Source organism: Chanos chanos, chromosome 3 (genome assembly GCF_902362185.1).
Source record: "Chanos chanos chromosome 3, fChaCha1.1, whole genome shotgun sequence".
NCBI lineage: Eukaryota > Metazoa > Chordata > Actinopteri > Gonorynchiformes > Chanidae > Chanos > Chanos chanos.
Window position 1 is genome coordinate 48,063,297 of NC_044497.1, and position 60,686 is coordinate 48,123,982.

Consider the following 60,686-nt stretch of genomic DNA (forward strand, 5'->3'; position numbering starts at 1 on the left):
GCTCTGTTTTGGTGTTGAAGTGATGCTAGACGAAGTGTGAAATAAATATAATGAAGGAAATGAAATAAACGTAAAATGTTAATCAGATTTTGTAGGCCCTTTGGCAGTGTGGGAGATTGGACATGCCTGATTGCCTTAAACATGTAGTCTGTTGTAATAACCTACTTTGTGTGTGTGAGAGCATTGGTTTGTGTGTGTGTGTGCGTGGGTGGTTGCGCGTGCGGGTAAATGTCTGTAAATCCGTGCAGGCACAAGGTGAAGTATATCTAGCCATTTGTTGGTTGGCCCAAACACAAAGGTGTTCTGTGTGATATGAACTGACTTGGTGGCTTCCTCATAGATGACAAAATGACAACAGCAACATTAAAAACAAGTGTTTCCTCTCAAAACGCTGACGTGCATCTCACCGACTGTCTGTTCTCTTGCACGTTTTGTAGTGTTCGCAATACTTTTACTATGGACAATGTGTACCATGATATCCTGCCCTGAGTGTGTAGTGTGGAGGTATCCATCCTGTGTGTGTTTATGTTAGTGTGTGTGTGTGTGTGCGCGCGCGTGTGTTTGGGTGTGTGATGACAGCTGAAGGTAGATTGTTATTTCATTGAGGTCAAGCAGGTGTGTTGCAGCTTTTTTTTTCTCTCTCTCTCTGTAGGGAAGAATGGATGATAGGAGTTGTGACAGAGGATACTGAGGGGATACACTCCCTTTATGAGCTGTCGGATGGGATCTTTGCGTCAGAGAACGTATGCGTGCTGTCCTGTTTAATGATATCCAGCAGTTGATCTGTCAGTGAGTGGCAGTAAAGAGAGAAGTGAGAGCTTTATAGGTCACGGAGGAAAACTTCAGTATCTTATTGCTTTCATCTCTTACTTGGTAATCCAAGCCAGGCCCAGAGAACAGAGCGTGCCCACCACAGATCTGTTAAAGCAATGATATGCTCTTTATCTGCTGGCCTGAGGGCAGAATGTTGTATTATAATTGGGTATTAATGCGTCATTCTATGTTATTACGGCTTGAGTTGTTGTTATTACAGCGGCATCCGTGGGTATTATTGTTTTAATTAGGTGAATACGCAAATTTAACTTATTATTTTCTGTTACAGGCTATTGTTGTTGCAGTTGCGATCATGTACAGTACGTCAGATCTGTGTAAACACTTTGCCACAGACTGACTCCAGATCAGAGTGTTATCCGTGTCTTTGGCGGTGTCACAGTCTTATTGAGATTCTGGATCAGCCTGTCGGACTGATTTGTGGTCAGCAGGGAATGAAACACTGGAAAGATCCTCTGGGTACCTGGTCCAGCTCTTTCCCCCTTAAGTACAGACAGCCTGTGGTTTCACACTCTCTCTGCTTGTCTAACGTGGGTTATTATCTGAGGTTTCTGTCAGAAAATCGAGATGCTGGGAGAAGTGTTGAGATGTCTGCGTGCTTGGTGGAGCTGTTTAAGATTCTTAGATGAGTCTCTGCATTGATATCCGGTAGAAGTTGCCGGATTGAGCCTGTTGTGAGCAATTAATTATATTCTGCTTTATCTTCCAGTGGCCATTTTCTCAGAAATGGTGGGAGGAGAGAGTTTCGTTTTTAGCAAAATCTCTCTGTTGTCTACTTCTTGAAATGTGGAAACAGCCCAGTCGGAGTCTCCTGGGGTTGGTGTCAGTGGTGTTATTTAGAAACAGCTGAAGTTTTCAGTTTTGGGATGAATGGTTTCAGAGCAGATGAGAGGTCTTGTCCTGTTTTCATGCTACATATAGACAGGAAAAGGGTCCAGTGGTGAGTGCACCTGGTTAGATCAGGTTGATGAGTGAGGTGACAGTCCTCAGCACTTGTTTTACGTCATTACAGGGAGAGTCCTTTCCTTTCTTTGCTCGCTCTCTCTCTCTCTCTCTCTCTCTCTCTCTCTCTCTCTCTCTCTTCTGCTCTTCTGTCAAACCAACTTTTGCTCTCACTGATCGCCAGCCAGACTCACAGTCATGCCACTCTTGTCTAATGTCTCTAGAAGATGAGCACCAGACATGTGTGTGTGTGTGTGTGTGTGTGTGTGTGTGTATGTGTGTGTTAAGAGGTGGTGTGTTTTTGATATGCATTTTGTGGCAGATTATGGAGGCATTTTTTTTGTCTTTTAAAACTGACAAGGAAAAATGCACTTAAATGGCACATTAAAGGTCTGCAATATTAAAAAGCGTGTATTAACATAGCTGTTTCAAGAAACATCTCATTTAGTAAATGTATCTAAATATAGTTTTGCATTTATGTTTATTCACATTCATTTTGTCATTTTGTGTGTGTGTGTGTGTATGTATGTATGAAGGAGGCTGGATGTGTGGATGTGTTTCACACACTTTCCCACATGTACATAGACACGCACACACACACACACACACACACACACACACACACACACATCCCAATACACACAAACATCACTGATCTCACTCAGCACTGTGTCACATGACCTCTAGGAAGTAGCATGAAGTTATCGCTGACTGTGCAGACTTGGGGATCCTTCATCCTTCATCCTGTTTCTTCCTTTGCCATCCTGTGGTCTACTTGGAGCTCTTCGGGGTCTTATAGTTCAATGCAACGTCATCTACAAACAAGTCAAATTCAAAACAGTCCAATAATTATGCTTTTTCTGCTTTGAATTAGTTAATGGTTAATGTATGTGTCTGTACCAGCTGTCAGCCATCAGAAAACAGCGCCCGCTGTTCCCCAGTAGATGGATCCATTACAGGGATGTGCTATTTGTAGTGCTCTATCAGGGGAGGGCTTAATGGCCTTCAGGGAGACAATCCAGTATGTGTACCAGGTCAGACTGTTCCTTTCTCTGAACTGCAAAAAGATATTCCCTCTTCCAATAAACACGCACAGAGGGAGGATGGATGAGCAGGAGAGAGAGAGAGAAACAGAGAGAGAAAGAAACAGAGAGAAATAAGGAGTGTGTTTTTGCTTCGTTCCAAGTTGGAAGGAGACAGAGACTACGTCAGAGACAGAGAGAGAGAGAGAGAGAGAGAGGGGGGGGGGGGGAAACAAAGGCTTCTTCTCTCTTCATTTTCTCAGGAATGGGAACCATTAGAGGTAATGTAGGGATAGGATGGACTCAGGATGCTGGTATCAGTTAGCCACATCCTGTTCACTTAAGCACTGCCCACTGTTCAGCCAGCTGTGATGAAACAGAGAGGACTGGATACTTTCTCTGAGCTTATTCCCCGTAATGTTTCTTAATACCAGCCTTGGCAAGTATGGACAACACGATTCTGTTCAAATCCCCCAATGACATACCTTGTTCAGCCTTTTTTTTTTTTTTTTTTAATCATTTTACTTATCATTTAACCGTAGCTTGCAAGTCAAGTAGACTAATACAGTGAATTATATCAGTTTAGGCCAATATACTCAGTGTGGGTAAATAGTATGACTGACTGAAGCATATTGAAAAAGTATCTGTTCTACTAACATATTATTACGATCATGTAATCAACCGTTTGATTTTTAATACATCTTTAAGAGAGTAGAGGGTAGTGTGTAGAATGTTATGATGGTGAAAAATGCAGAAGTTTGTTCCTGAAGGCTGTTGGAGCTCGCCTTATGGAGTTAACAGGCCTTTTGCTGGTCTCCATGGTGATGGAAGCCCAACAGCGCACACACAGTCTGTCCTGTGCATCTTAATGTGTTCCTTTTCTGTACCCTCTGGAGTCCCTCTCCCTACAATCAAAATGTATTTTGCTTCTCATTCCTTTTCAATATTTGAAAGTGTTTTACTGTACTTTCAACAGTCTCTCTCTTGCGTTAGAACTCTTGACTCCAGTTCTGGTTCCTCTCTCTATCAGTTCTCACCCTCCACCTCGTCATTATTTTCATACTTTCTCATTCGTTTTTTCCTCCTCTTTCTTTCTCTTTGTCACACTCTTTATCTCAAATACCTATTCTCTACCGCTTATTTTCTCTGCACTTAAGTGTTATTTTCTCTCTCTCTCTCTCTCTCTCTCTCTGTCTCTCTCTCTCTCCCTCTCTGCCCCAAGTAACATGCAACCATCTATTATGTTAGTTGTTGACGGTAAATGCCTTGGTGAGCCATGAATTCATGTGTAAAACACATAGTGTGATGCGGACATGAAAGACAAATCAGCTCGGCAGATGCATCCGCAATCAGACCAGAAAGACACTGTCTTTCAATCGACCAGCCATTAGTGTCGGAACAGGATAAAAGCAATATCGCTCTGTAAAAGACGTTTTTTGTCTAAAAGACTGCATCCCCCCCCCCCCCCCCCCCCACCAACCCCACCACCCCCGGCAACCCATCAAACTCACAATCCATCCTGGCAGGTGTGGGAGATGCATTTTCAATAGAAGAGAGCTTTTAGTAAAGGATGCTTAATGTATCTTTTTTTTTTTATTATCGAAGCATCATTGAAGAGATTCATATTGGCACAGCATGGTAGCATATTAATGTATGGGCCGCCATCTGCCATCTTGGATCTCTTGTGCATGTTCTGTAATTGGATTGGCTTCTTTGCACTGCTGTACTGCTGACTGCCCGCCATACATAAAAGAATAAACGGGATATCTCTTGTAGCCGAACGGGATATGTATGGTCGCCAGAAATTATTTGTTGGATGCCATTTTGATTTTCCTGCCTTTTTAACTTTGTGTTTGTGGAGTTTTTTTCAGTGTAGCTTTGTGTTTGCGTGGTGTTTGGCTATTTCACCCTCCCTGAGAGAGCTGGCCATGGGAGAGTGACTAAAGATAGCTTTTTCATGGGGTAGGAAAGGTTGTTAAGTGCTGGGGCCTTGTGGAGTATATAAAGATCCTGGTGACCCATATTTCATGCTTGTGCATACATCAAACATTAGAACAGGGCTCTTACACCGGGCAGCCATGAACCTTCAAACTGTTTATAGATCCAGTCCTTACGCACGCACGCACGCACAGACACACACACACACACACACATACACACACACACACACACACACGTGTGCACACACAGGCACATAATCCATCTTTTTCTTATCCCCAGACATTTAAACTAACAGCTTGTCTGTGCGAGGATATTTGTCAACCTGTGTTATGTTCTTGACCGTATGACATTGTAGAAGGTACATATGTGTGTGTCCCACTGACTGAACTTGAACTCAGACAGGGTCTCACATAGCTATGCATCAAAAGCTTTCCCACAACACAAATAGAAACTCCTTCTGATAGTGATCTCTCCTGTGAGTGTTCAATCATTAATGCACTCTGTTTACACACATACATTAACCTTAACAAGGTGGCTCTTTAATGCATCCAAGGCAGCTGTAGGTACAATAGAGTAAGCACTGAGGACTGAGGAGGAAAGAGAGAGAGAGAGAGAGAGAGAGAGAGAGAGAGATAGTAGAGTGGCCGTATTGAATACCTGCTTTTGCCACTCCCCCTCCGCCTCTGCATTCCTTAAGGCTGGTATTCAGAATGTGCATGTGTGTGTGTGTATGTGTGTGTGTATGTATTTATATGTGTGCGCATGAATGTTCTAATGTCATAACCGACCCGCTCCAGCATGTCATAGGACCTTCGACAAGGATACTTTAGAACGCACATGTTTCTCGCTTCAGCTAAATAAGAGACAAAAATGAAAAAGGAGAAAGAGATGACAGAGAGGAAGAGGGAGAGATAAAAGGCAAGTTGCAGAGGAGTGATATCAAGGGCTCTCCTCCCTTGACTGAGTCAAGAAAAGGATCCTGACTGAAAAAGATCTTCTACGGACCTCTCTCCAGTGCTGTGCCCTGTCTCCCATGTAGAGTTGGATTGGAACTGGTGGATCAGGTGCACAGTCCCCGTCCAAGCCTCACGTGGAGCTTCTCTTCTGGTCAGCATGGAAGCCGGGTCCCCTTACAGCCTCCACAGAGCCTTGGCCCAGCCAATGAGGATGTGTATGCTGGACTTTCCTTTCTCCATACTGGATCACTTGGTAGGCAAACTGGGACTGGCCCCAGTTTGTTCTGCGACCCACAGACTGGGCTCTGAGTTTGTGTTGACGTAGTTTTTGGAGGAAGGTGTGTCAGTGATATGTCATAGATGAACAGAACCCAGTAGGTTTACTCTGATCAGATCACTCAGTGCTTAGACCTATATGGCACTACGGTTGTATCTACAGTGATTCAGGGCATGTGTGGTCAGAACTGATAGGTATGTACTAATGCTGCTGATACTCTAAAACCATATCATGCTTTTACTCTAATCTCATATAAATATAGAATTTAGTCAGAGACAAACGGAGCAGTCAGTGTTTTATACAATTAATGTGTATGTTTTAATGTTTTATACATGGAGAGAACAAGCGGTAAGGCAGATGTGTGTGTGTGTGTGTGTGTGTGTGTGTGTGTGTGTGTGTGTGTGTGTGTGTGTGTGTTTGTGTGTACATATAAGGAGAGAGTGAGTGAGAAAGAGAGAGAGAGAGAGAGAGAGAGGGAGCGGGTAGGTAGTGGATGCCATGCTACACCCACTCATCAGTCTGTCCAGATTTACCATAGCAACAGGTCAGCGTGTTAGCCACATCCTGTTCCATGCAGAGTTCTCGCTGAAGCAGGTCTTAAGTGACCCTGCCTGTGGAAAAGATTGTGAGTGTGTGTGAACGTGCATACATTGCTGTATGTTTTTTTTTTTTTTTATGCGAGTGAGCATGTTTGTAACATGTATGTGTAAGCTACATGTAGGTGTGATTCTATAATTGTCTTGAGATGGACAATGGTTCTATTTTTAGAGTTTTACTGAGTTGTTAAGGGGAATTTCTACACAATGCAGGACTTAATCTGTGTATTGCTATGTATCAGAACATATATTTTAAAAGATCATCTTCTCCATCATTTATCATTATCATTAACCCATTTAAAAACTGGAAATATGGAAAATGATTTCATTTCTTCATGTCAGTTTGTCACTGTTGAGTATACCTGTAATTTGAATATGAATTTGACACGTGATTGAGAGGAGAGAGGGAGAAGTTCACTGCGCTGTGTCAGGCAAGGGTAGTTATCAGGGATGGGGCTTTTTAAAAAAGTAGGCTAGAGGGTTTGTGCTATCTCTACCCGAGTCTTGCTCTTTTTCGTCATTTAGTTATGGTAAATGTGAATGCTTCTGTATGTGTGTGTGTGTGTGTGTGTGTGTGTGTGTGTGTTTGAACAGGATGAGGGGTCGTAGGGGCTCCCCTCTGATCCCAGCATCCCTATTTAAAACCTCCCCCCTTAAAAAGGCTTAAAGGAGTCCCAGCACTTCCTTCCTCACTCTCTGTTGTAGTCTATGCGCTTGTTGTGAGTGATGTTTTGGGAGTTGGGGCGATTGGGTACCCTGATTATGGTTTTTTGTTGTTGTTGTTGTTGTTGTCTGTTTTGGGACATTACTTGACCAACAAAGAATGCGGGGTATGGAACCGTTCAGGAGGTTAACTTCCGTGTGTGTGTGTGTGTGTGTGTAACATGTGTGACACATGACATTAAACATGTCTAATTTTAGACAGTTTAGACAGTATCAGACCAAAGAGAAAACACATCCCCCACAGAGACAACCATAAAAATAAAATAGAAAAGGAGTATTTGTGGATGTTCCGTTTGCTTGGAGTGGTATGGTAACAGCCATCATGGACTTCTGAAATATTGTCCTGTTTTCCTGTTAGGTTTTTTTTTTTTACTGTCTTACAGACGCAGGGGGTAGTCAGAAAATGAGCTGTTTTTTTTAAAAGAGTCATTGAGTTCCAAGGCTAAATTAAATCAGAGGCATAAACTGAACTCAGTGGCCTTTTCCTTCAATTCTATCCCACAAAATAAAACACTACTAAAATATTTAGTAGACAGTCTATTTCCCAGATTTGAACAGTTACAAATATCAGTTACAGAAATGTCTACAATGCTCCCATTAGAATGAAACTCCGCTCTGGTTTTATGACCTTGTCACTGTGTGGATGTATTTTTTTCCACTTAGTGAAATGAACCAGTTTGGGTTTGAAAAAGTGGAGCAGCCTACACATCTACCCCACACTGTATTATAGCACACTCTGTTATTAACTCTAAATGCACATTTAGCATTGATTGGTTCAGTCCAAGTGCCTTGGCAGAAACGCTTCTCGCATCCATCCACAGAGGCTCTTATTGACAATATGTTAAGTGAAATAAATGGCATTTGAATGTTCTTCTTTACTAAATAACCATTTTAAACTGATCAGTTCACACTTTTTAAATGTCTTTAAGTAGATCAGAAACGAGAGTGGACAGCACACCAGAGGTCACCGGCCACGTTTGTGGGTCAGTTCATCCCATCATTGATTGTGACAAGCCTCATAAGTCAAACAATACCCCTTCCGATTTGAATGTCGAGAAAATTTTCAATGGTTGCCCCGCAGAACAGAAGTGAAGGTCCTGATAGAGACTGATAGATTGTCTCAGAGAAGTGGTGTTATTCCTGCCAAGGCTGTAAGTGCATTAAGGCTCTTGATGGTGTCCTCTAGGCCTGATGCCTGTTGTTCCTGGTGCTTTCCTGTCAGGTCAGATCAATGCAGAGAGAGAGAGAGAGAGAGAGAGAGAGAGAGAGAGAGAGAGTGCTCCTGGATGGAGGACAAGCTTGTGTTTGCTGCCTTTTTGTTTTGTTAAATTGTATTGGATGAGAGTGGTTCTTAAAAGCCATTACATAGACATTACTGTGCACAACTCCGAACGACAACACAGCTTTTCTTAATGCAGTCGTTGGCCCCATAGCATTACATCAGCCGATCATTCTGATAAATGAGACTGTAAACTGAACTCAGTTTCACTCACGGAGACAAGATGATAGCCTAAAAAAGCCAAAGACTAAAACCAGATACATCCATTCACTCGCAAACATACATTAAAGGGCAACCCCCACGCTACCCCACCAGTTCTTTTTTTCACTGTCATTTCTTTCAGTTTTGATGTGCTTTACTGCGCCTCTCAAGATGGAGATGATTCTTTTCCCTCGCTGACTCTACAAGAGTCTCTTAAGGAGGAATCTGGACACAGTTTATAATAAGAGCACTGATTTCTTCACGCAAGTGTTTTCGTTCAGTCATCCATGATGTAGAAGCAGGCCTATACTCTTCCTAACGACCGCTCATGTGAAACATCCCCCTAGTGGCCGAACTGTACAATTACAGCAGAGCCTCACCACAAAATGACTTATCACAGGTTTTAATGAAGGAAGTTAAACACTCTACTTCCAAAGAATGTGGAATATAGCTAGAAAGTTGTGTTTTTGTTTTGGTCTTTTTGGCCTGAAACTGGGTCGAAGGACGATTCAAGTTCTCTTTTTAAATTCTCTCTTTTCACTGTAAAACAGTGTGCTCTTGCACAGTGTGGAGGGACATTAAGAGATTCATTATAGACTCATGTGGTGGTGTTGCAAATTACGCTGAGTTCAGGAAACTTCAATATTTTATATTATACTCACATATCTGTTATCAAAAGTTTCAGACAGAACTTCATACAGCATTTATTGTTGCAACCCATTGAAATTCCAGTACAATGTATATGCTGCTGTGAGGACTAGACTGTTTCTCTTTCACAATGCATTCAGTATGGAAATGACCTGATACGATCAGCACACTCACTCATTCTGTGGACAAATCACATCTAATGTAACTCTGCTCTGTCCTTTTGTTTGATTGTAAGATTGTAGTTGTCGTCTTTGTGAGATAAAATGTCTGGTCTTTGTTTGTAGTTAGATAGGAGCTGGCAGACTGGCAGCTCTTTGCTGGTATTGGTCATGTTATTGTAGACCTACCATGACAAAGTCACATTTTGACCTCTCTTTGACCTTGGTCATATGTAAATATTAGAGATTGGGGTCAGTGATTCACACTGTCTTAAGCAACACACGCATACATCTGCACGCACACACGCGCATGCACACACATACACACACACACACACACATACACACACACACTCTCTCTCTCTCTCTCTCTCTCTCTCACATACACACACGTGCGCACACGCACACACACACACACACACACACACACACAGTCTTTAGTTTTTAATTTTTGTAGTGTTTAATCCGTTTCCCCTCTCAACCCAGAGTATGGAGACCCCTCAGTGCACAGAGGTCAATGCAGGTCAACCATGAAGTTTGTGTGACATTCAAAGGACACTCAGGAGTGTGTGTGTGTGTGCGCGTCTGTGTGTGTGTGTGTGCATGCGCGCAAGACCATGAGTTCTAGGCCCAGAAGGACTTTTTAGGTCTCTCTCTCTCTCTCTCTCTGATTATCAGATGGGGGAAGGATGGGTGGATGTCATGAAACTCTCTAATCTGGCCCTCTGAAGTGTTCTGAGGGAAGAGAGAGAAAGTATGACTACCTCAGAAGAGCAAAAGAGGATTTCATGACTAGCTGACTTTCAGACATTTTTGCAGTCTTTCAACAAAAGTATATATGTTTGTAAATTTTTAAAATTAAAAGTAGACTGAGGGGGGAAAAATGAAAAGAAATTACAGCATAGGAGTGAGAGGAGGGTTTGAGTAATGGGATGAGATACAGGGAGCAGAACAGAGCTTTAGTTTGGCAGACCCATTTTGCCACTCCACTCTCTCAAATCCAAAGACGAGACCTGTCCTCTGCGGTGTTACAGGGCCGCTGTTTCACTGTCTGCATTGGGTAGGCTGATCCTCTACGGGGTCTGTATCCTCCCTCCTCGTGGTTAAGATTATCACAATGACAAGCGGAAACTGATCCCACATCAGTGTTTTTGAGAGAAATGCAACCCTGAGAATGACACAGTATGGTGTGGAATATGTCAAAAGTCTGTGTAAACAGGTCAGAGCTCTGAAAATAGGCTTGTAATAAAAAGTGAATGTGATAATAATCTAATCTAATCCTCCATCTGGTCAGAGCCGGTGGTTGCTTATGTTTTAAGGAGACTCTGCAGACTCTCTGTAATTGATAGTCCTGTGTGGTTTGCATCAGAATTGAAGGAAGGTTGGAGGAACCCCTGTGGATTGCCACAAACAGGAGTCTGGGAACAGGCTCTGTAGTGTGGACCTATAGATGAGTAGATAACACACTGCAAGCCTATTTGTTCACACATCAGTGCGAATTGGGGATTTTCACTATAGGTAACCACTGTGATCTGTATCTGTGTGTGTGGGACACAGAGAGCAAGAAAGCAAGAGAGAGAAAAGAGAGACAGAGAGAGAGGGAAAGTGAGTGTGTGTGTGTGTGTGTGAGAGAGAGAGAGAGAGAGAGAAAGAGAGAGAGAGAGAGAGCAGAGAGAATCATCCAGTTTTCAAATCTATTTACACGTGCTCACTCCATCTAAGACCACAAAGACAGCACAAAATAAGATCACTTTTATGTTTGAGCTAAAATGGCTTGTAAACAGTAGTTAAGTGTATTTTCATCGTTCTCTTTAAATGAGCATTCTGTCTTGATTGATTGATACACAAAATTATTCCTTGTAGGGGAAATTTGTTGAGCTATATTAGGAAGGAAACAATACTACTCTTAACAACAAACATGTACTGACATACGTTTAGTGTTGTGACATACAAGCATGGAATTAGCAATAATAAAAGCAGAGTAAATAGTATGTCACTGAATGTGAACATTAAAAAGGTCTAGTGGTACAACCAGATGAAATTAAACAGCATAGATAGAATATGGAAATGAAAGACTAAATAGTTGTTTATTTACTTATTCTACCTATGATATTTCATGTCTTTTTTCTATTTACCTTGCGTCATTTCAGATTTTTCAGAAAATTCCAAATGAGTGTTAATTATAATTGTATCTGCCCCATTTCACCTTGAATATCCCACTCCCCCCCCCCCCCCCCCCCCCCCGCCGTCAGTTGTTTTGCAACGATGTAAACAGAGCAATTTCGGGTACTTTCACTTTGGTTAGTCTTTGGAAAGTCCCAGGGTTCCTGGTATAGCAGGGTGTCTTTCACTGGCAAGCCTCTGTAACTGCCAAAAACGATCTCCTTGACTGCCTATTTCCCAGCTTTCCTCAATAATATGAGAGCAGTTTCTGGGAATCAGAAATGGGAGAGGTTGAGCGAGGGCGAGGGGGGGGGGGGTGTGATCTGACACCCTGACAGCACCAGTCTCTATCTTACTCATTTATCAGCAGGCAAGGGAAAGCCAAGGCCTTTAATGAATCTCTGTGTACACCTTCACTGTCTGGTACCCAACCACATAACAGTTGGGAAGGTGATAGGAGGGACGAGGACACGGGCATCTGAGGATGTTTTACGATAGTGTCTGTGTTCACACCAAGAGTCATGCTTCTAATTTAGGCCTATAATTATGTCTTTCACTGACAGAGGCAAAACAGCGGTAAATCAAAGAGTATGGCTTTTATTTTTTATTTTATTAGATATATATTTTGGTCTTTCAGAGACAGAGATAGTTGATATAGGAGTCAGTCAGTTATACCAATTGATTGCCTGAAGACCTTTTTTTGTCAGAAATGGTGCAGATTTTCTGTTTGACATTGTTTGTGAATCTGTCATGGTATAAGTAAAAGCGAATACAATTTTAAATGTGAGCAAAAGAGACAGAGATTGTGTATGTTTTTGTTTAAGCGAAATGTGTGCTTCGTTTGAGTGTTTTGTTTCGACATAGGGTGTGTGTAAAAGTGCTCGTGTGTTTGTGGCGACGCCTTTGTGAATGCAGTCAGGACATAAAGCTATAAATTATCCCTTGGCCTTCAGACTTAGCAGCAGCACAGGCAGGTCTCCATATTTATGCCTCCCTCAGGACCACATGAATAATGGGCCAAATCAACCAATCAGACGCCAGCTGCGAGAGTGAACTAATAATAACCTTTGAGTGGTCTCTTCTGTATATCTGTGGGGCACAGGAATAGATTTAATATGGTATCTGAAGATGATATGACAGAGATATGACACAGAGAGAGAGAGAGAGAGAGAGGGAGGAGAGAGCAATAGAAAGAAAAGCTGATGCGTTAGGGCACAGGACTCAGAGAACATGGATTTGAAGAGGATGAAAGAGAAATACACTGGAAGAGGAGTATGAAGGAATCATAGAAGTCTGAGTGGAACAAGTGTGGTTTCGTTCACACTGTCACTGACAGCCTGTGTGGGTCCGGGGGAAGGAGGGGTTCTGATGTGTGGTCCTGTGAGCACATTGTTACAAGTAAGCCAAGTGTGCCAGTGCCCGTTGTGGTTCCTGACGAACACTACTGTTCAAGACACAGAGAAACAGATAGGAAAAATAATGTAATTTTTGTAATAAATATAATGTTTTACAAGACACTTCATGACTGCTTTGGGCCAGGCCGTGAGCATTTTAATGTTTTGCCTCATAGTGACTTGCGTCCTGTGTTTAATCAGCCGTGTTTTTTGATTAACTGACTGAATGAAGCCCTGGGATTCACTGAATGCTTTTACCATTTATTCAGTGCAGCTCAGCTTTTCCAACATACCACTTAGATAATGAGCACTGGCTTCTTATGTAAATCAGTCTTACATCCATTCTTTTATTTGTAGTTATGAATATCTTTCCTATGATTGTTCATAAAAATTAATAGAAAAAGATTTAAAAGAATGTTGGTTTGGATGAGAGCCCAGTAGCTGGCAACTGGATGCTTTCAGAAGTAATGTAGAAAACCTTTTCTTCAGTCTGGGTTTTTGAACACATTTGAAGAGTTTTGTTATTTTGTTATTTAGTTCAGGTTACGTTATAGAATAACACAGTCAAGCATAACCTCATAGCTGACTTGAATTCAAACCAGTCCAAACTAACACAGGTAGGCCTACATTATTAACTGTAAATCTTTTGATAATATTGTAATTCAGCATTTTTTGACACGGTTGTTCCTTGGATAGATTATGAATATTCTGACTGGATTCTCAGGTAGACTCGGCGTCACTTACCTCTGCCCAATAACATAAAACTCCAGGGTTCAAATGAGCCCGGGCCAAACAGTGAACAAAATGGAATATCAGTGCTTGGCTATACCCTCCATCTTTGATTCCTTCGTTTGCAGGTAAAGCTGGGAGTAGACACAGTGCTGTATTCTAATTATAACCCATAATAACCCCACTGAAGAAACCCAGTCACCCTGTCATTATGGTTGCATAACAACAGAAGGCTGGGATTAGTGTGGATGCACACTGTAATCAAGATGCTCTTTCTGCATGGCAGTGGTGCAAGTATCTGTGTTTTGTGGACAAAATATTCCCCTTAGTTCCTGGAGGTTGGTTAGAATACGCAAGAGGTGAATCCGGATCAGGAAAAAAAACCTGGAGAACTTTCATAGTCATCTCTTTGACCAAGTTCGTTCCGTCTTTTCATTAAAAACCCAGATGGTTCTCTCTAAATGATAGTTGTTTCAGTTTATCTTCTAGTACATAAAGGCTGGTTTTGATACAGGAATTCCTGTTGTTTTTTGGTTGTAGACACCACAGCTGCACTGTGGAAATATATCAGCCAGTTAGAGTAGTTGTTGTTTCGGAGACTGACCTTGCCCAATGTGAGAACTTCCCAGTGCTGGACGGGAAGACGGGAAGACTTGTTGTTTTGTACTTGGGAACGTGGCACATCATGAAAGATGTGAGATGGACAAGCTACGTTTTAGTCCCTAAATTTGCAGTCCCCTTTGACTCTTAAGTTGACACTAAACTTGACCACATTCAGCTTGCATCTGGGGTCTGCTTTGACATATGGCCCATCCTGCAGCCATTTTCTATAGAGCTTTCACAAATGGTCAAAAGTTAGCAGGGGTCCTAAGCAGAGAGAGAGAGAGAGAGAGAGAGAGAGAGGGAGAAGGGGAAGCCGAAACATCTGTGATGTCATCTCAAAGGCTTTATATTGACAAGAGATCCTGAGATTTCTTGGACTAAATTTCTCTCAGCCAGTTGTACATAAGATTTTGCATAGGCCTGAAGCCAGTGACTGAATTCACTGGCTTTGAACAACAAACACATGCCTACACTGCTGTAGAACGCCTGTTTATGTTAAAGAGAGTAGAAGAGAACAGCATGTCAGCAAGATACTCTAATAAGCACTGTGAGTAAAACACACACACAAACACACACACACTATCTACTTCAACTCGTGTGTTGTCTTGCATGTGGCTTGGAGAAATTTTCTCTGGCCTAAACAACAGTTTTGCTAATTTATAAATGTTTGCACCTGTACATAGGCAAAAAACGCAAATGTGATAGTGTGTAAGCACAAACCCCTTTACTTCCCATACATTCAGCCTCCTTCACACACACACACACACACACACACACACACACACACGTGCACTTGAAAAAACCTTTTAATCTGAAACAACTTTAAAGTAAACATATAAACACAAGAGATCGTACAGGTACATCTGTACGAAAATTTTTCCCGTGACACTGTTTTGCAGAGAGCTGAAGACACACACTTATACACAGTTCTTCCCGCTGGGACGCCCTCTTGTCACATTCCTCAGCCGCCCTGACTGTGTCTTAGCTCGCTCTTTCTGGCAATGGCTCGAACCAGCGCTGCCCACGCGCTTAACTCACAACAGATGTGGAAAGTGGAGCAGCCAAGCTCTGCAGAGGACACAGTAGAGGGGAAAGATTTGCCTTCTAAATGCTTTTGTAATGTAACGGCAAAAACACATAATGTTTTCTATGATCTTTTTACATCTATACAGTTACTTTTTAATCTGCGTTAATCACCATAATGTTCACTGATGTTTAAAGACTTTATAAAGTATCTTTTTCAGGGTTTTTGATGCATAGTATATAACTATAGCCACAAGCAAACAAGTAAATACAGCATGCAACAAGTAAAGTACGAAATGTCACAGTCTGTGGTTATCACTGGATATACATCCACGCTGTTATCCATGCCCAAGAGTTTTGCAAGAATGACAATGTGGCTTTTTTTTTTTTTTTTTTAAAGGAGAAATATAGCAGGTACACGGCAGGGTGTTAGTCGCATACATATGATAGGTACAATATACTTTTACAGCCTCTGCTGTCCGCTTTGGTACTATTGAACAACCTTTCTTCACCGCTGCTTTGCGAAAATGACATCATAGTCCGAAAAGAAGGGGCGGGGTCCGGCACGCCAGCGGGGAGGAGCCGGGATAGGAGCACTCGTCTCTGTATGCATCCATCCACTGAGCGTGTATACAGGCTGGAGTCGAGCGTGGAGACTAGGTGTAATACATAGCTTAGTTAAAAACAGTTTTCATTTATCGGAAGCCATCGTCACTTTCTAGTATAGTGTGACATTGTTATAATCCTCTTCAGAACATGGAGAGAAACCAGCGAAGATTTAATTTCCCGTGATATCCCGTGATTTTACAAGTATTATAGATACCAATGGTCTATCAAACGGGAGCCCAGTCCGAGACGCGCAGCGTCAAGTCGGGGACTCCCGATATCCATGTACCGATGTTCGATGCGAGTGCCTGGAAGATACGCAGCATCTGGGATGGCGTGAAGTTGGAGGTCGCTGGGGACGCGAGTCCCGTAGTGCTGCACAGCTTTACCCAACTGGATCCAGACCTTCCTCTGCTGGAGGTAATGCAGTTAATTCGTGGAATGCTGCGCGGGTCTAATGAATGCGGGTTTTTAACTCGATTGCCGTGGAAGCTTATTTTTCCACTCCTGTCCCTCACGCGAGCAAATTCTTCGTCATTTGTTGAGTACCGAATATAATCGTCATGTGAGCGAGTAGGATGAGTTGATCAGACGTGAGAAACAAAGAGACTTAAATCATTTTGGACACTTTAAATGAAATTCTGATGTACCGTGATGCTGTATTTACACACTGTTGATGCATTTATCAGGCAAACTCATTTAAATTCTTTGGGACTTATTATACACATAAATAGCCGGAAGATATAGAAAAAACTAACACTTTCAATATAGTGTATACAATATAGCGTGTCATGAATGCAGTTTGTGCTGTGTCATTGCTCAACAAATCCATTAGTGCAATATTATTTTATACTCTGCAGTTCACTGTAGGCATGGATTGACAATACAACTGTACTGAAATTATTTATACATATCATTCACTTCTTTCAAAGATCACTGGTCCATTATATATGCTGTCATATCCTATATATATAAGCAAAGTGAATTATGTATGTATATGTATGTATATATATGTGTGTGTGTGTGTGTGTGTGTGCGCGCCAAAAACATTAGCACTGTGACTTGGTGGTAATGTCACCAAGTTTATTATCTTCTTCGTGTGTGAGTTTTGTTTGTTTGGCAAGATACTTACTTGGACATTATCCTATCAGCAGTTCTGTTGGCTCTGTTTAACACACAAATTGAATCCCTCTGGATTATGAATATCATCAGTTTAGAAATTGTAAATTTGCATGTGAATGTGGGATTAAGGTGCACATATATTTGGTTTTATACATGTATAGGTTCTCTAAAATGCACTGAAAAAAACCCAGTCGCTTCATGCATGTTGCACTACATACATTATGCATGTTTGTATATGTAGACTGATTGTGTCGAGGTGTGTGTCTTTTGCTGTGTGTGTGAGTGTGAGTGTGAGCGTGCGTGTTTGTCATTGTGGACTTGCAGTAGTTCATCAGTGTGGTCTCAGTTTGCCCTCGAGTCTCAGTCTGTAATAAGATCTCTGAGTCTAAGTGTTTCCTGAGTGCTACTCTGGTGTTGGAGCACTTGGTGAGCCGCTCTGAGGGAAAACCCTAACCACCCTTTCTGTGACTGTTCTTACCAACCAACAGCTGACAGAGAGAGAGAGAGAGAGGGAGAGAGGATTCCACAAGCAAACACCCTTGACATGACCTAAATGTGGTTGTCGCCAGTACCGACATGCATCATATGCATTCTGCATGTCAACCATTAATCACAAGTCAGCGTAATGGAAATGCTGCCCCTCTGTGTGATTATTCCAGCTAAAGTCTGGTTTAGTTTTAGTGGTGCAGTGGAAAGCATATTTAAGCCATTTCCTCTTTGTTTTAAGCCATTGGCTGAGTGTGCATTGGCAGACCACAGCTGTCTTCTGTACTGTTAGATTGTAAAACTTGATTCCCTGCTCTTTCTTTGCATCCTAATGGACAGCAGGGCTCCTGCTCAAATGTTAGCCAGTTTATGAATTCTTTCCATGGTCTCCACCAATAAAACTGAACTGACAACAGACTGACCAGTATTTACGTTACTTCTAATTTTGCCAGGTTCTTTTGAGTTCCACGATATAGAAAGACCACTACTGACTTTTGCACTTAGTATTATGTGAAAGCAACAGGCTGCAAGCCATATAAAATATGTTGTGGAAACTTCTGGTACCATTTTTTTTGGTGGATTTTAATTCACTGATATGTCTTTAAAGGGACAATGAGATATTTGTGTTGTTTTAAGGTGTTATGCTTAAATTCCTAAAGGACATTCTGGTGGGTGGTTTTTCTCTCCTATCAAGTGTGCTCAATATTTGTGCTTATGAGGAAAAAAAAAAGATTTATTTTTTGAAGGTGAGCCTGCACCTATCAAGATCAAATCAGATTTGAACCCAATCTAAAAATGCTGCCATTCTTTTCATGCAGAACAGCATTAGCCAGGGACGTTTACATGAATCACTGTCCTTGACTCATGCTGTGTCTTCACGCTTTCAAAACATTTGAGGTCAACCTTTTCACCCACACTACCAGCCCAGTCATGCTAATCACTTAGGGGCAGGGTTGACTGCAATTTTTGTTTTTTTAATTCTCTTTGCAATACAGAAAATCCAGCAAGACCGTTCATCCTGCCATTCTGCAAACAACATAGCAAAATAGACTTCCTAATATTTTAGGACGTTTCACGGCAGATGTGCCTTGATGTTCTGATAACACTATTGGGACTTGTCATTGACAGTGGTTTTAAACTTCCAGCGAAAGACAACAAGGCCCGTTTGAACATTTATGGGGGCTCGCCAGACTTTATGACATCCCCTGGATGAGCATGACTGTGTTGCTCATTACATAAGCTCCACTCATCCTGAGTGCCTGTATCCTTTTGTTGCATAACAGATTTTGTGTGAGCTCCCTGATGTCGGTGATTATGCAAATGATGTAGCAGCTCTTGTACAGGTGTGAATTGTGCTGACCTGTTGAATTAAACGGAGAGTAGGTGCAGTAAAGCTTTCAATTTTAAGTAACCACACAAAGGACTCATTTTAACATTTTGCTACTGTCATTATATTTAGATGTGTTTTAGATTTATTGACATCCAAAGCGATCCCCTTGTTAAAAGCTAAATCCAGTGATGCATAGCTGTGCAGTGTCATGCTCTTGACAATTTTCCACATGATTATTATCTTCAACGTCTGCTTTTTTTGGTTTGTTTTTTTTAGAATATTGTATTTACGCTTTGAGTTCCATGCACAAATATACACCACATTATAACCGGTCTATACAGTAATCAGTCGGTGCACATCAGGACGTCTAGTACCTTTTAGAAGTACCTCATATGAACTTCTGAGTTACAAAGGCAAGCCTTTTCATCCCTGTTCAGTCTTTGCTCTGAAATGACATCAACAGCATGTAGACCGTACTTTAAGCATGTGTAGAGTCGTGCATGCTAGTCAAAAGCGTACAGAGTAAGGAGAGTGACCTGTTTCATTCCCTGCCCAATCTAATCCTCCCTATACATAATCCTGTTAGGCAGTTAAGGCTAATCTGCCTTTGCACTCTAGAGCCAACAGTACACACACCCCTTCTAATATATCCTGCCTCTTATATTGATTTCCCCCTGGACCCTCTATAACTCACTATGAGTCATTTTTCAGGCATCTGCATGGGACGTTTGCTATTGATGTGATAATGCTTAGAGGATTGGAATATGTGCCCGGGACATGAGGTCATAAGGACAAGAGGTGTTTCATTAGAATATCGCTCACAGGAACGGTGGTATTGACCAAAAAAAAAAAAAAAATACTATTGAGTTTTATGGTCAATAGCTCACCGGCATGACTCTTTGTCGTAAAGGCATGTACCAATTCAAGGTACTTGGGTCATTTTCTTCCAATCTTTGTTACACTCAGTCTGATGACTCCAGCTGCAAGCTTTTTGTCTCTACGTTGTAGTGGTGCAGCCAACCACTGGAGCCTCAGCCAAGTTATCATTAATTGATTAATGTTTAACAGTGCGGTGTGAGACAGATCTTTCTGGATGTGGGGTTTTTTTTTTTGTTCTTTTTTGGGGCAGATGGTGTTTTAACCCTTTGCCTTCCTGTTGGGTATCATTTACTCAGAGGAGGCATCGGTTCTAGAGAGTCTCAGTGTTGTATTGAATTTCTGTTGGAGATTCAGTTCTAACCAGACTCATCTCTCTGAGGCTCTGAGGGGAACCAAAGTAGGTTGACGGATCGAATGCCATATGAGGTGATCTAAAAGCTAAGAAATAAGATAGCATTCACTCCTCTAGGCATAAGATCCTCTCTAATCAGTATCACGACCCCAACTCTCTCTATTTTGCTCCCTCCCCCTCCCCCCCACCACCCGCTTTTCTCTGTCGGCCTATCCTCCACTCAACCCTGTACCGTGCCCATCTGTAAAATTCAATTAGGAAGCCTACAAATGCCTCTGGAGTCAGCCAGAACAATTAGATCAATTCCACTCTATGGCGGATGATGTCATGTATGCCTTATAGTTGCGTTGTCCACAGTCCGTAAACAGCAGCGATGACGGGAACAGTAACGTAATGTTCTCTGCCAGCCCAGACCTCTTTTGTGCTGAGAGATTTATTCATTCTTTTTTTGGGCAGTTGGAGAACTCTGAGTCCTTAAACAGGCTTGAGTGGATACTTGTGCAAGCATTCACTTCTCGAAAAGAAGAAAAAAAAAGAAAGACTTAAAAGATTGGTGACTAAGAAGAAAAGAGAACCCCAGGTGTCCACCATTGTTAAGAAAGTTTCTGGGCTCAAACAAATTGATAATATTGTGTTAGCTCGACTTTGGACCCACTTTGAAGGATTTCACGTAGCTCTCATGTTAATAGTCAATATGAGCTAATCTGTTGTAACCTTTAGAAAAACATGGAGATCATTTGTGATGAAAGCAAATAACTGGATATGCAAGGCTTAAATGGGTCAAACGTATAAGGTGCAGGGGGAGCAGATATCCAAACACAGGCCAGTGGAAAAAGAATATGATTTTTCTAGGTCATGAAAATTAAGAGAGGGGGGGAGAGAGAGAGGGAGAGAGGGAGAGAGAGAGAGAGAGAGAGAGAGAGAGAGGATAGGGTTTATTGTCTTTGATGATTGTGGTGGACCAGATATTTCTCCCCATTTGTAGTTTTCTGTCGTTGCTAATAGGCCTTTAAAGCAGTGTCTTGCTTTTTTTAATAGCAGAAAACCTGTGGTAGATTCACTGGTCAGTGCAGTGCTGGCCTCCTAAGGGAAAGTTCTTTCTGGTGCAGGGGGGAAGAGATAGAGGCCCTTTGTTGTTCTTGTCTCCTCCATTGTTGATTTCATTGATTCACAGAAGGGCAAAGGATGGTAGGAAAGATGGGAAAAAGAGAGGGAGAGAGCTAAATTAGTGAGAGGTGAAGAGAAAAGGAGAATGGGAAGAGAGAAAAAAAACCCAAAGGATAAGGGTGGAGGCCATGTTGTGGTGACAGCAGGTTCTGTGGAGGATGACAAATCAATTCTGGGTGTGTTTGTGTCTGTGTGAGTGTGTGTGTGTTTGTGTGTGTGTGTGTGGTTTGTTCAAAGCATGTGCATTGGTCTGTGTAGGTCCATGTGTGCATTCTTGCATTCTGTGTTTATGTATGCATTTGTGTGTTCTTACTGATGTGTATGTGTTGGACGTGCGGTGCATTGCACTGTGTGTGTTTATGTATGTGCATTACTCTCCTGGCCCATCTGTTCCTCATCAGGTTTGGTGTTCAATCTGCTGTTATTCCTGTAGTATGAGCCTTGCCGTTCTGGCCCCCTGAGGTGTTGATATACTACTCAGGAGACTGTAATCACTCTGAAAACAAATTTACTTTGGTTCTGCCAAGCTCATTATCAAATGGCCAATACTGCCTAAGACATCAGGAATTCAAGGAACCGAAAGGTCTGGCTCATTTCAAGGCAAGAAGTTCTGTTTCTTCAGTGCCCCTATCAAATAAACTCTCTTAGTGCCTCCTCTCCTCTCCTCTCCTCTCCTCTCCTCTCCTCTCCTCTCCTCTCCTCTCCTCTCCTCTCCTCTCCTCTCCTCTCTTTTCTGTGTTGTGGTAGTGGAGAGTTGGCTGTTGTTCTTTCGGATTCCTGCACATAGAGCAGAATGAGAGAAACAGACTGCTTGTCTGGTGTAATAACCACTCAGGACACTGCATCTGGAGAAAGCCTCTGCCCCTCCCCCTTCTGTGTCTCCCACTGTGTGTGCCTCAGTGAGTGTGTATGTGTATCTGTGTGTGTGTGTGTGTGTGTGTGTTTGTGTGTGTGTTCAGGGTCTGTCGTAGGCTGTGTTATTCCATTATCTCAGGTCTTCTAGCCTGTTCTTTCTTCTCTCTTCCAAAGAGGGGAGGCCAGAACACACAAGCTGCTCCTGTCCACATCTCGGTCACTTTCTCCTTTTTTTTTCTGATACAGTTTAACCTCATCAATTTCTCAGATGGCTATTGTGTGTCATTTCATGAAACCATCCCCATTTCTGTTCTAAAGTCAGAAAGTTTCAGACCGAGTTTGACAAACCTGATCAAAACAGTGGGTTTGTGTGTTGAGTCACCTGGTTGTCTCATGTAACACTCGTCAGAAAAGAGAGTGGTCTTGAGAATGTCCTCAATTTAGCTTTGACCGTTTTAGCCCCGGGTTCAAAGGCAAAGCTCTCGGTTTCACTGCTGTATTTTAACACTACACTGGTGTGGATTCAGATGCCTCTTGTGTTGAGTCTCACATCACTGTGAAAAGCAGCAGGGCTATGTCAGTGGACAGGGCGGGATTCTCTTTTTCTCTCTCAGCTGTACAGTCCAGCACATACTCATTCACCCTGAATGTCCAGCACATACTCATCTACCCTGAATGTCCAGCACATACTCATCTACCCTGAATGTCCAGCACATACTCATTTACCCTGAATGTCCAACACATACTCATCTACTCTGAATGTCCAGCACATACTCATCTACCCTGAATGTCCAGCACATACTCATCTACCCTGAATGTCCAGCACATACTCATTTACCCTGAATGTCCAGCACATACTCATCTACCCTGAATGTCCAACACATACTCATCTACCCTGAATGTCCAGCACATACTCATTTACCCTGAATGTCCAGCACATACTCATTTACCCTGAATGTCCAACACATACTCATCTACTCTGAGTGTCCAACACATACTCATCTACCCTGAATGTCCAGCACATACTCATCTACCCTGAATGTCCAGCACATACTCATTTACCCTGAATGTCCAGCACATACTCATCTACCCTGAATGTCCAACACATACTCATCTACCCTGAATGTCCAGCACATACTCATTTACCCTGAATGTCCAGCACATACTCATCTACTCTGAGTGTCCAACACATACTCATCTACCCTGAATGTCCAGCACATACTCATTTACCCTGAATGTCCAACACATACTCAATTACCCTGAATGTCCAGCACATACTCATCTACCCTGAATGTCCAGCACATACTCATCTACTCTGAGTGTCCAACACATACTCATTTACCCTGAATGTCCAGCACATACTCATTTACCCTGAATGTCCAACACATACTCAATTAGCCTGAATGTCCAGCACATACTCATCTACCCTGAATGTCCAGCACATACTCATCTACTCTGAGTGTCCAACACATACTCATTTACCCTGAATGTCCAGCACATACTCATTTACCCTGAATGTCCAACACATACTCATCTACCCTGAATGTCCAGCACATACTCATTTACCCTGAATGTCCAACACATACTCAATTAGCCTGAATGTCCAGCACATACTCATTTACCCTGAATGCAGTCGCTCTTGAATGAAAAGCTTGCCAGAAAATGAAATAATGCATATTTTGTCCTTCTGTTATTAAACTGGACACATGTTCTTCCTGATCCAACAACATTTTTGTTTGGGAGTTGTAAACACATACTAAATATGGCATGAAAATAGAGGGAATCTAGCGTATTAGTTATTTTTTGATTTAGTGCTTGGCTTGAGTTAGTTTATTGTAATTTCTGTGTGTGGGGGGGTGTGTGTTTATGTTTTTGTGTGTGCACGAGCGTATGTGTATTTGTGTGTGTGTGTGTGTGTGTGTGTGAGTGTGTGTGTTAGTGTGTGTGTGTGTGTACTTGTCTGTGTGTGTGCGTGAGTGAGTGTGTTTGTACTTGCATGTGTGTGTGTGTGTGCGTGCGCATGCATGTGTGTGTGTGTGTGTATGTGCTTGGGTGGTTTATAATGTCGCTCACCCAAATGGCCTGGTGTTGTTGGGTAGGGAGGCCCCAGCTGCCTGTCCCACTTCCCTCAGTCTGATTCCACTGTCTCTGGGGGGAGAGAGCAGAGCTGACAGCCTTTTGACCAGACTTTCCATAGCCTGTAAGGCATATGTAGCCTGTTCTTGATCACTGAACCTCTGGAAGGGTCATTAGAGCACTCAGCCTTGTTGCCCTAGGGAAAAAAAGATCACATCACCAGTTTAGATAAGTGAAATCAGACTCACTCACTGATATAAAGATCCGCCAGTGGACAACTGCTCCCCAGCCAGACTACACAATCTTAATATCTCATAATATCTTTATTAGTGTAGAGTTTTTCTCCTCTCTTCTCTCTCTCTCTCTCTCTCTCTCTCTCTCTTTTTTTCTCTCTTTTTTTTGCTCCCTCTTTCTGCCTTTGAATAATTCATTTTTAAAGCTGGAATTGCGCTGCCCTAAATTCCACCCTTAATAAAGGCCTTGTTTTGAGCGTTAAACAAATGGCCAACACTAATGAGATTATTTTAATGATGCTACCTCCTGCAAGAATGGGTCACAGGATTGTTTACTCTGTGGAGACAAATAGACCTATATGAGTAATTATGAATATATTTGGCCTACATTGGCGATGCACGTTCAAGTGTGTATTCATCTTCAGTGCATGTTATATAAGCATATCTGTATACCTGAATCCATGAATCTACTCTGTCACTACATTGCATGAACTTGTGAACTGAATCATATAACATGTCTTGAATTACAAATCAATACTTTATATAATAACTCATTATATAACTTCCGTAATTTCTTCTCTTTTTTTGTTTTGGAAAGTGGAAACAGATGTGTGGTAAAACAGTAAGAGAGAGGGAGAGAAAGAGAGACAGAGAGAGAGAGAGTGAGGGATTGAGGGTGGGAGGTGGGTGCAGCTGTTGCCAAAGTGAAAGAGGGACATAAACAAGCGCTCGGATAAGAGGTCTAAGTGGTGCATGACGTCACCACACGTGAAAGTCCATTGTGTGTGTGTGTGTGTGTGGTTGGGGGGGGGGGTGAAAGTGGGGGCATGTGTGTGTCTCTGTGTGTGTGTGTGTGTGTGTGTGTGTGTGAGTGAGTGAGTGTGGCCATGTGTGTATGTGCCTCTGTGTGTGTGTGTGTGGGTGTGTATGAGTGCAGTGTAGGAGGAAACAGTTTGGCACGGAGCCCTCTCTCTGTCAGGCGTTCTATATGAGAAGATTAACAGAAATCTCTGTTCTGGACAAGTCTTTCTAACCTACACCGTGGGGTTCTGTGCAAGAGAGGCTACACAAGTGATCTAGCGCTGTTCATGCTTGTCCACTCCCCATATAAATAACCACTCCCTCGTGGGAATCTCAGAGGAATACCACATGGTGGATAGAGTGGTAGTGGGATGGGGAAGATGAAGGGAAGAAGATGAAAAGGTAAAATTCCATTCAGACTTTCATCTCTTCCACTCTCTCATGCTTGACAGTGTCATGCTATAGCAGACAGACGCATGCCGGGAGAGTCGATAACCTCCAGAAGAGTCTAATGCATTCAGGAGGGAAGGGGGAGGGGCTTAATGTACAGAATTCTTAATCTACATTTAATCACACCACAGAAACTGTCCTGATTTCCTGAAAGGCTGCAAGGTTTCAGATATTTACTGTGTGGAAATAAGAACCACATGAGCACCACCGAAACAGGATATCACTACTTCAATAAAACTGTAAACAAGAGGTCTCTCATTGACATTAAACAAGGCCTCATATGACATCTCCAACCAATGAGACCGATTGGCCAATGCTTTGTGTATGGCCAGATTAAATGTGGTGTTTGTTTTTTTGAACTTTTGAGCCAATACTCTCTGTTTCCAAATCACCTCTTATCTACCACTGGATAAATAGAAACTAGGAGTTTGTGACTCTTTCTCTCTCTCTATCTCTCTCTCTCTCTCTCTCTCTCTCTCTCTCTGTCACTCCATCTGTGACTCCTTTCAAAGTTCAGTGTCAGTTTCTGTTCAGACATCTAACCCAAGTTGAAAGAGCACAGGAATTTGCCCCATCATCTTTTTTTAGCAAGTAATTCACAGGCCAAAAACACGTGCACACACACACACACACACACACACACACACACACACACACACACACACACAGACACACACAAAACATGTGCATGCTCTCTTGAATCTCTTTTGCTCCTATATGTATACAGTGAGCACAGGTTTATGTATGTATGACTTTGTAGAGTGTGCGGGTGTGTTTGCATTCTCTTGTGTGGTTTTATGTGAAGATTACTGCAAGGGAGAAGAATCAGGTCAAACTCTTGAGCGTTCAGGAACAGTGCCTGCAGCCACAGCTCTGAGCAGGCCAAAGAAAAAGAGATTAGCTCCATATGTGGAAAATCCCTGTTTTCTCCCCCCCCCCCATTCTCCGTTCCCTGGGAGAGGGTGGAGAAGTAGGAGAGTGTTTTGCTGACAGACAGGCTCTTTCCTCTGCTGTCAGAGATGAGTTTATGTTTTTCTTCCAGGGAGGTCCTGACACCTCCATACTACAGCCTGGCTGTCTGTTTGTAGAGAGTAGAGATTGAATCATGAACTCAAGGTCCTGACACAAAGCAAAGGCTTAGACCAAACAAGAGAGATGAATGGTAAATAATTATAAATCTAGTCTCTTGTATAATCAGCGGCTCGTGAGAGAGAGAGAGACACGGCGATACCACAAAGAAACAAAAAAGGAAAAAAAAATGTTAAGTTGCATTTCTGTCAGTGACTGCTGGGAAGTTTTTTGAGGAACATATACTCAGAAGTTTCAGAAATGTTTTCTCTGTTAAAGTGCTGACTAAAATTAGGAAATTCAGTGGTAGAGCGAAGCAGAGACTAGTGAAATTGCTTTATTTTATTTTGACAAGGTTGATGTGTTACATTTCTAATAATCTGTATGCCTTGACTTTTGGTCAAAACTGTAGATAAGCCAAATGTGAGATCTTCTATGCACTCAGGTTCAGAACACGCCTGTACAACTGTAACAAACTCTCACAGTCATGTATATTTGTGTGTGTGTGTGTGTGTGTGTGTGTGTGTGTGTGTGTGTGTGCATGTATGTGTGTGTTGAAATGTGACCATTGTTGATTTTAAGCTCTATATATCTGTTTTGTGTGTGTGTGTGTGTGTGTGTGTGTGTTTGTGTAAATGTGAGCATTCACTTTAAGTTCTATCCATATCTGTATTGTGTGTGTGTGTGTGTGTGTGTGCGGGTGTGTGTGCGTGCGTGTGTGTGCGTGTGTGTGTGTGTGTGTAAGAGAGAGACAGAGAGAGACACTGACAGATGAATTGAGATAAGACTCAAGTGCAGAAAATGTCTCTGTGAGAGTTAGCATTTTGCTACTTTTTATGTGCTCAAGCTTGAATGAAAAACTGTGAATCGTTTTGTAAATGCATCTTGTTTCCATAGGGTCATAATTGTGATTGCTCTGATAGATATATTCCAACTTATTGTACAACAGCGGACTGTAATGGCATGGTAGGGAAATGTCTGTCTACATGTTTGTTATAGTTTTCCTTTCCTGTTATCCTATCAATTAACAGACCTTTTGTCTAGAAAAGTCAAGATATTTCCAATTTCTCATTTGTATCACAGAATATATATACACACACACACACACACACACATGCGTGCACACATGCCCACACACATTCCTCTTTTTCGGGAGACTTTGAAGTGTTGATTGTATGTGTGTGAGGTCTGGGCTCTCAAGCTGGTGAGTAACTCTTCAGGCCTCTCTCCTCCCCCACTGCTTTCCCGGAACAGTCCAGAATAAGGAGCGGAGCTCTGCTCTGACTCTCCACGGCACAGCTCTGTCTCAGCAGCACCACGGGGGGAGAAAAAAAAACACAACACGATTCTGGAGAGTACTCCTCTGTGCAAACACAAAGACTCCTCTTCACATTACCGCAGTCTCTTTCCCTTCTGTGGTGTTACTCTTTTCTCTCTGTCTCTCTCTCTCTCTCTCGCTCTCTCTCTCTCTCTCTCTCTCTCTTTCCTGTTGTTTCTGTTTAGTTTTCCTTTCAGCTCACTGTCCTTTCAGTTCACTAGTGACAGGGTGCAAGTTGGTAGTGAACTCTGTTGAAATCTCTCTCCTATGAGTAAAGATAATACTGTGATAAGAGAAGAGAAAGAGGATGAAATAGTGAAGGAATATGCGCTTTGGGTGTTTTCAGGGAAACAAAAAGTAAGAAAGAGTGTTTGAAGTTTCAGAGGAAGGATTGTGAGTTAGAGAAAGAAATCGAGTTATTGGCAGTGTGTGTTCTGTCTGGCGTCTGGGCTGGCAGCGTAATGATATAGAGGTGTTCAGGCCAGGGTTAGTCAGACTCTTGTCTGGGGGGGGCAGCGTTAGGCTTATGCCAGTGACTCACTCCTGGACTAGACTGAACCGGCCCTGACCACACTCAACATTAGAATGTCAAAGAGATCAAGAAAGCACGAAGAACCATTGTTTTTAAATTGGATCTTCTTTTTGCTCCTATAAACAAAGAAAATGTTTCTCTAATAGCCCCTTAAGGGTATATCTGTAACAGTGTGTGTGTGTGTGTGTGTTTGTGTGTTTGTGTGTGTGTATTTGTATGTATGTGCATATTGCTATGGAGTTTCATTGGGTTACTGCTGACTCAGGCCTGATGATTGACAGCTCTTTGTTTATTTGTGTGTTTCCTGGCTCTTTTTAGACTTCCCCCTCAGTTGCCAGGGGAACGTACAAATTCAGTGTGTGTGCACTACTAAATTATGATCAAAATGAACAGTTAGTTCCACTGTGTCAGTTCTTTTAGCACTGTCTATGTACCTTTCCTTCCTCTTTCTCTCATAATTTAGATTCCAAAGCTCATAAAGTGCTATATGACATATTATTAGTAGTAGTAGTATTATAATATTTATATACCCATCTCTGTTTCAAAATAAAAATGATATATTTATAAACAGTCTAATGCTCAGACATATGCCACAGTTAGAAGACATTTTCGAAAGCAAAGCCCGTTATAATCTAAACAGGGAAGAAACAAATAACAAACAGCTAAATGTGTGTGTTTTTTTTTTAAACTGGCCGAAGTTTCTGGAGTAAATAGGACATTAGGAGCCAGAGGAACTATAGTTCTGTGATAATCGTTGTGCTTGGCTGCCAGATGAGTTGACTGTGAGAGAAACAAACTGGGAAACAGAAAGCCAGCCTTGGACTGGTGGTGTGTTTCCATAGAGATCGGAGGGCTGGAGTTTGGTACAGTGAATCTGAACCTGTGTTTACTGGCCTTGACGTGTCACTGAAGCCCCGGGGGGGGCAGGGAGTGGGGTTGGCCGCTTGGACATTTCTCTCGTTCATATTGAAACTGACAAGGTGTGGGACACACAGGGGATTGCAGTGAGCAGGTGGAGGGGGTTGCATTCTGTATCTGTGTGCGTGTGTGTGTGTGTGTGTGTGTGACAGAGAGAGAGAGTGAGAGAGAGAGAAAGAGAGAGAGAGAGAGGGCTTCAGAGGTCGTCGCTGAATGTTTTCAGAATAGCCAGTCACGTGCAGGTAAGCACAACACAGCTCTTCTGTGTGTGTGTGTGTGTGTGTGTGTGTGTGTGTGTGTTTGTGTGCATGTGATCCAGTGAGAGTGTGTTTGTGTTTGTGCTCACAGGCATGTGCACGTGCAGCTGCCGTTAAGGTCACTGAAACCCTCTTATGCTTTGGCCCTTTGCAACAAGTGTCTGAGAGAGAATGGACGGGTCTCTGTAAGCACAAGACTGAAATACTCTAACAAGATTTAGCTTCCCATGCCGTATTAGACCGGACTGAAACTTTACTTACGGCGCTCTAAGGCACTGAACAAAAAGACACCGCCCACTGAATTTGTACCGTGCGTGTATGTAAATGGATGTGCATTCATCCAGAGTGACATTAATGTTTCACATCAGTATTTTAATGCGAATACAAGTTCATATTTCTTCCACAGTCTTCTCATCTGGCATTTAATTTGTCCCTCCAACGCTGAACTATTTTGATTTGTGGTGGGACATCAGAGAGAAGTGCTAATGCCTTTGACAGAGGCCTGTTTAGTATTTTCGAATGGCACCGCTTCCTCCTCCCTCTTTCCTCGTGTTTGCCAGGCAAGGCTGTCCGCTCACTGTTTGGGGACGCTGCAGTGGTATTAGACAAGGCCATGTCAAGGCCAGACAAAACAAAGAGAGACAGACAGACAGACAGGCGGACAGACAAACCGGACAATAACAATGTTACCTCCGTGTGTGCTGTTTAAGGCTGTGTGTTATGTCTGTTTTGTGGCGACATCTTGTTCAGATTCATGGTTGCCCTTTTTCTTAGTTTTCCTCTTACTCTTACACGCTGTCTCAGTTTTGTCGGTTTGTCGGTTATTTCTCAATCTGTCTTTTCCTCCACGAAACCTGATTCAAGTTGAAAATAAGTTCTGTGTTGATCTTGTGCATAAAGACATTTAAGTGACGTTATTCAGTCTTTGTGACTTATGATGACCCTGAGTTAGAAAACATATCCCCTCCCAAAAGCATATGAGATAACATAAAATCTCTTTGACAGTGTCTCTGTTGTCTTATGGATGCACAGACAACGCAGGAGATAAGAGTCCAAACATGACTCTTGGCCCTAGTAGACATTGTGTAAATATTTACACCATATTTTACGTTGACAAACGTGCGCAGGGAGAGGTTCGGCTCTGTATATGCTGCCTCACGTATAAATATGAAGTGATTTGGGTTGTGTTTATTAACTGCAAAACCCCTTGGTGCCTTTAAGTGTGTTTAGTTTGGTATATCTGACATTTCACCTCTCGACTGGTACTCTTACATCAGCCAGAAAATCGCTTCTTGCGGCGGCTGTATTTGTAGTTTGCCAGTTCCTTTGTCGGATCCTGTTTCTTTTCTTTTTTTTTTTTTTTTTTTTAACACATCCTGTAAGGCAGCAGATAAGAGAAGACACAAGGTCTAGTTCAATCAAACAACCTCCGAAGCTGCTCCTCTGATGGTGAATGGTTGGCTCCGTGCCATTACATGAGAAAAGTATCGTCAAGGATCTTGCCTTAACTCACGGTACCGTCTGTCCGAGATACAGAAAACACTTTTGGTGTCGGTAGTGTAGCTTTATGCCAGTTTTTGGTTTAATAACAGTCCGCAAAGCAGGCTGTGTGAATGTGGACCACAGATAGAATGGGTTAGGAATATGACTATTGTTTGGTATAGTGGTCACAGTTCTGGGCTGTAGCCTTTTTCCTGCTTTTCTGACTGATGTTGTTTGAAGTCTGGCACGAAAGAGTCGTTCAGCCGAGTGAGTGGGTTTATGGGACGTTCAGAGCCATGAATAAAGAGCGTCTGGTACACATGCAGAATGCTGTCCGCCCAAACAGTCATGACCTCTTTGTCTGGATATGTTAGATTCTGTGAGAAAATTCTCCTCCTCGCAAAAGTCTGGAACGCTTAAAAACAAAATACAAAGAATATGGATATGCATATCCCATATGAGTTATCTTCACAAACGCATCCCAAGGTGTCACCTTACCGTATGTAGCTTATAGTGAAGTAATTGTTTTAATCTCTCTATCTCTCTCTCTCTCCCTCTTTCTCTCTCACTCGATGCAGAATGCGACCCAAGAGATTGGTGAGGAGGTGGAGGATGGAGCTGTGTTTACCATCACCCTGAGAAAGGTGCAGATGCACCAGGCGGCCAGTAAGGGGCAGCGGTGGTTGGGGGTGGAGACAGACTCCGCCCTGAGTCTGTATGAGACGTGTAAGGTGCGCACCATCAAGGCAGGCACATTGGAGAAGCTGGTGGAATACATGGTGTCAGCATTCAGAGGCAATGACTCCACCTATGTCACCATCTTCCTCTGCACCTACCGGTCTTTCACGACCACCAAACAAGTGCTGGACTTGCTACTCAACAGGTAAGGAGATTGAGAGAGCGAGAGAGAGACCTGAAGTAAAACCTGTAGCAGCAATTTTCTTCTTTACACAAAACAAGAATCAATCCAACAAAGGAGCAGAAGTTATAGTGAGAGAGACAGTTTAAGCGACAGTTTAAGATAGAGATGGAGAGAAATTTCAGCAGAAGGTTGATATATGTCAGCATTGCCCATGTAGAAAAGCCAACTGGTGTAAATACAGTGCTGTTTGCTGGGTGCTTCATTAATTTACTGACTGACTGGTTGATTGTACAGTTTACCAGATGAGTTATTTGACTGTACCGTCTTTGTTCCTGAAAAACGTGTACCTGTGTGACAGGTATGCTAAACTCCAGCATCTCCCTGGTTCAGAGGGACACAGGTTGACCCAGGATGATCGCATAGAACTCAGGAAGTAAGTCAGTGTCATCAGTAAAGATTCCTGACCAAATAAATAAAACTATATCAAAAGGTGTCAAAAGTTTTTTTTAATGGTACTAGTAGTGCGGGGGTTTTTTTTGACAGTCCTGACTGCCTTTCTAAATATCTGTACAATCAGTTTCTCCTGACCTCACTATCCTCACTCTTGTCTCAGTGCTAACCAGTTACTCTTTAATTTAATTTCCTGTTTGCATATGCACTTTGCAATGGTGAGTGATCTCAGAACACTGTTGATGCATGTGGTTAAGGAGAAAAGTTTCTATATTTGTATTTACTGGCCTTTACATTGTTAATGTTGTTTGACCCATTTCCTGCAGGGTTAAGTCAGTCTTCTGTTTCTTTCTTTCCTGTCATTCTTTCTATTTAGGACCAGTCATTCTTTCATGTGTCCCTCTTTTTTTAATTCCTTCTGAACATGTGTTTTCGGTCCTTCTCCCTCTCTCTCTCTCTCTCTCTCTCTAGCACTATTTCCTCCATATTGGGGGCATGGCTTGACCAGTACTCGGAAGACTTCTGGAAGCCTCCGGAATACAGCTGTCTGCGTAGGCTGATCTCCTACCTGCACCTGAACTTCCCTGGATCCGACCTAGAACGTAGAGCCTGTAACCTGCTTGCCCAGTTCCACCGGCGCCAGCATCAGGAACCTGAGCAGGATGGTGAGAGAGGGCGGGAGAATGTGTGTGTGTGTGTGTGTGTGTGTGTGTATGTGTAGTATTTCAATAAGCAAGGCTCAAAATGAAAATTGGGAATTAAAGCCTGCCAGAGCTTACTCTTACATTAAGATAAGCTAGTATAAGTTAAGTATATATAAGTGTGAAAATTTTAATCAGCACCAGGAATTACCTTACAGTTCCTTACCAATATCACTGTGAAGGATGTTACAGCGGCATGTACTATGGTTCTTTCCTCAGCGCTGGACCACGGTGCCTGCACCTTTACCTTACTGGAGGAGAACGGTTACGAAGATGAAAGGCCTGATTTTTTGTCCTTTGACCCGATGGTGGTAGCAGAACAGTTCACTCTTATGGACGCGGTGAGGGATAAGAATATTTACTGAAATTGGTTGTTTACCTGAATCCTTGTGTATGTACATGTATCCTAGCTCTGAGATATAGACTCAGTTCATTGAAGCAGACTGCTTTTTGCATTTGTATTTCACTTTAGACTCAGAATTTTTTTTAATATATATTTGATGCTATTTTGGAGAATGGAGCTTATGTAATCAGAAAATAAAGGAAGGGGTTGCAAATGTGTAAAAAAAAGAAAAAAGAAAAAAAGAAAAAAGGAGTTTCCTGGTTGGCACGGTTTCTTGCTGAGTTTCAGAGTTCTGTTAGATAACTCAGGATGTTTGAGGGCAGAGACTAACTTAATTTCCACCACACTGTTGAATAAGATTTCACAAACAAATCTCCCCTCAACGGATTTCCCTTGGCTACATCTCATTTTTTGTCAAGTATCCAGCTTTAGCGAGGCCTCAAAGAGTTCCCTAAAGTACCTTCCTCTCCTCTCCTCTCCTCTCCTCTCCTCTCCTCTCCTCTCCTCTCCTCTCCTCTCCTCTCCTCTCCTCTCCTCTCCCCTCCCCTCATCTTCTCTCCTCTCCCCTTGTCTCCTCTTCTCTCCTCTCCTCTCCCCTCGTCTCCTCTCCTCTCCTCTCCTCTCCTCTCCTCCCTGCTTACTCTTCTTCTTCCCACCACCCTCAGTTAGTCATGTTCTCATCTCTCACTCTTTATTTTTCCTTCTCTAGGAGTTGTTTAAGAAGGTTGTGCCATACCACTGTCTGGGGAGTATCTGGTCTCAGAGGGATAAGAAGGGCAAGGAGCACTTGGCACCGACCATCAGAGCCACCGTCACTCAGTTTAACTGTGTCACCAACTGTGTCATTGCCACCTGCCTGAGCGACCGCTCTCTGAAGCCCACACAGCGTGCCAAGGTGGTAGAGCGCTGGATTGAAGTGGCCAGGGTGAGGAACAGGGAATTTTATAGACCATAAACTGCTGTAACAGCAAGAATAAGACTGTTCTCAACAGTTTCAACACCGCCGAGTTAAACCGTAGAAGTTTCATCAGCGAATTCTGAAATACTTAATTGTTCTGTTACATTTTCGTCTGCTGATATCTGAAAATATGATGATATCTGAAAATATGATGATATCTGAATCTGAGTCGTTGTGACCGTTAGCTGTTGAGTGAGCATATCTGCTCTTTGTGGGGTTATTTAAGGGTGATATTTTTATGTGTTTTATGGTTATAGGAGTGTCGGATCCTGAAGAACTTCTCTTCGCTGAGGGCCATCCTCTCAGCGCTTCAGTGTAACCCTGTTCACAGACTCAAGAGGACCTGGGATGAGGTGTCCAGGTAGACTGATGAATGTTTAGGAGGGATCTAAAGACATTTTGTTAAAGACATTTCTGAGTCCTCTAGATGTGACTGTGATTTAATACTCTCCTCTCTGGTGTCCAGGGAGAACTTCCGCATCTTTCAGGAGCTGTCAGAGATCTTCTCCGATGAGAACAATCACTCCCTCAGTAGAGAGCTGTTGATAAAGGTAATCTAAAAAACTTCTCTCTGTGTGTGTGTGTGTGTGTGTGTGTGTGTGTGTGTGTGTATGTTTGTGTGTGTTAGTTCTGTTGTGTATGTGTTTGAGGTAACTACCTCAGAACTTTCCAGAAAGCTGTCGAAGACTACCTGATATGCCCGAATCACAGATATTCCCAGAGAGCTTTGTGTCTAAGCCACATTTCTCTAAATGACTGGAGCTATTCGTTATCCATGTCCTCTTCTGATTCACTGCCATTACAGACCATATCTCCTGGCTATCACAGTATCTTCACACAGTCAAGGCCTACATCCTCTCTGTCGTGGAGTCCTTTTGCACTTAATGGCTTGTCACTGGAGAACGTGACCTAACCCCATCGCTAGCTTACACACCACAGGCTAATCCCCATTCACTCAAACTGACAGACTGGAGTATCATGTGACAAGGTAATTGGGGTCAGTGACACGCTATCCCACTGCATGGTTACAGCACCGTACATCAGAGGAAAGGTGTGGCTGTGTAATCGAGACACTCCATTACTGAATGTGGGTATCGAAGAACACTTGTCCTTCTCCGTTGAATAACCGTGCGCTGTATCTGGCCTTTGTCTGTTTATCTGGAGGTCTCTGCAGAGTGGGGGAGTATAAGCTGTGTTTATGCACACAAAACCCCAAACCCTCGCATTCCTCAAATTCCATTCCATGGTCAAAGCAAGCCAGGGGGCATGCTTTAAGGTGTCTTACACACATATGTGTGTATGGTTCTATGAGTGTGTGTGTGTGTGTGTGTGTGTGTGTTTGCCAAGGCAGAGTGGTATGAGGGAATTCCCTCTGACCTCAGAGCCTGATAAAAAGCCCCGTTGAAGGGGGTGTCTGGTACCATCAGGGAGTAAAGGGAATAATCCTCTTCTTTCAACACCTGTGTGTGTGTGTGTGTCTGTGTGTCTGTATGTGTGTGTGCGCGCGTGCGTGTTATCTACTGCTTAACGCTAAGAAGCAATCAAGATTTCACTCTTAACTGGACCACTTGATTAATCCCTTCAGCCTTATCAGGTGTCTCCTCAAGTGTTTGAACTATCCAGAGTGTGCCTCTCATTTTTCTCTTTCAGTACTACTGGAGTACAATGCACTAGTCTACACCGTAATTTTACAAATCGCTAATTATGGTGGGGGATATTTCATTAAACCAGCCTGTGATACACTATGATATATGAGGTGATAAAGTCAGTTAAGCGTTACAGTGAAATAACAGAAAAATTCTCAAGGCACAACTCCAATTAGCAGTTTACATAATAACCCAGAGGGCTGTTTGAAATACCAGTTCAGAGAGCAGGAAAGAGAAGAGTTGATGTGAGACCATATGGTTATTGGGTGTTTCAATAGCTGCAGTATTAATTGTACTTTGTTCTTTTGACAGGAGGGGACCTCCAAATTTGCCACCCTGGAGATAAACCCAAAACGAGCCCAGAAAAGACATCAGCAGCAGCAAAGAGACCTGGTAAGAGCTGAGGAGAGACAGACAGTCAGACCTGGTAAGAGCTGAGGAGAGACAGACAGTCAGACCTGGTAAGAGCTGAGGAGAAACAGACAGTCAGACCTGGTAAGAGCTGAGGAGAGACAGACAGTCAGACCTGGTAAGAGCTGAGGAGAGACAGACAGTCAGACCTGGTAAGAGCTGAGGAGAGACAGACAGTCAGAGGCACAGATTAAGAGAAGAGGGTGTAGATTAAATGCAGCGGAGATTAAAGGGGGAGAAACATAAAATACTTACAAACTGAACGAAACGAAAGCAGGAAGGCAGTTGAAGTTGAGATTTTGGGAGAAAGATGGAGCAGCTGAGAGAGCAGACGAGGACATGTGTTAAGAAGGAAAATCTTTTTAAGGCTTAATGGAATTAAAAACAAAAGAAAGAGAATTGATTATAGGAATAGAGATTTTGGAAGCCCAGAGGAGTAAAAGTTAAAAGAGAGCTGTTTAAGTCAAGCATTGGTGGGCACTGTGCCACAGAGGGAAAACACAGTGAGACATTCAATTATCCAATAAGCAGCGGGGGTGACAGAGAGAGAGAGAGAGAGCGAGAGCAGTTAAAAAGGGAATAGGAGCAGTGGAGATGAGGCAGAAAGACATGTAGGAGTAAGAGGGGGAATAAAGAGAAATGAAGGGGGACGAGGGGACAGATGTGCTTGAACTACTCACAGCTTGTGCCTGTAGATTAGACAGGCAGGGGTAATGTGAGCCTTTAACCTACATCAGGAAGTGTTTCAGTAGGCACATATCCTCATGGAGAACAGGAACTCTGAATGTCTTTACTGAACTCACAAGCACACAGGCATGACCAGCTGTTCCCCTCCATTCACACTGACACACACACACACAGTCACACACACACACACACACACACACACAAACAAACACAGAGGAGTTATATAATCTGGCTCTGAATCTGCTTTATACTGGCTAGTTTTCCTGAGTTATCTGCCATTACTGTCTGGACAGAGTTTACCCTTAGTGAAGAAATACTGCTGTATTTGTAGTTTGTACTCCATGTCCTCTTGGTTGTTCCACTGTGGACAAGTCACACAGCACCCCCTGTGTATATGCAGCAACATTACAACAACATGTCTAAGAGAAAAAAAATATGTCACAGCTCCCTCTAATGGAGACATAAGGAAATAGCAGTCTAAAGTGTTTTAGCATCATTGAGCCAATTTTATGCACTTAATTTTTGTACAGCTAAGGCAAAATGGAGGAATGTTTATCTTCTTCTCTCATCATTTCTTGTTCTCTCATGGGGCACGCGCGCAAACACACACACACACACACAGGCACATGCACACAGTTTAACATTTCCCTCGTGTGTGTGTGCATTACAGAGCGTGATGCAGGGGACCATTCCATACTTGGGAACCTTCCTGACTGACCTGGTCATGATGGACACTGCCATGAAGGACTATCTGGACGTGAGTGTCACACCCGTCCATCACATCCCAGTCCTCTCATTCAGCTTCACTACATCCACAGAATTCTCACTCTTACACACATTATTAACGCAAACGTTGTTTTTTCGACTGGTTTTATTTGGTTCATGCTGGCAGCAGTAGACGTTTACTGACTTCTCCCTGTGTCTCTCTTAGGGAGGTCTCATCAACTTTGAGAAGAGGAGGAAGGTGAGACAATGGGTTTTCATTTTTATTTATGAGACAGGCAGTGTCAGTGAAGATAAAGGTCACTTTCTGATTATAACAACATGCAAAATGATAACACTGCTGATTTTGAGGAAGATTACGATGACAACGGTAATGGTAATGATGGTGATGATGATGATGATGATGATGAGGAGGAGGAGGAGGAGGAGGAGGAGAGTGATGCGGTTGGTCTGACTCCCTTTCTCCTCTGTGTCTCTGCTCAGGAGTTTGAGGTGATTGCTCAGATTAAGCTTCTCCAGTTGGCCTGCAACAACTACAACTTCACGAGGAACACGCGCTTTAGAGAATGGTTCAGCGGAGTGGAGAAGCTGACGGAGGCTGAGAGGTGAGAGGGAAGAGAGGAGAGAGGGGGACGTAATGAATGACAGATACGGATGCTGGGAAAGACAGCGCGTGTGTGTGTGTGTGAAGGAGGATGGGGTGATATGAGAGGCATGGGAATAAAGTGATGGATGAAGTGAATGAGGGTATGAGAGTGTGAGGAAAGAGGGATGTTAATGATATGGTTAGAGCAAGAAATCTCAAATTAAACTCTGTTACGTGCATATACACATCAGATTTATATGCCAGTATGTCTTAGTCAAGACTTATTCAGTGAAATCACTTTGTTCTCAATGTTTCAGACCTTACTCAGACGTAGGGACTAAACGGCGTACACATACACACTCACACAGCCAATGACATTGTTTCTCTCTCTCCCTCACACAGACACACACACACACAGACACACACAGACACACGAAGAACTTTACACTTTTTCTGTTTTCTCCTCCACAGTTACAGTCTGTCATGTGAGATTGAGCCTCTGTCAGAATCGGCCTCAAACACACTGAAGGCCAAGAAAAACACAGGGATCATCAAACGCTGGAGCGAGTGAGTCGGCCCTCTTCCTTTCCCACTCCTCTCCTCCTCTTCTTTCTTCACTCATCCTTTCATCTTCAAAAGATACAGATCATGAGCAGCAGTATCTGTCTCAATGGCCCTCCAGGCAGAGCAGTCTAGTGGTCATTATCCACACAAATAAATGAGGACATCAGGAGAACTGGTATAAAGAAAGGCACTGTTATAGTCTTTCTCTCTCTCTCTCTCTCTCTCTCTCTAACTCTCTCTCTAACTCTCTCGCGCTCTCTTTCTCTCTCTCAGTCGGCAGCCAGTGAGCTCAGAGGCCAGCGGTAGCAGCGGGGGGAGTTCCCACTCCAAGTCTTTTGACCAGCTACGCTACGCTCCTTGCCTGGGGGGCTCGGCGGGGAGTGGAGGAGGTGACGGGGGCGACTCCCTCAGTGTGACCTCAGCTGGCTCCAGCAGCTCAGACGTGGAGGAAATCAACTTCAGCTTCATCTCCGACTCTCCCGACGCCCACGAGAAGAAGGTGAGGACAGAGAGCGGTAAACGGAGGGAGGGGCTTCCTGCCAATCACTCTGCGCGTTTTCATGTGATGGGGCCTCGACCTTGTTGAAGGAGTAACATAAACATCTTTGATGGCACCGTTTTTTTCACTCTTGGATATTTGTCTTTATTCAGCGTACAGTAACCCTTAGCGTGGAAAATTCAGAATCCAGACATTTTTGCGTACGCAATATTTTGTCAAGCAGTTAACTATGTTTTTTTTTTTTTAAAAGTTCTTTTCCTGTGGCTCTCCACTGGGTACTATACAAGTGCCTAACATCCACTGAATGACAATATAATACCAGGACAATAACTGCTTATGTGTGTTTTAACGCCCACACCAGCAGTACAGAGTTCCCCAGCTCCCTTTAGCTTTGACCCGTGATGGCTCTTTGGTGACTGTGGCTCTACTTCCTTTCCGTAGACTTCCACGCCCTCCGTAAAACATTCCAATTCTACCTTAGGGAAGTGCGGCCCGATGGCTGACCTGGCTCCCACGGTACTCTTTCCGTTCCTCCTGTACCATTCTGTTCTCTCTATTTTTCTCTGGTCATTCCATTTTTAATAGGACACCCCCCCCCCCCACCAATGCTCTCTAAATCAGACTGCACGTTACCATCGGTCACACTGTTGGCCATTTCATGTAGGACTTGGGGTTTTTGTTTGTGTTTGTGTTTGTGCTCTGTCAGTCACTGTCAGGAAGAACCACCATCAACTGTTTCTCACAGATCACACTTTTCTGTCTTTTCTCTTTTATTTGGTTAGGTTTAAATTGTGTTTGAATTCAATTTTATTGTGTGTAACTGTTGAGTGTCTTAGTGTTTGTGGTTCAGGGTTTCCAGATTCTCATTCAGTTCCACTGGCTGTGTCATTTACGTTTGTTCACCGTGTCTGTGTCCGTGTGTTTGTGTCCAAGTGATGGGTCTCACATTTTATAGTCATGTCAAAAGTAGGACTGCTATGCTGACAGGAACATTATCTCAACGCACTCAGTTTGACATGACACCCAATCACTGCATTCAATCACCATATAACATTGTCTTCTTCTCTCAGTCTGTATTCATTCAACAAAATATGTCTTCAAATAATTTCCATACCATCAGCAGGTCATATCTGATCCCAAGGATTAATACACTGGTTCTTTGTCAGTTCAATCAGTTCAAGAGACTGAAACAAAGTTTAATGCATGGTTTCAAAGATACACATTCAGTTTTATTTCTGATGAACATTTCATGAGCTGAATTTTTTTTTTTTTTTTTTTTTGCACTGTCCTTGAACTGAATGAAGTGATTTTGAACCTTGACGTGGGAATTATCATTACTTTCAACTGATTACCTGTGTGTGTGAAATAGAATCTTGTCATAACATTACTATGTCTCTGTCTCCCTCTGCTGGTCAGTTCTGGGAATCCACATCGCTGTCGTCGCTGGATGCCTCAGGGCTGGGTTCAGGCTCTGGCTCTAGCAGTGCCTCCTCCTCCTCAGTGTCCTCCACCCCTGTCACAGCCTCTCGCTCCCACAAACGCTCTGTGTCTGGAGTGTCCAGCTACTCCTCCCTCTCACTGCCTCTCTACAACCAGCAGGTGGACGACTGCTGTATCATTAGAGTCAGCCTTGATGTAGACAATGGCAACATGTACAAGAGCATACTGGTGAGTGAAAGAGAGAGAGGGGAAAAGAAAGATAGAAAGATCATAAATGCAGTTAATTTAGACTGTCACTAGACAGAGCTGTGAAATATAATAGTGTATATATAATAATAATTTAAACATATGTAATATGTATATATATATAATTCTAAATGTGTTGTCCTTTTGTACAGTGGTCATTTTTTTCTATTTTGCTTTACTGTTGTTCAGGTGACAAGTCAGGACAAGACTCCAGCGGTCATCAGGAAAGCCATGGTCAAACATAACCTGGACCGCGAGAGACCAGAGGACTACGAGCTCGTGCAGAAGATTAGTGAGGAGAAAGGTTAGACATCATTTCACTTCGCTAAACTCTTGCGAAACTGTTTCCTGCTTAAACCACAAAGTTTACAAATGTTAATACACATTTAGAAACAACACAGCATTTCAAAGCTCTTTTGTAGTGGACTATTTAAACTGTCATGCAATTTCTATTCTCAGATGTGTTTACACAGAAAATCTCATTGATCTTTGTCCAGTGTTGTTGTCTTTCTTCCCTTTGGCATCAACGCCTTTACGAAAAAGTCCAGCAGTCATTTACAAGAATGCTTCTTTGTGATCTTCTCCTAGAGCTGAAGATCCCTGATAATGCCAACGTCTTCTATGCCATGAACTCCTCGGCCAACTATGACTTTGTGCTAAAGAAACGTGGTTTCCCCCGGGCGGGCCGGACCAAGCACGTGGCCAGCTCCACGTTGCCTCGGATGAAACAGAAAGGCCTGAAAATTGCCAAGGGCATTTTCTGAATGCTCCCTCTCACCGCCGCCTGACATCCACTTCCCTTCTTTACCACTTACAAAAACTGTTCGGCTCCCTCCGTGGATACCACAATGATTACCACAGCAACTGTGCCAAGACCCTCTGGACGCGGGAGGAATTGGAGTGAGATTGACCGGGAAACTACGATCGTAGACGAGCTCTAAAGCCCAGGAGGAGTTGACCCAGTCAAGCTGAGTGTGACCTCTGACATACTGAAGCAGTCAGAGCAGCACATACTGGACCAGTGGTGGGGTTGTAGTTGACGGTTGGTAATGTTTACAAATGACCTCCATTCTCCAGAACCACTCTCAGTCCCAGCCTGCCTCTGCAAGCCCGCGTAAGATCCCCATCCTATTAAAAAGACTTCGCTTCCTATTTTGCACAGGTGGTTTCTTACTCTAAGCTGCAAGACTGATTGGCCTTAGAGTGCTTCTGTTCTGTTCTCCTACGTGCTACCATTATGAACAGCTTGGCAAGTAGGCTGAGAATAAAGTCGAGAGTCACAATGTGAGTTGTGATCTGGTTCACGAACTTGAGAATTGTTGCTCAAAAGGAATCCGAACAGAAATATTCGTCATTTTGAAGTAGAGGACGGCAACCTATGGACAAATTCATCTCAGCAGTTGACTCTCTCTTTTTTTTTTCTTTTTTTTTTGAAGTTTTGCTGGTGTGTACATCTTTACAGTCAAAGAAAGACAGATGGAATTCATTGTTCTAACAAACTGAGAAAAGAGGACAGAGTTGGCAGAGAGGTCTCATCCTGTGAAGAGGATTAGAGTTGAGAGACACTGTGAACAAGGAAAACTCCATTTATGACTGTCTGTGGAGACCCCTTTCAGAAAACCAGAAACACACACTCCTCCGTTTTGTACTCTCCTTTTCACCTTTTATGAGAGTATGTCCAGTTTTTCTTAACAAAAAAAAAAAAAAAAAAGGGCATTACAACGAAACACTACATTCGTCATACACCTTTTGACTCTTGCACTCTCGATTAGTATTAGAATCATTTTGCGTCCCTTTCATCCAAGTGGTGCTAAAGAACACTGTAATACTGGAGCCAGTGATGTCACCCAGATCCTGCTCTGCTCAGCTTTATTCCTGAAGACAGGGAGCCATGTGGTTACAGCAGCCTCTCCCAAAAGAGCTAGCATGCTAATGCGCTATCGATGACTCATGCATATGAAGAAAATGGTGATTATAAAGACTAGGTGATAGCGTCTCTTAGTTTGCAACAGTGGTTCCTAGCAGCCTGTCAGTCTGTATTTCGCTGGTTTCGATGATGGTTTTGCTAGGTTAATACAGCACTAGCCAGTCTTTGGTGTGACGTCATTTACGGTGACGTAGGTGGTCGTTGGGATGTTGAGTTATATATCTTACAGATTCATTTTCACGCTTTGAAAGCCAGACAGCTGTTGTCATGGTGATGGCTTGTTCACGTAGCCAGAGATCTGTCAGGAAGTCATAAGATGGACAACATAAGGGGCCAGATTGTTGGCTCAGAACGCAAGGTCCATATGATGGAGTGTTTCCTTGTTTGGTCAATCTGTCATTGGGTTGATGTAGAAGAGTTACACCATGTGCAGTGGACGAAGAATGACTCAGTAATAAGATTAAACAGAAACAGAGAGAGAGAGAGAGAGAGAGAGAGGAAGGGGGTTGAACCTGAATGTTGTTTTGTGAAAATTAACTGTGATCTGTCAGTGTTGAGTCTTGTTATTTCTATGAAAAAAGAAGAATGAAAGGTCAATCCATGTGGACCTCCCCCCTTTCTCTCCCTCGCTCTTTTTCAAATGAGAGGCATCATAGTATGTTTAAGAACAAACAAATGCTACATGTTAAGTAGATCTGAGATGAGAAAGAGTTGGACAGCAAAGGCAACAGAGATGAATAACAACCCATCCCTGGCCTAGTCCTCACGTGCCAAAGACCAGAGTCTGAGACTAGAGTCAAGGCCAGTAAAACATCACACTACATTTAAATAAGACAGAGGATGATCACTTGACATGCAAATTCCTGTTGCTGTGTTTGAGATGAAGAGGACACTGTCTGTGTTTGCTTGTGTTCAGTGTATGAGACAAAAAAAAAAAAAAAAAAAAAAAAGACCACAGACTGAGTCTTGTGCTTCTCCAACCGACAGTATGAGTGCTAGCCAAGGGCAAAGGTTATATGAATTCAGTGTTATTTCTGCAAACCAAACCCTGTTCATTTTATGGCATGGAAGACATGCTAATCACTGTGCAGTCCCCACCAGTTCCCTGTGCCTCAGCAGGGAGAGAGAGAGAGAGAGAGAGAGAGAGAGAGAGAGAGAGAGAACGAGAGAGAGAGAGCGAGAGAGAGAGAGAGCGAGAGAGAGAGAGAGCGAGAGAGAGAGAGAGAGAGAGAGCGAGAGAGAGAGCGAGAGAGAGAGAGAGAGAGAGAGAGAGCGAGAGAGAGAGCGAGAGAGAGAGAGAGAGAGAGAGAGAGAGAGAGAGAGAGAGAGAGCGAGAGAGAGAGAGAGAGAGAGAGAGAGTGAGAGAGAGAGAGAGAGAGAGTTTTAGTAGAACCTTGATCCATAGAACTGACGGATTTAGGCTGTATGTGGAAGGTGTGGTATATGAAATCACTGACTATTTGTAGTGATCGGTGGTGGTTATAATGCCTTTCACAGTAGTTTCTTTGGTCTTTTGTGACTGAATGCACACTACTTGTCATGCCTGTCATGTGTATTTGGTCCCTTTTCACTTGCATATCAAAGGCAGTTGTAGAAGATGGTTTATGACCATCTGTTACCATATCAGAGTTCTAAAGCTTGCTTCTGTGCCCCTGTAGATATGTTTGTGTGTGCGTGCAGGCGTGCACACCTGTCTATTTTGTTTGTCTCTTTGTGTGTGTGTGTGTGTGCGTGTGTGTGTGCGTGTGTGCGCGTGTGTGTGTGTGTGTGTGTGTGCGCGTGCGTGTTTGTGTTAGTGTGTGTTAGTGCGTGTGTGCATGTGTACTTCTTGAGAAATGAAATGGAAAGGGCCAAAGATCTTACAGATCATTCTAGAAGCATTTTGCCATCACAAACACTGCCTGATCTAGAAAAAGGTCACTTGTTCACTCTTACAAATATCATTCAGTAATTTGGTGCCATTACTCTTTCACTGTTAAAAAAGGAAAGAAAAAGAGAAAGAAAAAAAGAAAAGAAAGAATGAAAGAAAGAAGGAAACAAAGAACTCTTTCGAAGAATTAACACTTCTGAGTTTTTTTTCTTTTTCTTTTTGTATTTTTGTATGATATTAAATGTTCTTTGTATCTTTGCTTTCATTTTCTTTGTGTGTGTGTGTGTTGGCTGGCTTTATTTATTAATTTGTAAATACTTTTTGTAGCATTGTACATTTTGTTTCCTCTCCCATGTAATTACAAATTAATATATATGTAAATATGAATATATATGCGAAGTTTATACCACTGTATGTGTGGGTCCATTTGTCTCCAATCTCTTTGTTGACCTTCGGGTTTTCTGCAAGTCTTGTGTCTTTTTTGTACTATGGGTCGATTTTGATATTGCTTTTCTCTTTTAAGCGCTGTTTCTAGTGTCAGAGAAAGCCCCACCTAATAAACTCATACAGTGTGAGAAAAAAACCCCTCTTTGGTCATAACTTTGTTATCTTGCAGTTTTATATTTGTCTGTATTAAAGGGTGAAATTGAACTTACTTAAATATCCGGTCGTAACATGACAATACTATTAAGAGTGATGAGTGCAATTACAAGAAATACATTCATTGCACATTTCGGACATAAAATACTGTTGCACGCGGTGAAATAATTTCTAGTTCTGTCATCTTACCATCAGGAGGCGCAAAGAACGAGTCGTGAATAGACTTACTAGTTAAACTAATGTTAGTATTAGTTTAATATTAGTTCTCAATGTGCCGCTCAAACTGGCTGCAAGAATATGTCTGTTTTGTGAAATTACGTTCAAAAACGTATCGTTTAAAAAAATGTTATTATTTAAATAAACATACTTAAAAGTTTTTCAAATGGAAGCCGTGTAACAGACTCGTGTACCTTCGTTGCCATAAAACAAGTTTTGGGATGAGGGTCCTATCCCACACAGCAGGTAAACTGAACCCAAGCAAACGTGAAAACACAGGCAGAGTACACAAAGCTCTGATTTTGACAGTCGTAACGCGGCCCTCACATACTCATATTAATAATAATTGCACTAATTTTGGTATGTAGAACTCAAACTCTCACAACCAGCGGAATGTAGGCTATTAAAGGTGCAAATATAGTTGGATGTAGTTGTTTTATTAAGGGCAGTGTGGTAGGAGAAAGACAAAAATGTGATTTGGCTCTAAATAAAATCCATTGGTTGTTTGGCACTTGCTCACGTGGTTATGAGAAAGGCAGTTTCTGTAAATATTTTGCTCAGTGTCACTGTCAGTCCACGTCCGGTGTTTTGATACGCATCAGAAAGACTGATAAACAAAGATGTTATTGATTTTAAGTGCGAAAACAATCTTACCATTTTTGAAAGATAGGGCCCTATCGTGGCTGTGAAGTCACGCTACGAGAGCTTTCCCAACGTTCCGCCATTCCGCAGTGAGTCGTAGCTTGAATCTTGTGATAACGAATGCAATTCTATCCGTCTAAAATCTTCTGCTGTGTCGTACGCAATTAAATTAACATGCAACTGCTTTTAAATGCAGTTTAGACATTGTCTATCAATCTTCTTGTCCCCCAGTATTTCAGCTATGTGACGAAATCGTTTCACCTGGCCTATTGTTAAGTGTTTCTTACACACACGTGAAATGTGTATTTTGATTTCCAGGGTTTGGAATTGTTCGGTATATTTCGATGTCTTTTGTATGTGAGGAACAATGAACATCTTTCACTTTCTGAGACTACTTTGATATTCTTTGCCTATTTAATTAATTGGATTTTTAACACTGAAAGTAGCCTATTTTTTAATTAAGGGACATAAGAACTATATTAGTAAAAGGGTCATCGGACGCCGAATCCTAGTAAGGAAAAATTGAGATCATCATTGCTTTTCGGGAGAGCTGTGGTCACTAGTTCACTGAAGCCAGCAGCAACAGCAACATTTAGAACGGTGTAGAGAATGGGTGAGGCAAGTATTTCAAAATAAAAGCAGAAAACGCAATTGATAAAAGCACATGTGAGTTTGATTATGTGAATGCCTTGTCTGTATATACTTTAGATTTAATGCAATACTACTGCAATGAAAACAAAATTAATGTAAATTATTTATGCAGATCAAGACAAGATATCAGATAAGGTACGGATAAACAATTGTATTATCCTATATTTACCATAGCTCAAACTGATGCAGTAGACCTATTGATTTGTATTAGCTTCCCTCCATCCAACTTTTCATTGTGTCAGCCTGAGGTGAAAGTTTCTCATTCCGAATAACAGCACGGCCCTTTCATTTGAGCACATGTAAGCAAGAGAAAAAGCTGAGCGCTGTAAAACTTTAAATTTGAAAATAAGAACACTTTTCAGCCATTTTGAACAGTGGTGACTGTTATTTGCTTCACTACTCCCTCACAATGCTCCTAACTTATTCCAGGTCTGAAGTGCTGCTGGGAAATATGCGCATCGTTATCCAGTCGGGAGCCGGGGGTGCGGTGATTGTTATACCTAAAACGAAATACTTGCGCAGGATTTTTCGTGTACATCGGCTCTCTCTCGGAACACTAATGCTTCGTTAATGATCTTCGGAACACGAAGACATTGCAAGGTACACTGTTATTTCTTTAGCTGATTTATCCCAGTTCGACGCTGCTGGTGGTTTCTCTGGCCGGTGTCCCAGCCGGACTGCATAGCTCATGTTCACTTAAGTTTAGGCCCCATTAAATTGTTTAGGATGTAACTTTAAAACTTCCTATTGCTTGTAACCATGTATCAAGGCTGCGGGAATATTATTTTGGCAGAGTGCTAGGGGAAGCTGCCATGGCAAATTGCTTTCGTTTTGCCATTTACGGTGGATAGGTAATATTTTATAGTATAGATGCCCTAATCACATTGTCACATAACCTATTTCAGATATTGTTTTGTACGTAATGGGGGGGGGGGGGGGGGGGGAGCTGGTTGGAATTTCTCCTGTACCTACTATTGACTGTTCGTGTGATTTTTGTGCTTGAGTGAAAGTTTAAGCCTATGTGTAAACATAAAATTATACAGTCACACGATACTCAAACTGATTGTGTACATTTATTGATTCATATTAGCCTTGTACTATGTATTGACGCAGTGAAAGAGTTATAGCAGCTCCATATTTTGTGAAACAATATAAGATAAGCCTTTGTACACAGAACATTTGCCTTGAATTTGTAATTTTTTTTTTTTTACTTCTCTCAAATTCTACTTCTCTCATATTTTTCTTCCATATTTGTATTTACACTTCCTCATGATTCCTGATACTCTCATGTGTACATAATAGCAACATATTGATCCTTGTAATATATCTATATTCCATGGGAAGATCATAATGAGGAGCTATAAGCCAACTTCAATGTTGACTTTAGCACCCATAGCACATTCCAGTCTACACAATGCGTCCAAGCATCCCAAGCATCCATCGTGCTTTTGGGCAGAGGGGAACCCTGTCTCCTATTATATTCACGCTGCTCTTGTTACAGGTTGGATGATGGACTGTGTGTTCTAGAAGGTGATGAAAAGTGTTGATGTTAACAGTAGACCGAGACCATAGCAACAGCAACAATCCAACTTCAAACGGGAGGCAGCATTAATAGAGAATTAATTTTACACAAGGTGTCGAAATCCTAATCGTGTTTAATACCTAGCCACACTGCCACACTGACTCAGTTTTCACCATAGCATTTAGGAATAATCTCAGAGATTTGTGCCTCTAACCATAGATTTTTTGGCACAGTTTCCACTCTGTGCCAAGGCTCCCTAAAACACTATTTTAATATATTCATTTCAGTCTCTGAACTCAACTTTCTACAGGCTGTAGCTGTGGTTGCTTAGTCACTCTGAGACCATTCTAAGAGTCTAAGAGACTGAAACTTTCACTTTTTCTACAGCTGAATTAAAGCGTAAAATTAAAGCTGTTTTCACAGTTTGCCTGATCCACATTACACCGTCTGGTGATGAAAATCTGCTATTGATTCAATTTTGAAAAAAAAAATTAAATAATAATAATGCTCTGCACATGTGTTTTGTAAGTATTTTATTGGTGGCTGACTTTATGAATAGAGCTGGGAATTGGATTTAATGAGGTCAGGCTGAAATGGTTGCCAGTAGGCTGAATAGGGCTCTTCTGAACTAGCCTGAGTTTCTCTGACTGGCCCAGTTGTGTCCCTCTTACTCACTAACACTTTTATAGACAGACTGTGTCCCTTTAATAGTTCTCTTCGGAATAGACTCATTGAATAGTGGTACTTATAGGCAGTTAGGCTGTAGTGCTGTCAACATCAGATTTACATATGGTTTTTAGCTTCCTTGGCACAGTTACATTTGACAGTGTGTTCCCAGAAAACAAACTGTTCAAAGGACAAAGGAGAAGAGAAACTGCTCATGAGACAGCAAGAAGGTATCCATGCGATGCATGTGACTACATCAGTTTATTAACATGCTGTTCTGGACCCAAAATGAATGTGAAATTGATGTTTCTCATCCCTCATAAAGTAACCTTAACTATTCATTTCCTTTTAAGGAGTGAAAATCAGTCAGTAATTCATATTATATGAGGCGAGGAGAAGACTTCATAACCCAAAACTGAATACGGAATTTTCCTGATTTAGTTCCAGAGCAGTACGAAGGAAAAGAGCAAATATTTACCAGATAATATTATATGCTCCGTGAGATGCTAGCAAATCAAAACAAAAGTACTCTATTTATAGTTGTACTGATAATGGAATGACGCCATGTCAAGAAACAAAACATTAGCCCTTTTTAAGACTCTACACTGACTTATTGCCTGTCCTCTACTCCTCATAGGGAAAGTGTGTGTGTGTGTGTGTGTCTGTCTGTGTCTGTGTGTATGTGCATGTGGACTGTGCAAACAAATGCACCCCCTCTAGTAATTAGTGAGTAGCAACTTTTGGCTGGTTAGTATGGAATTTCTACAGTTTATGTGAACAAAGTTTGAAAGAATGCCTCAAACAATTGTACGCTTATACCTTGTGTGTTTTGAAAATATGCGGCATACCCTAATGGACCTACCCCGACACCAGTCACGCATAGAAAACCATTGACAGTTCCTTGGATAAACTGAACGTCGCAAAAAGCATGGCTGTGCATCTTAGTCTTCCACTGGAGTAGGATATAACTGTGAAGAGAAGTGGATCAAGGTGGAGATCAATGCCTTACTTGGTCAAAACGACATTCCTGGCTTGTGCTTATAGTATCAGCTACGTTGGGATGCCTTAAATCCTTTACCTCAAACACACCCACACACTTATTATATGCTTACTTTAGTCTACAGAATATTAGTAGCTTGTAGCTGACTTGAGCATTAGTGGTTTCTCTTTGTGCTTTGATGGTGGAGGGTTGAGACGCTCCATTTGAACATGTCCTTCCCCTTAAAACTTGAAACAGACCGGACTAACCTTTCTAACATGTGTGTTTTAGGCAACAAAACAACATCTGTTTTTCTGAGTGCTCTGTTTTTGAAAATGTCAAGTGTGCTTGAATATGTGTGCTCTCCTGCCCTGTGCTCATGACTGGAGCTTTTGGCTGAAAGCGCTCCATTTTCATGTTGCGATAATCTTCTTACAGATCTTTGAACTCGCGATATATGTTGAATTATGATTTAGCAATCTGGTGATTGAGCTGAACAGAGAACACTCACACACACCACACCACACCACACACACACACTTACACACATGCACAAAAAAGGACTTTCCTTAATCTCTCATCAGTATTTGTGGATTGTGTGTGTTTTTGTGATAGGAATCCAGAGAAACGTGAACACATTTGCACTTTCATGAAACACTCACTTGGCCAAATGGCTTTCCACTGCATTAGTCTCAAACAAAACTCCATCAGAGTGTATCCCCGCAGCAAGCAGACCAACAACACAGCTCATTACAGGCTTGGGATGCTGTAAAATTACTGTGTGTGTGGGTTTGTGTGTGTGTTTGTGTGTGTGTGTGTGTGTGTGTGTGTGTGTGTGTGTGTTTGTGCTGATTCAGGGGGATCTGGATCCTGAACAGGTGCTGAGGGCTCGTTTGTATACCTGCTGTGAATCTTGGCCTTTGACCCCTCCATTTCTGACACACACCCTAGCAGTATGGGGGGGGGGGTGGCAGAATGAACTTAAACAGAGAGCATCTACTCTCTCCATTAAGTCGTACACAGTCTTTGTGCTAAATGTGTGACGTGATGAAGAAAAGACACAGTGAGGCCTAATCACCCCAGAGGAGCTATGCTTAAAAAAAAAAAAAAAAAAAAAAGAGCGAGAGAATCAAAATGTTGGCTTCTTAATGACTACGTAGAGTCACTGGGGAATCTGATTTAGAACAATTTGCGGAGTATAGAAAATATGGAGATAAATGCGTGTGCCTGTTAATGAGTGTGTGAATCTTGATTAGACTGTTTGCATATTTAATAGATTTTGCTGACTTTAAGAGTCAGCACGACAGAATCCATGATGGGAAGGGTTTGGTTTTGATTAATGTCAGCTGTGGTACGCTAGCACGTGTCTGTGTTTCTAACCCTGCTCAGCTGAGGACCATTATCCTGTCCCTCCCCCCAACCCCCTCAGCTTCTCCCCCCAACCCCTCCAGGATTCCAGAATTTCAGCTATGTTATGATTTTTCCAGCTGTTATTGTCTGAACTAAGGAAAATAGAGAGCTTGTCTTTACTTTTACATCTTAAGATAAACTCTCAAAACTAAACAAGGTGTCTATGCTCTGATAGATGAGAGGGTTGTCAGGTTTACTTCGTAATGAATTTTGTCATTAATACCTCTACGTGTAGAGGGAAAGAGTGGCTTTTGTTGAATGGTTTAATTGGCCTGGCGTGATGCACAGAGTATTATCACGGATAGTTTAAAGTCTTTTGCCTTTGAATAATTCATGCGCTTTGTATCAGTGTGAGTGGTTATTTCTTTTCTGAATGAGCTTATTCTACGGGGTGTGTCCTAAAGCGAGTCCTAATTAACCATCTGTTGTTACCTGCATTTAGGTGTGTCTGCACCTTTGTTTTGTCTTCATTTCAAGCAAATCGACTTCAAAGACAGGATTAAAGAATCCTTCGGGTGTTCAGAAGTATATGTTGAAAGCTTGGGTGGGTTGTCAAGAGGACGATGTGGGAGGCGGGGCAGGAACCACGACTTTGACGGTGTGGCATCTGTGGATATGGGAAGACTTAAAACCGGCTTGAGACCTAAACAGTACTCCCTTTTATATACAGGTACCCATAAAACAGACAGACTTACATACACAAACGCACACTCAAACACATGTGAACGACGGCTTACGTCTCTTATCAGGAGCTCCACAGCCTGGATAAGATCTCTCAGTGTACACGCAAGCTCTCTTCAAAAAGACTTAGAAAGAGTGAGTTGTAGCATGTGATTGGGCTACAAAGCTGGTGTGTGCCGCTCAGGGTCTGTTCTGGTATGATCTAGCCCAAAGATCTGTGCCTTTTAAGGCCAGACCCAGCCTGCCTTCCCTCTGTGGAATGGCCCTCTTGTCTCCACCCGTGATGATGTGATAAGAAAGGCAGCCACTGCGTCCAGGGACCACCAATCATACAGCAAGCATCTGTGTTCAAACCTCTGTCCTGTAACGGTCACTGAAGCCAGTGTGTGCGTGTGTGCCACAGCGTGTATCAGTATAAATAGAGCCCTGGGTGTAAGTAACATTATACCTCTGCTGTCTCTAGGTTTAAACACGACTTTGTATAATCATGTGTTCTCCCAGGAAAACAACTACTTCAGGCATCAGGTAATAGAGGTGTTTTGAAAATAGATTTACAGTGACGGCTTTCATTTGGCAAATTTGATTGTTTTTAGAAATAGGAACAATGAATCTTGTGAGTATTCTGAAATTCGATGTCTGCTTTGAAAAATGGATTATTAGAGTTTTCTTTTTTTTCCCCCCCTTTTGCTTGTCGCACAGGTCTGAAGTTGTTTTACTTGTTTCGTTACATAGCAATAGCAGCAGCTCTTGAAAAGGAATTCATTCGGTATTAATGTGTGTGACTTATCACATTTCCATCCCTGGAAAAGTACAATATAACTTCACATGTGCTATTTTGAAAAGTTCAGTTAGATTCACGACTGGCGGAGTCTGGGATATTTTATTTTCCACGGTTTGTTGGATGAGATTCTCATCTCTTATTCGCATGTCTCGGTATGCCACCTAGTGATGGTTTTGAGTAATGCAGAATGCAGACTCTCAGCAAATGAGAATACTCTGTAATATTTGAAAGTGACACTTTCATAATGAAGTGCTGAATTTTTTTTTATGTCTTTTTTTTTTCTCCATCTGTAGATTACGGTGTAAATGTATCAGGAATTTGGAGCCCAGCATGAAAAAGGGCACCAGGCCCTCGGCTTCCTCTGCCAGGGCCACGGCGGGCGCTAAAACCCAGGGCAAACCAGATGGCACCGCCATTATGGGCATAGGTGGCAAAACAGCAGCCAAGACCCCAAACTCAGCTCCTCTGTCAAAGGTACTCAGCTCTGTCTTTATTAGTGCACTTAAAGTTTTATTAGGGCTTGAGTGGTCTCTCTATTATTATTATTATTATTATTATTATTATTATTAGTGGTAGCTTTTTTATATGATATTGCTGTTGTTGGATTTTTTTATTTAACATAATATTGGTGATTGATGTAAAACAATGCCATGTGATTTTAGATAGCACCTTTCTCAGGAATGAGCATTTCACCTGACAGTCACTATGCAATGAAAATGTCTATGCTTTCATAAAATGTGACAGATTCATAACTTAGTAACCAAGCCTGTTTTGTTCCTTTGCTCAGACAAGAAGCAGCGATGATCTCCCTGCAGTGACAGCTGGAAGTGGAGGAACCTCTCTGGGCAGTACAACCAGAACTAAGAGAACTGGCATGTCTTCATCCCATCAGAGTTCCAGCAACCCAGAAAACAAAACTAAGACCATCTCAAGTATGCCTGCCTTAACAAGGCTAACCTTTTAACATGTGTCTGTAGAAGCGTTTACAAATTTTCTAAAAAAAGACAGAGGTGACACAAGTTCTCTTAAAAAAAGACTTAGCGTGTCGTTTTGTGTACCTCCTTCTTTACAGGGGAGATGGTATTCAACTTGACGTACAGATATACTGTAACAGATTCAAAAGTGCTATGTTTTAATCATATTGTGAAAAGGTTTATTAGTCTTATTTCTGCATATCCCTGTCCTACCGTCCCATTGTTGTCAGCTCTTTGGAGCATTATTGGTCTGTTTTGCATCTCTCTCAGGTAGACGTGGTATATCCTCTGTTGCTAAGGAGTCTGGAATGCCACGGGAAAGCCTGCGGGAGCGCTCCAGAACCACTGTTGCTAAGAAGTTGTCTGGCACTGCTGAATCTGCAGCGGCGAAAAGGTCCCGATGCCGCACCCTGGCCGAGTCTGAGGCCCGGATGAGTAAATCCCGCTCGGACAGCCAGATCAATAACAAAGCCTTATTGGAGTCCAGAGTGAAGGAGCTACTGGGCTTGGCAAAGAGTAAAGACGTGGAAATCATGCACTTGCGCACGGAGCTCCGAGGCATGAAGGCACAACTGGGCATACTTGAGCCGGATGAGGACGGGAATGGGGAGCAAGTTGGTACAAACTCTCACGATGGCGAGATCCCCCCGGAAAAAGAGACCGTCCCTTCCATTAGCGCAGCTGACGTTGAGTCCACGCTCCTCCTGCTCCAAGACCAGAACCAGGGCATCCGAGGAGAGCTAAACTTGCTGAAGAGTGAAAACCGTATGCTGAAAGATCGGCTCAACGCGCTGGGCTTCTCCCTGGAGCAGCGGCTGGACAGCCCCGATAAAAGCCTCCGGTACCCTTCGCTCAGCCCAGAGCCAGCAACAGGTGGTAGCAGGAATGGTGGCGGTGGAGCACGGGCATCCTCCACCGAGGGCTCTGCCCGGGGCTCCACGGAGGACCTGCTGTCTGGGCCGAGGCGCGTGGGCTCCTCGGACGCGGTCGACAGCGAATGCAGCGAGGTCTACCAGCCCATCACTTCCAGTGACGACGCCCTGGATGCTCCATCAGGCTGTGGCTCATCTTCAGAATCCGAGGCCGGGGGTCATCGGTCGCGACGGGACAGCAGCGGCAACACCAGCGAGGTTTCTGTGGCCTGCCTGACGGAGCGCATCCACCAGATGGAAGAGAACCAGCACAGCACGGCAGAGGAGCTACAGGCCACGCTGCAGGAGCTGGCTGATCTCCAGCAGATTACACAGGAGCTGACCGCTGAGAATGAGCGGCTGGGCGAAGAGAGGGCTATCCTAGTCGACTCGCTCTGTCAGCAGGGAGAGAGGCTGGACCTTTACAGCAGGCAGCTGGATTACTTCCGAGGACTGCTCGACGAGCACCGCGTGCCTTACGCCGAAGCCAGCGAAGACGTGAAGAGCGGCAGATACGTGGAGCTGGAGCGTCGCTACGCCGAGCTGACGGAGGGCTCGCGGTTTGAAAGGGAGCAGTTGTTGGGTGTACAGCAGCAACTCAGTGGAGCGCTGAAGATGGCCGAGCAAGAGAACGCGGAGGTGCAAGGCCTTATGGCAGCTCTGAAGGAGAGGGTACACCTGTCGGAAAGGGCCGTTGAATTGGAACGGAGGGAGAAGTCCGTGGCCAGGGTGGAGCTGGAGGCTCTTAGGGTTGCCGCTGCGGAGGAGCAGGTGGAGTTGAACCGATGTAAAATGCAGCTGGAACAGGAGAGGCAAAGGGTGGCTCAGCTCCTCGCCATCCATAACGCCGGGGACAAAAGTGACATCCGGCACCTGCTGGAGAGCGAGAGGCTGGATAAGGAGAGGGCAGAGAATAAAGCAGCAGAGCTGCAAGAGGAACTGGGACACACACGCAAAGAGGCCGCTCAGCTGAAGGATGCCATCAGTAAAGTGAGACACACACTCACTCACACACACACACACACACACACACACACAGAGCCGTGATAACATTCATACAAAAGCCTTTCAAATATCTGTATATTATTATTATACACCAAGGTTATTTAAACAAGTAGTTATACGGATGTACTGATTCAACCATTAGTTTCTGAATGTACTGAATGCTTTAAGGAACTTGATCCACTGTCAAGGTATGCGTTTGAGCATATCCGTCAGTACGAGTCTGTTGAGTGTGTCTGTTAAGCATGCCCTGGATGCATGTGTGTTTTGCAGCTGGAGGGGGATTTCCGAGCGTTCCGTGACGACGTGCAGAAACAGCTAGCGGAACAAAAGCGCGTTCTGGAGCAGCAGTGTACCGAGCTGGAGGAGAAAGACACAGAAATCGCTGACATGAAGGAGACCATCTTTGAATTAGAGGACGAGGTGGAGCAGCACCGTGCTGTCAAGCTCCATGACAACCTCATCATCTCTGACCTGGAGAGTGAGTGACATCTTGCTATTCCCCCTTTATGTTTAAAACTCTCCGTTGATTTTATGCTTAAGTTAAAACACTTCACTGAAATTCACTGTAGTCATTTATGTGCGTGTCCACATGAGGGGGCCCTTGATCTGTGTTCAGGCAAACGAGCCTTATCGGGAGACTGATTAGTTATTGAGGTTTTTATTTTTTCTCTCTCTTCCCACTTTCATTCCATATCCCTCTTCCCACTTTTCATTCCAAATTCTATGTCTCTTACAGATTCTATTAAGAAACTTACAGACCAGAAATATGACATGGAAAAGGAAATAAAGATTCTGCATCGCAAGCTGCGGGTAAGCTTGTTATTTTTTTATGTTAAATTGCGATAACGTAACTAGGTGTCTGTTATACATGCTGTAGCATTAATTGTTTATTTACATTGTAGAATTACTAAAAGAACTGATAAAGCCAGTGTGTAATTGGAAGATGATCTTTGCTCCACACATGTAGGAGGAGTCAGCTGAATGGCGTCAGTTCCAGGCTGATCTGCAAACAGCAGTGGTCATTGCCAATGACATCAAGTCAGAGGCACAAGAGGAGATAGGGGACCTGCGGCGCCGCCTGCTGGAGGCTCAGGAGAAGAACGAGAAAATGACCAAAGAGCTGGAGGAGCTCAAGAACCGCAAGTATGACACCTTATACTGTGGCAGAGAGTGTGAACATTTTGGGTGTAATGAGAGGGGTATGTGTGAGTGCACTGAAGGCAGGATGAATACACAGATGAATGGGTAACTGTGTTATGTGTACAACCATACTATTGCAGCAGAAGGTGATCTGCATCCGTGTGTGTGTGTCAGGCACGATAAAGAGAATGGACAGGTCCATGTACACACTTAAGGGGGATTTGTTTGTGTGTGTATGTGTGTGTTGCAGGCAGGATGAAGAGCGGGGACGTGTATATAACTACATGAACGCTGTGGAGAGGGACCTGGCTGCTCTGAGGCAAGGCATGGGTCTGAGTCGACGTTCTTCATCTTCCTCTGAGCCCTCCCCCACTGTCAAAACCCTCATCAAGAGCTTTGACAGTGCTTCACAAGGTACATGCTCAGACACACACACACACACATAAATGGAGCCTTTTTGTTGACAGCTTGTCATGCTCAGCGTCATCAGTGTAACCAATCTCTCTGACACAAACACACGTGCACATACATATAGAGCTTCAAAAGGCGTACAAGGCACTTTATCTACAACGTCAATACTCAATACCCTTTTCCATCTCAACACTGGGAAGTAGGTCAACTATGCCTTAACTTCCAGCACAAAGGAACATATTTTCATGTAAAAGGATCTGAGTTTACTCTCGTTCGTTTTTTTATCTGCGTGTTTATTTTTAAAATGGATGTAAATGTGTGTGTGTGTGTGTGTGTGTGCGTCTGTGTTTCTGAAGGTCCAGTTCCAGGCAGTCCCACAGCCGCAGTGCCAGCGGTGAGTGCTCCCATTTCCAGAACACCTCTGAGCCCCAGCCCCCTGAAGACTCCGCCGGCTGCAGCCGTCTCTCCCATACAGGTAGGAAGTCAAAGTCTCTCAAACCCCAAGGCCTTCGTGATAGCTTCTCCTTAGTCTCCCAGAGGTTCCTTCGTCACGTGGTCTGGATAAGGCTGTGACAATCCAGAGGGGTCACGCATGGGTAGCCTCTCCATATTGGTGTCTGTGTTTGTTTGCGTGTGACAGCGAGTTCTCAGCCGGTTTTCAGAGCCTACACGGTAAATTCAGCAGCGTTACAATGCTGGTGTTGTGGGCTTTAGAGTCAAAGATAGTCATTTGACAAAGGGGCCTTAACATAGACTCTGCTTCACCACAGCGAGAGACGTAAGGGCGCACCGACTGCTAAAAGCATGTCTCTTTAGCACGTTCATGGTAATGCGTTACGCAGATGGTAACAAACTTTAACTCAGACTGTCGTTTAGAGATTTCTGTAGCATCTGCTCTTCTCCGCTGGTGTGCGATGAGATCTCCAGACCCTTTGGGGTGAGCGAGGGACTTCCCGATTTGTCTGTTTTTTTTTCCCCCTTCTTTTCCTTAGCTGCTGCGGATGTGGTCTCATGTTAGATCCGCATCACCTATTCAGAGACTATCTTAACATGACAAAACAGGATGTTTGTGTGAGGAAAAGGGGAAGAAAAGGTATTTTTAGTTTTAGTAGACCAGAAGAAGAACTGACAAAAAAGAAACAGAAAGAGAGATAATTGCTTTATCTGCATCACTAAAGACATTTAGCAAAATTGGATTCTCTGTTTCACTGCACATTTATAAATGAACCTCGTGTTTAGTTTATAAATGAGCAGTTTGATTCACAACACCCATTGGACTTCTGTGCTATGCGTGTATTCAGAGAACATTGGCAGGGGGTTTCTGGAGACGTATACCTTTAATATATGGAAGTTTGATATAGAAAACCTGTGCTTTGTGCTGGTGGGTTTTTATTAAAAATTAAATATGTATGAGTTAGTTTGAGTTGTCTTTTTAATGTGTATGTGGGACTCTGGGCAAAGGGTTATTAAAAGGGGTTTTCTGTCTTTTTGTTTTTTCTTCTCATTATTTAAACATAATATTCCTCCACCTCTTTCCTGACAGGAGAAACTTCAACCAGTATATCACACAGATTTTTTCTTCTTTCTGTTTGATCGCCCCCCCCTCCCCCTTGATTTTCATGTTCACAATGTTGGAGTGAGGCTCTGTAACTGTTTTGTTTTTCTTTTTAATATTACTTGTCAGACCATCATATTGTTATGAGGCTGTAGAGTTATTTCCTTGTTTTTGCAGGTTCATGATGTTGTTGTGAGGTTATGTAATTGTTGAAGACAATGCAAATGAACCCAAGGGCAGGTCTTTGCTTCCCTTTATATTATTCACAGTCAAATTAAGTGATCTGTTATAGACACTGGCCATAATATAGATATCTTTAGCCTTAATGTCTCAGACAAGGTTTATTAGATCTGCATGGATAAATATGACTATTGTGCTGTTAGACAAATGATGTGTAATCCTCTAGACCATCTTAATTGTAATTTTCTTTTAGACTGGGCAAGATTTATCATTTATTTTAATGAATCTCGCGTATTTGATCGTTTCTAGCAATGCAGCACGGAAATACCCCTTTGTGTTGGCAACATAGCCTTTTGCTTGTACAATAAAGCTCTTTGACACACAAAGAAATATAAAAAAAAATTCTTACAGCTCGTAAACCTTTGTTTGTGTTATTGATCTGTGTAGTAAGCACCTAGTTTATAGTGTTTGGTTTCCTTTTTTTTGTTCCAGAGACACACCATCTCCACACCCAAGCCCCTATCTTCTCTTCTGGATAAGAGGCCTGGATACACCGACCTGAGTATACCGGGTGAGTATTTTTAACTCTCACATTTTCCGTGATTTTGACCTCTCGTGACCCCACATAAACTCATCAAGTGTGAATCTCTGCCCTGAAGACCATTTGAACAAGTTATATGGGACCTCAGTTTCAAATGTCATGTGTGATTAAGCCTCAGGTGTGAGTACCATATATTTTAATATCCATTCACTGGATATGAGATTTTAAAATGACTGTGATCATGGGAAGTCAGGCTGAGCACAGCATGTCATATTTTACACTTCAGCTCCCTTATGTCTTTTACTGTGTTATTGAACTTATCCAGGAAATGATAAGAAGTGTGTATGTGTGTGTCTTTATGTTTGTGTTTGTGTGTATGTGTGCGTGTGTGTGTGTGTTTTGTCATTTCATAGCAGACCACCTACTACGTACCTCACCAGGAACTCGTCCTGGCTCGGTGCTCCAGAGGGTGCCTAATCTTGAAGCCTCA

At 42.8% G+C, this 60,686-nt stretch overlaps 2 protein-coding genes across 3 annotated transcripts in view; both read left to right on the top strand.

Moving 5' to 3' along the window:
- The first annotated feature begins 16,195 nt into the window (after window positions 1-16,195).
- Window positions 16,196-42,298, top strand: LOC115808010 (ral guanine nucleotide dissociation stimulator). Its single transcript, XM_030769245.1, has 17 exons — window positions 16,196-16,512; window positions 31,997-32,301; window positions 32,639-32,713; window positions 33,202-33,395; window positions 33,651-33,772; window positions 34,484-34,699; window positions 34,990-35,093; window positions 35,199-35,283; window positions 36,691-36,771; window positions 38,147-38,233; window positions 38,408-38,440; window positions 38,683-38,804; window positions 39,257-39,352; window positions 39,623-39,848; window positions 41,265-41,516; window positions 41,724-41,838; window positions 42,123-42,298. The coding sequence occupies exons 1-17, from the start codon at window positions 16,312-16,314 to the stop codon at window positions 42,296-42,298; spliced, it is 2,490 nt and encodes an 829-aa protein (XP_030625105.1). The 5' UTR covers window positions 16,196-16,311.
- A 10,887-nt stretch (window positions 42,299-53,185) lies between these two features.
- specc1lb (sperm antigen with calponin homology and coiled-coil domains 1-like b) overlaps window positions 53,186-60,686 on the top strand; it is a 14,780-nt gene continuing 7,279 nt past the window's right edge. Inside the window, exons 1-11 of one of the 2 annotated variants that reach the window (XM_030768886.1) lie at window positions 53,186-53,223; window positions 53,773-53,953; window positions 54,267-54,411; window positions 54,694-56,354; window positions 56,640-56,847; window positions 57,106-57,179; window positions 57,337-57,512; window positions 57,760-57,923; window positions 58,277-58,395; window positions 60,148-60,226; window positions 60,610-60,686. The exon at window positions 60,610-60,686 is cut by the window's right edge and continues 13 nt beyond it. In XM_030768886.1, coding sequence (XP_030624746.1) covers window positions 53,186-53,223; window positions 53,773-53,953; window positions 54,267-54,411; window positions 54,694-56,354; window positions 56,640-56,847; window positions 57,106-57,179; window positions 57,337-57,512; window positions 57,760-57,923; window positions 58,277-58,395; window positions 60,148-60,226; window positions 60,610-60,686 — 2,922 coding nt within the window. The remainder of the gene's footprint in view (window positions 53,224-53,772; window positions 53,954-54,266; window positions 54,412-54,693; window positions 56,355-56,639; window positions 56,848-57,105; window positions 57,180-57,336; window positions 57,513-57,759; window positions 57,924-58,276; window positions 58,396-60,147; window positions 60,227-60,609) is intronic. The other variant, XM_030768888.1, reaches the window with a different exon arrangement.

Excerpts from the sequence above, each read along its gene's own strand:
- LOC115808010 (XM_030769245.1), top strand. The coding sequence starts at position 16,312 with ATGGTCTATCAAACGGGAGCCCAGTCCGAGACGCGCAGCGTCAAGTCG. Across the intron at positions 39,353-39,622 it reads ATCATCAAACGCTGGAGCGA|TCGGCAGCCAGTGAGCTCAG; the intron begins GTGAGTCGGCCC and ends TCTCTCTCTCAG. Across the intron at positions 39,849-41,264 it reads CCGACGCCCACGAGAAGAAG|TTCTGGGAATCCACATCGCT; the intron begins GTGAGGACAGAG and ends TCTGCTGGTCAG.